The sequence below is a fragment of the Pagrus pagrus genome (assembly GCF_965226575.1).
Source record: "Pagrus pagrus genome assembly, chromosome: 7".
NCBI lineage: Eukaryota > Metazoa > Chordata > Actinopteri > Spariformes > Sparidae > Pagrus > Pagrus pagrus.
The window spans coordinates 34,829,678-34,901,766 of NC_140191.1; the positions used below are offsets into that span (position 1 = coordinate 34,829,678).

General features: G+C 41.5%; 1 protein-coding gene across 1 annotated transcript; it reads left to right on the forward strand.

The window, feature by feature from the left end:
• The first annotated feature begins 5,044 nt into the window (after positions 1 to 5,044).
• Positions 5,045 to 37,594, forward strand: LOC311260619 (phosphatidylinositol-3-phosphatase SAC1-B). The gene is made up of 21 exons (XM_084358683.1): positions 5,045 to 5,062; positions 7,047 to 7,213; positions 8,653 to 8,750; positions 10,371 to 10,445; positions 13,272 to 13,399; positions 18,145 to 18,294; positions 18,537 to 18,596; positions 19,890 to 19,923; positions 20,391 to 20,492; positions 20,862 to 20,947; positions 23,890 to 23,976; positions 24,070 to 24,138; positions 24,363 to 24,442; positions 24,532 to 24,630; positions 24,717 to 24,855; positions 25,234 to 25,303; positions 25,427 to 25,499; positions 33,113 to 33,206; positions 33,965 to 34,057; positions 35,143 to 35,200; positions 35,377 to 37,594. Exons 2-21 carry the CDS (start codon positions 7,185 to 7,187, stop codon positions 35,511 to 35,513), a joined length of 1,761 nt encoding a protein of 586 aa, XP_084214809.1. The 5' UTR covers positions 5,045 to 5,062; positions 7,047 to 7,184; the 3' UTR covers positions 35,514 to 37,594.
• The last annotated feature ends 34,495 nt before the right edge of the window (positions 37,595 to 72,089 follow it).

A 72,089-nucleotide genomic window follows, 5' to 3' on the forward strand; every position in this document is an offset into this window, starting at 1 on the left:
ACGACTTCACGCAGTTGAGTAGAAAAGTCAGCTCTCATTAAACGAATGGCAGCTAAAATGTTAGCGCCGTGGTCTAGGTGAGCCGCATTAGCATCTTCCAAATCCACCTCGTCGTCCACCGAGGCGCGGTCCATGCTAGCGTCGTCGTCTTCGTCGCCATCCGTTGCCGTTTTAGTCTGGTTAAGTTGTTTCTTTCTTGGCATTTTTGTTTAGAATATTAACACGAAGCTTTTGTAGAACTGACTGGGTTAGTTGAGGGTCGATTTGGCAAAATGGAAGTGCAAAAAGAGCACACGGGACCGGAGCTCAGAAACCCGCTGCTGCTCAGGTAGACGCCATAACCGGAAGTCGTAAATGAAAGGGTTACCTTTAAAGATAAAATAAAATTAAAGCATTTGGGCTAAATAAAAATTCGGTATGCACGTTGAGAAAGTGGCCACACACAGTAGCAGCAGAATACTGTATGTTCATATCACAGCCTGAGAGAATCAGCAGAACAACATTAAAGTCCTAATTAGCTTTTTAAAATCTGCATTTTCTTTACAATTTATTTCTTCTCATTTTTAAAATCATTTTAAGTCTAAATTGATTTATCAGACCCATTTCATGTATGACAAAAACTTTATTTTTTATGACTTTTCAATCATTTGTTCAGAGACTTTTCTTTTCATTTCTTTTGTGCAAAATCCAGACCTTAGCTTTGACTCGAATTTGTAATATTTATTTTGAAGATATTTCTCTTAAATGTGTGCATTCATTTCATTTCACAGTAGTTTATCAAGCCATTCTTATGTTAAATGATATATTATGCTTTAATATTATATTTATTATTAGCCTAGGTGAGATTATATTACCAATATTTCCACATAGCTAAGCTTTCTACATCGATGGGCCTGTTAATACCAGAGCCTGTAGGTTTAAAGGCTTCTGACAGTCATATCCACAGAAAACACAGCAGACTTTCAAGTGCTTAATCTCACATTTTACATGTTGGACATGGGTTGTGTGTCACTTCTGTCAGTCTTTGTGAGACTTTGTGAGTCGTAAGGATGTTAAAAATCCTCATTAGAAGAGTTAATTGAAGAGAAATCACCAATTTAAATTTTTTTGTGAACAAATATTTATTTATTTAATATATTTAAGCAAAATTCAAACATATAAAGAAGACTGTAGATCACCTATAAGTAGCTGCAATATCATACAAGTAATTACAGATTCCTAACAAACATAAAAAACATCAAAGACAACAGCAAAGAGAAAAAAAAATGACAAAAAAAATAAAGAACTGCTACGCCATTATATGCGGACAATAGACATATCCTGATCAGAGATATACAACTGGCTAATACACACAAATAAAATATAGATATTATAGACAGAATTCATGGCACTGGAGATACAATGATACAATGGTATAATACAGAAATAATGGTTGGTGCATAATAAAATTCCTCCTCACAGCCATCTTAAATAACAGTCCATAACAATCCAGTATATGCATAAAAAAAGAAAAACGTGAGTAAATAAATAAATGTGTTCTACTTTAAGAACTCCTGAATTACACCAATAGCTTTGGACCAGTTAAGTACAGTATCAGCTCTAGCGTTGTTGATTCTGGCTGTTGACCTTTCAAGAAGGGAGACGTCGAAAAAAAAAGTAAGCCAGGTTCTCCTCATATCCAATACAGATTCAAACCAATTTTTAATGATAGTTTTTTTCGCAGCAGTAGAAGCTGCCAGTATGATTCGCTTTTGCTGAAATGACAGTGATATGCTTGGATTGTATCCAATAAGATATAAAACAGGACAGGTTGGAAGAGCTTTATCAATAATGGTGCTAACAATGTTATTTATATAAACCCAAAGAGGTGTAACAGCAGAACAGAACCAAAACATTTGTAAAAAAAAAAACCCTATTGCTGAGTTAGTACATTTAGTACACAAGTTACTGTCAATCATTTGCATCTACGTTCTGGAGTAAAGTAAAACTTAAGTATAAACTTATAATGAATAATTTGATAACCCAGGTTTTTTGATGAAGAAAATACTGTGTTCCAAATGACTGACCAATTCCACTCTAACTTAGAAGCTTTGAAATCATTTTCCCAACTACTAGTTATTGGAAGCGTTTTGTAGTTATGTGATGAGAGTTTGCCATAAATTGAGGCCACCAATTTAGTACTGTTAGATAGAACTGCTACCAAGGGGTGATGAGGGAGAGGTGTACTCCAGGGAACACCATAATTCTAAGTGCTGTGCGAATAAAAAGAACCTAGAAGAGCCTGGAAAAGAATAAGAATCCTTTAGATCTTGAAAGGAACGAAGGCCTTGATGATTAAAAACATCACCCAACACATGAATACCTTGTCTGGACCACTGCGCAAAACTAAAGGGTAATGATCCAGATAGCAGGGCATTATTATGCCAAATAGGTGATAATTTATGATATTTACAATCTATAGAAAGATATTTTTCTATAGATCGCCAGACAGATAAAGTGTTGGAGATAATAAGGCCCATGTGTGACTCCACATACTTTTGTTTAATGACAGAAAAAGGCAAGTCTTGAATTCTGATTGGACAGGACAAAGCATTTTCTAGAATATGCCATGATGCATCTGAAGAAGTGTCTCACCAAGTATTGATTGCTCTTAATTGAAATGACCAGTAATAATGTTTGAACTGAGGAAGGGAAAGGCCACCTAAGGCTTTCGGGCGAGAGAGGGTAGAGAGACTAATCCTGGGAGGTTTGTTATTCCAAATAAATTTCCTGCACATAGAATCAAGGGGTAACGAAGCAAATAAAAAAATAATTTGTGGGAGTATATTCATCTTAATAGCTGAAACACGACCATGTAGGCCGGCCTTCAGTGCAGACCAGTTACCAAAAATCTTTCTTAACTTTGGTGAGAATTAAACTGAAATTATCCTTAGTTAACTGTGAAATAGTTGATCTGATATGAATACCCAAATACGTGAAACTCTGATATGAATACCCAAATACGTGAAACCCTGAGGTTGTAAAGAAACTGGTATATGAGATGAATCGTAAAATATGCTGGACTTGCATAAGGCATGAGTATCGATTTCGACGAGTTTATTCTATAACCCGAAAAAGAGCCGAACATGCAGAAAAGATTCAAGACATGAGAAACAGAGCTAACGACATCAGACAGGTACAATAAAATATCATCAGCATACAAAGAAATGTGATGTGATGTTCCTTTACAGTTTTTGCCTAATGCTTAAACACTAAAAGTGGTTGCTATGCCCAAAGCATCACAACCTCTAACATTGGTGACCATGCCCTAAACAAAAGCACCAACCCTGCAAACACAATATATGCTTTGGACTGTGTTTGAAATTCTCCAACACACTTCTTGCAAAACACTACACACGTAGTAGTATGTTTTTTACATAAGACACATTGTTCAAAAAGGAAATCTCATGCAATCACTGGGAAAACACATCTATTTAAAATACAACAACTACACAACTAAAATTGGAAAAGCACACAGACTCACACACATGAAAACATGTAAAATCTAATTGTAGACCAATCAGTCTAAGCCATAGCACTACAAATACACCTGATGTGAGCTCAGCTCATTTGTGCCAACTTTGGAAACATGGAGGCAGAAAGAGGAAGAGGGAGAGTAAGAGCAGTAGCAGGAAGAGGAAGAGGACGAAGAAGGGGAGCAGGCAACAGAAGGAGACAAATATGTGATGACATGAGGGCCACTTTGGTGGACCATGTAATAAATCATGGCCTTACAATAAGGGAGGCTGGGCAGAGAGTCCAGCCAAACCTAAGTCGCTACTCAGTTGCCTCAATTATTAGAACTTTCAGACTGGAAAACAGGTATGTTTTGAAGTTTCCACACTAAACTGTACCAAAGAAATTACAGTATTGCACATTGTTCAAACGCACAGTACAATACATTGCTGTATTACTGTAGGTCTATGGGTCTAAAGTACAAAATGTATGATGTTTCATTTTCTACAGAACTGCCAGACAACCTGCACAGGGTGGAAGGCAGATTATGTTCAGTGATGAACAGGAGGTGGCCATAGTTAACATTGTTTTGGCAAATAACGAAATCCGGCTTCGTGAATTGAGAGAGCAGACCATCGCAGATCAAATAACCTTCGTTGATATCAACAGCGCCTATTTGTTACTGTGTATTTGTGTGTTCTGAGTATAAAAACAATATTCTAAAATATTTTACAACACACTTATGTATGCACTGTCTGTAGTAAGTGTAACACTGAAAAAAAAAGGTGAATGATGAATGGAGTGTTTTCCATTCATCATAGTGTTTTACACTGAGCACATCAGAGTTCAACTGGTTCTTATAAATGTCTATTCATATGATGGTTTGTGTGTGTCATTTGAAAACAAAATATCATTTTGAGAAGAAATAACATTGTTTTGAATGTAAAGTTTCATTTTGCAGGAGAAGTGAGGGGTTTTGCCCATTGTGTGTGTGTTTTTTGATTTGTGTGTAGAGTTCTGAGAGTATGAGGCATGCTTTCAGAAAATGTGTGTAAACAATCGAGAAAAACTGTAATAGAGTAAAAAAAAAATCAGAATTCAAGACATCAGGGCCGTAAATTGATGCCCGGCATATCTTAGAATTATTAATAGTCACATGGCAAAATCTTCCTTCACCATCAGAACCAGATAATTTTAAGCAGATATTTAATTTTCTTCTAACTAATGTAACAGAGGTTATGCTGTATATAATATAATCACACAAAATTGTTGTTTCTATCTACCTGACTGTTGTTCCTTCTCGGGCGGAGCTTCCTGTGTGCCCCTGCATTTCTTCTGGGGCGACCCCATGTCTGTACAAATTGTTCATTTCCCAGAATGCTCTCTCTCTTGTCCTTGTGCTCTGTGGGAGAGGTGAGCGTTTTCTTCTGTTCCGGGTCCATTGAGGTTTTATTTGGCCTCCATTTTATGTTTTTAAAGTTTTATTATATTCACGCTGTTTCTCCTTGTAGGGGCTCGGGTGATGTCTGAGAGGATGTAATAATTGTTTTATTGTCATCTCTGTCAGGTATGTTCCGTGTTTTAAATTTAAGCTAGGTTAGCTAGCCTAAATGCTCTCTCTCTTGTCCTTGTGCTCTGTGGGAGAGGGGCTCGGGTGATGTCTAAGAGGATGTAATAATTGTTTTATTGTCATCTCTGTCAGGAATAGGGTTGTCACAAGAACCGATACTTCGGTACCAATTCGATGCCGACACGAAAAAAATAATACGATACTTGCTTTTTTCTGGTAACATCAGAACCGAATATACAACTTTTCACTCGGCGAGCCGTGTCGATTCTTGGCAGAACTGACGGGGCCAGTATACGCGTGTGAGCAGCACAGAGCAGTCAGCGGCGCTGAAGAAGGAAACCTGCCGTCTTAGAAAAAATGGCTTCAGCAAGTGAGAGTGAAAGCACAACACGTCGGCTCGTCGACAAGACAGGTACTAAGAGTCGCGTGTGGAAATATTTTGCATTCGAGGCGGATGAATACGGAGCAGTTCTAGACTCAAACAAGACGACATTCAAACAGTGCCTCAGAAGTTTTCAAACGAAAGGAGGAAGCACGTCAAACATGGCCAAACACCTCAAAGACAGGCACCCCGACTTGTTTAGAGAATTCAAGTGAGTTTCGAGTGAGTTTCCGTTTACTATCACTGTTGTGTCACGTCATACGTTAACCCGAATATGCCTACGTTCCGTCATTTGGGCATGAGAGTCAGCTGGGGCGCAGGCTTCTACTCTCTCGCTCAGTCACTCCCTCATGTAGATGTTTACGTAATGTAACGGTACGGTCTGCGTCATTATACGTAAGGTGACATGATGAGATACTGTCTGACAGTCTCTTACCTTATGTTATTTAAACTGAAAGTACCTTTTGGCAGTTGGCAGCTGGTACTGCAATTTAAATTCTGTGCAAAAAGATGTTGAAGCACAGTGGTGTTAAATACTTGACAGTTTGAAGCAGTTTTCAATAAGTTAGTGAATTTAAAAGTACATGGGTTCTGTTGTTTTTTTTAAATTGTGGTATCGAATTAGTATCGAGAATCGTGGAAATTCACAGGTATTGGTATCGACTACTGAAATTCTGGTATCGTGACAACCCTAGTCAGGAATAAAGCCGATTTCGAGAACAGGAGCATTGTGGTTCATTGAAAAAAAAATACTACACAACGCAGAGGTTACTCACCGGTTACACTAATATCAACACCCCCTTTGTCTTGTTTGGGGCAGAGGAAAAAGCTAACACTTTATACAATTTATTTTGAAATCTACTGGTATCAACAGACTTCAGATGCATTTCTTGCATGAGAGCGATATCTACATACTGGATACTTCTTCAAAAAGGCTGCGAACCACTCAGAGGTGGTTTGTTCTTTCTCTGCTCAGGTTGGTGTAATTTTTAATTGGCATGCCACAGCAAAACTGATAGGCCAGTTTCCTAACCTCCCTGGGAGACAAACCAAAGTAGATGTCTGCTGTCTTGGTTGGTCTTTCTTTAGCCCCAGAGTGCTATTGCTAGCTATACCACAAGCAAGCTTTAGCACAGGACTTTGGTTTAGGGTTATTGTTTCTCACCTCAGATTACAGTGGCACACACTGCATGTCAAGAGCAGAATGACTTCAGCACAGTAAGTTGCAAATGCAACTGTTAGGTTTTTATAGCACCCTCTGGTGTTGGAGATATAACCACACCCCTTTCTCCTGACTGGACCAGCCCCTTGCTCCATGTCTCTGTGTCCTGATGTTTCATCACTGAATCTTTTTGTTTATTGTATGTTTTATTACTGCATTGCCTTTGATATATTTCAGATATAAATTTAAGGACCTATATCAATGTGTACAACATTCTGAAGTGTTTCCTGTACAAAAGCTCATAAGGACCTTTAGAGCAGTAGGTCCTTTGAACTGGCCCTTGTTGTTACAGGTGGGAAAGTGTTGTTACAGGTTGGCCCTTGTTGTTACAGGTGGGACAGTGTTGACATTTCTAATTTCTTCACTCTGTACTGTAGAATATAGGACAAACACAAATCCTGGTCTGTAGGGGGCAGTATGACGCTTTACAGTGTTCAGCCTGCCGAAAACTATGAGAAGAAGAAGGAGTAGCCGGTGTGTCGGTGCCACGTCACTGAGGTCATACAGCAGGCAAGATGGCGAGCACCTACGAGAGTTTTAACTTGTAAGTGAAATGGCTTCACATCACAACACCACAAAGCTTAGTTTCATTTCAGTATTGACCGAAGAGGCGACGAAGCTCTGTGAGGTCTTCATACTGACATGGCGAACGATTATCAGCTTCACACGGACATTCTCTCCTGTCAGCGCAGTCATCGTCCCGCAGCCACCGTTACATCTGATCCCACACGAAGTTTCCTTAACTAACGATCCGTTTACATCAGCAGCTCGTTGATATCACTGATTTTAACAGGATTCCTGCCCTCCTGTGTGGAGCTAGAGCTAGATGAGACGATGAGGCCACGTTCAGGCAGCTTGTTGTAACCAGCTGCTACAAGTTAGTTCAGTTTCTGCTGCTGCTGCTGCTACACAGCAGACTGCATCTATTCACATAGCAGAGGTTTACTGTCGGGGCTCAAACATCACTGATGGTGTTGGTGAGGTGTTAATGTTAGTGACGGTGTTAGTGATAGTGACGTGACGGGGTTAGTGATAGTGACGTGTTAGTGACGGGGTTAGTGATAGTGACGTGTTAGTGACGGTGTTAGTGATAGTGACGTGTTAGTGACAGTGTTAGCGTTAGTGACGGTGTTAGTGTTAGTGATGGTGTTATTGAGGGTGTTAGTGACGGTGTTAGTGATAGTGTTTGTGACTGTGTTAATGATATTGTTAGTGACAGTGTTAATGTTAGTGATGGTGTTAGTGTTAACCATAAAGAACGCTGTCATCAATGGAGCTCTGATACTCACCATGGCAGATCCCCACTTTAATACAGTGGAGCTAGAAATATGAATGCTTAGCATGAATCTTAATAAACAGAAAGGAGAAAAAGGTGCAAGTGAGAGCATAAGTCTGATCATCGAGAAAGATGCAGAGTCAACTTTAAACAAAAGCTATCAAAAAAGTAAAAGAGCAATAGTTTTATAATTATGCAAATAATTTGTTTCCAAATTCAACGTTTTTCCTTAAGAGAATCCTTTTTTTGCTTCTGTCAAATATATTTTCTCTCAATTTCTTATTTTTATTTGTTATTGAATAAGTTATATTTGATTCTTATTGGCGATGGTGTTAGTGTTAGTGACAGTGTTAGTGATGGTGTTAGTGTTAGTGATGTGTCAATATTAGTGACGGTATTAGTGTTAGTGATGTGTTAATATTAGTGACGGTGTTAGTGACGGTGTTAATGTTTTTGATGTGTTAATGTTTGTGATGTGTTAATGTTTCTCACGGTGTTAGTGAGAGTGTTAATGTTAGTGATGGTGATAGTGACGGTGTTAATGGTAATGATGGTGTTAGCGATAGTGTTCGTGACGGTGTAAATGTTAGTGATGGTGTTAGTGATAGTGACGGTGTTAATGTTAGTGATGGTGTTAGTGATAGTGACGGTGTTAATGGTAGTGATGGTGTTAGTGATAGTGTCGTTTAATGTCTCTGCTCCACCAGGCGCACCACACCAGAGAGGTTCTACATCGAGGCCTGTGATGATGGCTGTGTGGACGTTCTGACCATCGACAGAGTGTCGACTGAGATGACTCTCACAGGTAAGCGCAGGTTAGATGATTTGTGCTCCAGTGCACATATAGTTGAAGAAGGACACACTGATCAGACAAGAGACTGCTCTGGGCTCACAGGTCTGACTCTAGCAGCAGTCAGCCCGTCAGCCTGTAAACAAGTCATGGAGGAGCTTCTGTTCCTCTTGGTGCCCGTTTCAGATGGCAGCTTTAACAAACTCTAACCCTGAACTCTGAGTTGACTGAGCCTGAGTTGGGAAACTCAGAACTCAGAAACTCATTCTGAACAGAACAGCTGATCAGAATGAGTGTTTGAGCCAAAAAGAAAGCTGTCATCAATGGAGCTCTGATACTCACCATGGCAGATCCCCACTTTAATACAGTGGAACTAGAAATATGAATGCATAACATGAATCTTAATAAACAGAAAGGAGAGAAAGGTGCAAGTGAGAGCATAAGTCTGATCATCGAGAAAGATGCAGAGTCAACTATAAACAAAAGGACATGCTATCAAAAAAGTAAAAGAGCTTTAGTAGCAATAGTTTTATAATTATGCAAATCATTTGTTTCCAAGTTCAACGTTTTTTCTCAAGAGATTACTTTTTTTTGCTTCTGTAAGATATATTTTCTCTCAAATTCTAATTTTTATTTGTTAGTGAATAAGTTGTATTTGATTCTTATTGGCATATATTGTCTTCCATAGTGTAACAGCTGACTAAACCTGCACTAACATGGAAGAGCACACGTTGTCGACACGACCACTGCTCACTCGTTTCATGTTATTTATGCCTATAATTAAAAAAGCAGATTAAGGGCATTAATTAGTTGTCAGATAACTTATGATCAGAGTTTGTCAGGAGAGTAAATTATTGTCCTCTATATTACTAATAAATCAATAGAATGATTCAGAGAATCATAAACAAGAATCATTAGTTGCAGCCTAATTCATGATTCTACTGCTGTTTGTCTTCTGAACACACGAGTTGCGATTCCATCCACCTTTTCTTATTCGCAATTTTTGAAAATGCGAATAAGATCCAATCCAATACTTGGATGGAAACGCCAGAAATTCGAAAAAAGGCAGTAAATTCGCAAAAAAGTTTTTACGCTTGGAGGGGGTGGATTTGTCAGCGTATCGATAAAAGGAAAATGCGACTTTTTGTTATGGAAACAGGTTTTGCGAATAAATCATGACTAACCCGGATGTGACGGCGTTCCCAAACAAATGGAGAACGACGCAGTCTCCCTCCAGCAAACTCCGACAGCACTCGTAACTTTAAAAATCTTCTTTTCCTTCTTCTCTTCAGGAGGGTTTTGTAGGCTGTGAACGCTGACAAAATTGTAGCTAATGTTCTCCCAAGAGCCGACAGGTTCACCTGTAAATTGTCCATGATGTTGAGTGTCAGCTGAGTGTCCACTGTCAGCTGAGTGTCAACTGTTGTCATGGATACATTCACGGTCTCTTATGACGTGATCTCACAGCGCACTCCTCCTCTCCCAATAATCGCAAAACAATAACGAATGGAAACGGGCATAAATTTGCATTTGCTTTTTGCACATTTTCACAAAATCCGCTCTTAAATTTGATACATTTGGATGGAAACCGAGTTAATGTCACTAATCAATGACGTGTTCTGCTGTGGTCTTCAGTGAGGAGGGACATCCCTGCATCTGCTGAGACCAGGCCAATATGTGGACTCATGGGGACCATACGTTTGGTGGCAGGTGAGTTCAGTACATAATGCAGGAAATTATGTTCTAGCCAGACCTGAAAATATGGCAACTGTCCGCTATTAAGCCTTATTCATACCAAGGAACTTTGGGTACTTGGGAGACAACAGGGGAGACTAGTCTCAACTCCAGAGAAGCTGCTCCATTTATTAACCAACACACTGTGACCTGTGATGAGCATTAGTGCCAGAAAGTTTTCAGCCTACTCTTAAACATAGAGTGGGTGTCTGAATCTTGGACCGAGACCGAAAGATGGTTCCACAGGAGAGGAGCTTGATAGCTGAAGGCTCTGTCTCCTATTCTACGTTTGGAGAAACGAGAAACCACAAGTAACCCTGCATGCTGGGAGCGCAGTGTTCTAGTGTAGGTAATAGGGTAAAAGGTAAATGGACTGTATTTATATAGTGCTTTTCTAGTCTTAGAAACCACTCAAAGCGCTTTACAACACAAGATGTTGATGAAGGTTCTCACTCATCCAGGTCATTGTAACTGTAGGTGCTGTATCGTAGGCAAATGGACTTAAGTTCCTTGAAGACGTTTCACCTCTCATCCAAGAGGCTTCTTCAGTTTAACTAACTGGAGGAGCTGCAGGCTTTTAAACTCTGTGTGGGAGTGTCCTTACAGAGTCTTTAAGGACACGTGTGAGCTCTGAGTTTCAGAGTCGTTAGGGCCACTTGTGGGTCGTTGACCCAACCAGCCAACCGTGGGTTGCTAAGGCTAGGTGAGCCGAGGTGTGAATGGCTGTTAAGCTGTCTGGGGAGAGAACTCAGTACAGCATTGTAGGTGGATGCTAAGTTATGTCTTAGGCCACCTCCTCTGTTCAAAGACGGTCGTTCCAGTTTGACATAGATGGATTCTTTTTCACCCCCTCTTCAAACCATCACCACCGCCATGTTTACATTGATGTCCTCATGACAGCAGAGTCTTGACCTGAGGAGTTGGCCCTCCTGTGTTGTGCCATTCGTTTATGGAGAGGCTGTTTTGTCTCCCCAATGTACAGATCTGTGCAGTCCTGGCTGCATTGAACAGCATAAACTACATCACTCTGTTTATGCCTGGGTGTTTTGTCCTTAGGATGGACAAGTTTCTGCCTCAGTGTGTTGGTAGGCTCTCTGTTTGCTCTGGATCTTTTAGAGGTTTTGAAAAAGGTCCAGTTTGGGTAGCCACAGGTTTGAAGTGCTCCCCTGATGTGCTTCTGTTCCTTTTCCTTCCCCTCTAAATTAGTGGGCACGGTCTCAGCCCGATGGTTTAGGGTTCTGATGACCCCCAGCTTGTGCTCCAGTGGGTGATGAGAGTCGAACAGCAAGTACTGATCTGTGTGTGTAGGTTTTCTGTACACCTCAATGTTGAGGCTGTCTTCTTCAATATGTACTGCACAGTCCAAGAAGGGCAGACTGTCTCCATCTTCCTGTGTGAACTTTTTTGAAGATCACTGGCCCCACCATTGTAACCACTGGCCCAGGAATCGATCCCCATAATAACGAAAAAGAACAATTTGATTTAATTAATTAACATTTATTTGAATACTGCAGTACTGAGGTCAAAAAGTGCAACATAAATCAAAAAAATAAGATAAGATTTACAGCCTCGCCCCACACCATGTTCTCTAATGCAGACATCAAGTTTAAATATTTGACCAACAGTGTTTTACAGGAGGATGATCTGAACAGCTGTCTACTTCTTCTTCTCATCAACATTATCATTAATTATTATCATTAATTAATATTGTTTAAAGTGAGCCTCTTATCGTTTAACAGAAAAATACATCATACAAACAGCAACTTTTGCAGCCTGTCAGTCTGATGGTGAGTTATCACTTTTCTGCCATCACTAACATACTGTTAATAATCAAAGAAGCTCTGAGATGCTGAATGAGGCCGTTTACACAGATACACTGGAGACAAAGTCCAGGCTATAGTTGTTATTTCACACATGTAGCACACAACAGGAGACTCTCCGTGTCAGACGAGTTCTCACGTGCTGACTAAACTCAGTTGATAACGTAGCAGCGCGACGAGTCCCTGCTAGCTAAGCAGCTAAACTTTAGCGCCGCTCCGTGTTGAGATCCCTCCCTGTGTGGATCACTACACTGTCATTGGTCAGGTGCGCACACGCTGTTAACGATACCATTGGCCACTTGTGAGCCCTAACGACTCACAAGTGGTATATTATGTGGGAGTTAAAGGACATATTCTGATCAAGGATAACAGCCAGAGTTTTTATGGTGGTCAGTGGTCTGCTGTCCTTAAAGAGTCGTTAGGGCCACCTGTGAGCACAAGTGGCCCTAATGACTCTGTAAGGACACTCCCACACAGAGTTTAAAAGCCTGCAACTCCTCTCCAGTTAGTTAGAACTGAAGAAGCCTCTTGGGTGAGAGGTGAAATGTCTTCAAGAAACTGAAACAAGTCCAGCTGCCTATGATACAGCACTTACAATTACCATGACCTGGATGACTAAGAACCCTCATCAACTTTTTGAGTCGGGGTTCCTCATACTTGCAATGTTAAGTAGATGAATGAAGGCAGTCCTTGAGATGTTTATTATGTAGGAGTTAAAGGACATATTCTAATCAGGGATAACAGCCAGAGTTTTTATGGTGGTCAGTGGTCTGCTGTGTTTTAACTTTGCCTTCAAGTATTGGACCAGTGTGCTAGGTACCTCAACAGAGGGTTAAACAAAACAGGATGGCATAAAGTGGTAGGAACAAAATGTGATAATGGAAATGCAAACATAACCGTAGTAATGTGTAACGAACTGAACTCGACTGCAGTGTGTTGTGTTCTGCTGTGTATTCTCATTTCAACCACCCATTGGTTTCAGGCATGTACCTGGTTGTAATTACAAAGAAGAAGAAGGTGGGAGATTTGCTGGGCCATGCTGTTTGGAAGGCTCTTGACTTTGATATCATCTCCTATAAGAAGACAATACTACACCTGACAGACAACCAGGTAGGATCTTATGTATTGAGGATTGAGATCACGATACACTCACACGACTCTTATTTTTATTTTATTCTTTTTCAACAAAAACATCTATCTCACTCTTACACCTGAGGTGGATCTTGACAGTCTGGGCATTTTTCCACCTGTATATACAATGCGTGAGGCAGCTTAACTAGATCTGTGCCTGTGACAACGAGCATTGTCTGCATCTGCTTTAGTGAAGTTTATCCAGACTTTTGAGCACACTGACATCAGAGCAGGGTTCAGTCTGTGCGTGTGTGCTAGGGATGCAACGATACAGTTCGCCCATGGTTCGCAACATACCTCGGATTTTGGATCATTGTTCAGTTTGGTTTGGTAAACATTTTCTGTGTGAGGAGGAAAAAAGCTACAGTATTACTATCTGAAATTCTCTCTTTATTTTGCTTATTAGCAACAATAAAACACTTTGAACATTTCTGGTGTATTGTATAATATCAAATAAATAAACTTATATAAAATTTAAAACCCTTTCAAAAGTGCCTCTTGACTTCTGGTACAATAAAAAGAAAAATAATTTCAAAAGTGAAAGTGCACTTTTGTCCTGACAGCTCACAGCTTGTAGCCCATATATAATCAGAGAGAAACAAAAATTCAAAAATAGCTAGTATTCAGTAGGGATCGACCGATATGGGTTTTGTAGGGACGATGCCGATACCGATTTTTTTCCATCACCCTTAGCCGATGACCGATTATGGATTGCCGATTTTCTTGGGCTGATTTTTGGGGCCGATACTGCTTTTGCTCCCACAATTTACATTAAAAAAATGACACAATGATAACAGGTCTCAAGTTTAAACAAACATTTATTGAACAGTAAAATTTAAGCTTAAGCTGTAGCATAAATAAAACAACAACTACTGTACACAGTAGGATTCAACAGCTTTGTTCAACTTTACACCACACATACTTTCAAATGAAAAAAAGTGCTTTGGTGGCTCACTAAAATGTTGCCACACCGGGTTCTTGCGTTGAGCCATCTGTATGAAGAATAAATAAAAACACAGATTAGTATCAATCAGTATCAATATTTTTGGCATCATCGTACATTCATATCACCCATATCATCACCCTTTCATCAATATCTACAACACAGCCTTGATGATGCATTGCTTGCTGATGAGACAGGTATAATTCATTTTTTCTGCACAAAATAAAGTGATCATGTCTTAGGCTACTATGCTGTCAGGTCTGGCAACACCAGAACATAAATCGGCAGGAAAATAAGTGTGACGTCAGAAGCACATTAAGCAACAAATTGTTCAAGTTTAAGTTTTAAACGGCATTATCAACTTTAAAAGGAATAAATATTCAACCATGTACAAAACATTTCTCTCATAGTTTCAGTTAAATCTCTCATCGATGTGATGGCTGCTCCTCCCCAGTGAGACGCGCACCCCCCCCCACACACACACAAACACAAATTAGTAGTACATATAAAACATTTCTCTCATCATTAAAGTTTTTCTAGTACACGCTAAAGACCTCTGATAGCCCCGCAATGGCTGCTCCACTCTGCTCTGCTGAGGGAGAGAGCGCACGCACGCGCACACACACACACACACGCGACACGCATCTCAACCCTTCGCTGATTTAAACTCCTACAAACAACATGGAACTGAATCGACAACTTTGACATTACTACTAATATTACTTCATTACTAATATTTCAACTAAGTTTAACAGTTAGAGGCTAATTGAAAGTTTAAAACTTACTGTTGTTCTGAAGCAGCCTCCTGGGCAATGCCGCTTTCACCACTCTTCCAGTGGGGGAGGGGCACTGTTGCCAACTCCTCAATAAGGAAAGTCACTATTGGCTGTCCTAAAAGTCGCTAGAAGTCGCTAAATGACGTCATCACCTAATTTGCATAACTGGCCATATGCATTATTTGTAATGGACGCTGTAGGAGAGAGGAATAACGTCATGGGAGAGATAAAAAACACCCTTAATATGTTTAGAACTACAAATGAACTTATTTTAGTGCAGTGGTTTATTTTGGACAAAGAAAATTTTACACTTACATCCAGCCCTGACTGTAACCCAGGGTGGGATCAGCCAGCGGCAGCTTCGCGCATGCGCGACTCGCAGTCTGGACACGAGGGGTGAACTTCTCCTGCTCTGACTGCAGCTGGGAGGGACTGTTGCGTGAGGACTGGGCCACCTGTGAGTGCTTTGGGACGGTCCCACGGCAGCACTCGCTGCTCGTTGAACGATACATGCTTTCATGTCAGAGTCTCCACAAGTCTCCAAATACACCAGAAAAAGTCGCTAGATTTGTCGCTAGTCGCTTTTTTGAAAAAGAGTCGCTAGAGGGGTCTGAAAACTCGCTAAATATATATATAATATATAAATATAAGTTGGCAACACTGGGGAGGGGTAACGCGTCTGCATGTGCTGCAGGGTCTTCTGGCCGATATATCGTATTGGTCGATCCTTAGTATTCAGCCTATTTTAAATAAACACAATTCACTATATTCAAGATGTGAAGTTAGGATCTAGTTATTTAGCTATTCCTGTATCTTCATTTTAATTTCCTTTCATACAGCACAAGGCTCTGTGTTTTAGCCAGTTTATCTTCTATGGCTCTGCGTGTCTTTTCATAGAGGTCAGGAAAAACTTGGCTGCTGGAAAACGTAAGAAGGGGCACAATTTATCATGGATCATTAGGTGATGAAAACCCACATCTATCATCACTGAGAAGGGCTGCAAGTCTTTAGCAGTGAACTGCACTGGTGATTGTTTTGTGTTTTTCTGAACTGGTAGGATTGGTTTGTTTGAAGGCATCAGAGAGAGAGACTTCTGTTTCACTGACGGTGTTACCTGCTCAGCCATCCTGCTTCCACACAGCGATATTGCTCGGTGGTGGTGGCAGAGGTGCGTGCTCATGTTTGAAGTGTTTCCACTCGTGTAGGCGACACGAGTCGAGCAGTGCTTACATACAGTAACTTTGAAAGAAGACTGCGCTTCCTCAAACTGTTGCCTCTTGGCTCCGTTCACCATGCTGTCTGCCATGTTCAGTGTGACTCCTATCCTACTCCATTGCCATCCCCAGTGTCATTACGCTATATGCATACTAACAGTGATTGGCCATTTACTCGTTGGGAGGGATATTCTCTGTTCACACAACAACCCGCTCTAACTGCAGGACACAGACACACACAAAGCCAATTTGGAGACAGGGTTCCCGTGGGTCCTTAAAAAGTCTTAAAATGTCTTAAATTAAAATCCGGGTAATTAAGATCTTAAATTGTATTTAATTTACGGTAAAATTGCTGTAGGTATTACATTTCCAGACGGTGCATTTAATGCCGATGGGAAAGCACAGTAGCCCACCGTAAAATATCTAACCATGTAGTAAATGAGACTCCGCGATTAACTCCGCTGTTTTACGGTACGTCAGCGACAGATGCCGACGTCGGGCTGCGTGTTGCCATTACGCGGTTGTTGAGGTGAGCGGTTAAACATGCAAAGATGGGGAAGTGCAAATTTAACGACAAATGGATGGAAGAGGATGTATTTAGAAGGTGGTTGGCGCTTGCTGAAAACAACAATGAGTCAATGTGCAAATTCGCATACTATTATTCTACTCAGTTCACAGTCTATGTTCACTTTGACAGTCAATCAGGTAACAACACATTAGCTCAGAGTTTAATGGGTGTAACTGTTGGTAGTTGTAGTTGATTTTGTCTAAATATGCCGATTTGTGATTATATGGGTTGCTGTTGTTCGGACGGTTGGGCAAATCTAGCTAACAGTTGTTAACGTCGGCTGTCACTTGTTGCCATAGCAACAGTAAACATTCACGTAAGGGCTAATGAGCTGTAAATAGAGATGCATAATCAAGCTATGTTGTAAATACAGATTAGATATGTTGTATTTTAGCACAGAATACATGATTTTACCAGTTAGTAAACCTATAGAAAATAATTAGTCTAATTTGCAAAATTTACCATTAAATTTATAGGCCACACACACACACAGAATGATTTTGTATCTGTATGTATGTATGTATGTATGTATAAGCAAGAAATCATTAAAATAACAAATAATAACAAAAGAATAATTGCGATTATCACAATTAAGTTGTTAAAAAAAATCGGGAAAAAAAAGAAAATGCCAACTGTGAGCTTTGATTGTGTATACAATAAAATAAATTGAGTATTTTCTACCAAAGAAATTGTTATGACATATTTGGGTCTTAAATTATATTTGTTGAGGTCTTAAAAAGCATTAACTGAAAATCCGGGAACCTTAAGTGCGTATGAGCCCTGGATGGTGAATGGTACAGTTCAGTATTATGTTGAGATGCAGGCTGAGGGAACTGCCTCACCCTTTGCACAGCGCACTGATGGCAGCCTCATGAGGAGCAGAGATCTCTCCTCTGGAGTGAAAGTAGCACAAATACTGCAGCCTCCAATAAAATTGTTGAATAGATGTTTTGAAATCAAATCAATTTTATCTATCTAGCCCAAAATCACAATCACATTGCCTCAGTGGGTTTTTCAATCTGTACAGTGAACGACATCCTCTGTCCTCAGACCCTCAGAAAAAAACCCCTTTTAACAAGGAGAAAAAAAAAGATGGAAGAAACCTCAGGAAGAGCCACAGAGGATGATCCCTCTCCTTGGCTGACTAGATTCTACATTACCAACCTTCTGCCGTCAGTGTTTTTATCTCCCACCTCTGGTGCTGGATCTGTCTCTTGTTTCAGATGCAGGACAACAAGACTTTCCTGTCCATGATCAACAATGTGCTTCATACAGACGGCTTCTACTTTGCAACAGACTATGACCTGACACACACACTGCAGCGCCTGGCCAACACCAGCCCTGAGTTTCAGGAGATGAGCCTTCTGGAGAGGGTAAGATTACCTTATATAACACATACAGTCCAGTCTCTCTCTATAGATCGGTCGGCTCGCAGTGACCACAACGAAATACCCAAACAATTATCCATTCCAAATGCACAATTGTATCATGTATTTCAGAATCTTTTCTTTTTTTGTGGGCATGGTCCTTAGAGTGTGCTTCATCTCCAGGCCACACCCATGACTACCTATGTGTGTGACGTTCTACTAACATGTGTTAACCGTCCTTGTTCCAGGCAGATCAGCGATTTGTCTGGAATGGCCACCTGTTGAGAGAATTTATTGCACAGCCAGAGGTGGGACAGAATTACTCTTCACTTTCCTAGCTTTTGTTTTGACTTCTCACTACAGGATATATTCCCTTGAGTATTCTCTGTTACACTTTTGATGATTATGAGATTAGGGTCTGGACCTACAGTACCTTCACATTCAGCTACCTTTGCCATAAAAATGATGTGGTTGTATGTTGTGTTCAAACAGCCAACTGCAGAAAAAGCAGTAGCAGTTTTGCTTCAAATGTGTTTGGCTTCACCAGTGGGCTAGGTTGAACACACTGAGATGTATTGCTATTGTAACATGAGCAGGGTTTGTCCAACAGTCAAATGGCTACTGAAGGTTCATCATCACCAGCCACTCAACAGTTTTTTGTTTTTTTTTGGCTGGCAAGTCAAGCAGATCTACCAGCTGCCTGCATATACCTGCATTTGGCAGCTGGTGCTGATTCTGAGCCCTAAACATTAGTTGAACACTGCACTGTCCCTCTCTGCTGTGAGTGCTGTTCATAATGACAACAGCAGACGAGATACATTAAAAAAGTATAATAAGTAACTATTCTCATGTTATGATAGCAAAACTATTCAATGTGTGCTGTCATTATTGTAGACTCTTTTCAGCAGAAGCCTCAGGAAACTGCCGGCACAGTTGCAACCTTGAAGTCATGTGATTTCTGGCAAACAGCTCTGGTGTGAAACAGACAGTCTGAAAAAAATGTCAAAGCTTGGATCCTGAAGGCAGGGGCAGTTCTCTGTGCTGAAGTACAGTCCAATGAGATTTTCATTTCATGTCATTTTTATTGGGTTAAGTGGGATTAAAAGAGTGTTTTACCAATTACTGATGTGAACAGGAAGAAATAAATTGTTGCCTTATTGGACTACTGGCAAGACTAGCCTCATAAATACATACATTTAAGTGGGGAGCTGCAGTTTTTCTGTATCAAAATCTCTGATTCAACAGATTTCAATGAGTCTGTTCAAGGGTTCATGATCTAAGTGGAATGTAGTCTCTAGGCCTCTTAGGCTATAATCCCTGCTAAACGTTCAGTAGAGGAGTGCGTTACAACGTTAGGCTTACATTAACTGAATTACTTATGTGGTGGGAAAAAATGTGGTCTTTGAATTGTAAAAACTCTGTGATGGAGAATGTGCTTTTGAGAAAACAGGGTGGGGATCATGTGATTGTGAGATCTCCTTCTGTTCCATTCAGAGAACGAAGGTTTCAAAGCTAAACTTTCAGAATAAGTATACACAGAATGATAATCACCAGCATGAAAGTAAAGCATTTCATTGCCTAACACTTCTCTTATCTTACAGTTACACAAGTTTGTGTATCCTGTTGTCCACGGCTGTATCCTTTCCTGTTGATGTCTGACTGCAGACACAGTTTATTCCTGCCCTCATGAAATGTACTGCTATTGTTGTGAATGAGTGAGAGACGTATCATGTTGGACCCATCTAACCTGAGTGAAGCTTTGAATGAGATGTATTGGTGGAGCCTATGTGGATTTTAGATGTATGACTCCTGAAACTATTGCATGTGCTTTATGCTGGTAGATATGTTGGTAGAAGAGTGTTGTCTTGTCCCTGACTAGCAAGACTTATTAACTGCCCATCAGATCGAGAAAAACAACAACAATCAACAATCCAGTGCTTAAAAAGGGGCTATCACATCCAAGATATGATTTCCTACTGTAAATCAGTCAGCATCAGGGGCGCCACTTTATATCTGTTTATGTCATTTCTTAGTGTGTAGAGCACTGACTCTTCACGGTTCCATGTCAGTACTGTTGGTTTCTTACTACATACATTCACTAGTTATCACCATGAAGTCGAGCTGCATCAATGGAAAGGTGTTTGACTGGAGTATTATCTCCAGGAGGAGCTGTTTCAGAGCCGGTGTCCGCTACTATGTCCGAGGTACTGTCCACACCACTGACCCCTCATATCCACTGGATGTGGCTGCATCGCATTTCGGTTGCTATACATCTCGTCCATGTTTTTGTGTTTTAAAAAGATATTGAAAACACTTTAGCGGCGCATTTGTGACATGAAAAACTGTACTGTAAGTATGGACAGAACCAGTAACAAAGTAAATGTACCATTAAATATTAGTTTCATCTCAACTGTCAGTAAATACAGTACGTATAGGCATTTATATACATTCAAGTGAAATTAATTTTACCTGCTCCAGCATCCAGTCAGGCACATGCAGTGGACATTAAGTCAATGAGAAGCTAATTGTCTCTGCATTACTGGGATTAACTTGTTTCGTGTTTTTGTTCGTAGGCATTGATTCAGAGGGTCATCCTGCTAACTATGTGGAGACGGAGCAGATTGTGCAGCACAGCAGCTCCAAGGCTTCGTTTGTTCAGGTGAGCCAAAATAATTATGCTGCAGGAGAGGTTACAGGAGCTCTGTGTGGTTCTGGAAAAGAAATTCAAAGTCAGAATTTTAATATTTACAATATTAATGAGGTAATGATACAAACTTTTTCCATTAGTGAATAAACACGCTGTTCTCAGAGTAAAATAAGGTCCCAGAACACTTTGAAGCTAGAAAGGTGGCAGGGTCCGCCACATATAAACCAAGTAAAACAGTATAAACTGCGTTGTCCTTTAAGATCAGTTTGTTTATTCAGTTTATTCAGTCATGAAAACAAAGAGAGTTTGATTATTTAGTTTGTTTAGGCAGAAAAAAATCAGCCAATGAACATCTTTCTCTGTTCATAAACATTTCTAAGACAGAACTACAGACTACTCCTTTAGGGCCTTGTCCAAACATAGGCAGGGTTTTTGATCCCTGTCCAGATGAATGTTTTAGCACCGTTTCAGAAATGATCTCTGTTCATACTCACACACCTGAAAACACATCACATTGACCATTCAGGTACACTTGAGCATGCGGCTTCCAGTTTAAACAGGAAGCAGATTGTCTACTGTGTGGTCGGTGGCTTCGTTACAGTAAATACTTTAAAAGATTTGTACTTATACTGACTCGTTAAGGTTGTCAGTAGTTAACCTTTTACTTTTAGTCTCTATTACATATGTCATAAGTACCAGGATGGTACCAAGGCACATTTTCAAGAAAACTGGACAAAATGATGAGGCAGGGTAATGTGACAGTCATTCAAAAATGGATTATACTTTTTTAGTTAGAACATTGTCAACAGCTGTTTTCATCTCTTTTTTCCATCACTGTATTTTGATGGCTGCGTTTACATGCACACAATGTTCTGGTTCTTCAGAAAAAGACAGTATTCTGACTAAGCTGTTAACATGGTAAATGAAAATAACAGGGATGTCCCGATCAGGTTTTTTTTACCCCGATCCCGATCCGAGTCATTTAATATTTAGTATCTCCCGATCCGATACTTAGCCCTAACTAATATTTTCTTAGATAATACAGCTGCATTAAGAAAAAATCACCTGCATCCAAGCTGTTCTTAATATCTTTTTTTATTTTGTTGAAACAAAGTAAATACTTTTATATGGCTCTTTCTTAGTCTGCATATCCTATTGCAACATTGGTTTTCATTAGGTTTTTTTTTCGTTTTTTTTTTTAACAAAAACACCAAGTAAATAAATCAGTAACTAAACCCTGATCCTCTACCACGGAGATGGGCTGGTTATCCAGAGCGATGAATTCAATGACCTTCTCTGTAATATTTTTGGCCATGACGCTGACTCAAGGATATTTCTCTTTCCTTTTGAAAGTATCCACGAGTGTTTGTTGCTTCGGTGCCTTTGCCCGTATTGCTTGAGTGAACTCATGTTTTTGTTTATGTGCCGTATCAAATGTGTAGTATTAAATGCAGCTCTTTTGTTACCAGCTCGCGAAATGGTCGTATTGCAGATGTTACGTGTCGCTGTTGGACTGCTTTCGCTTTCGCTTTCTAATTTGAAATATTTCAACACTGCATACATTTTATCCACAGGTTCTCCAGACTAACGTTACACGCGCGTCTGCATTCTGCCACACATTGTGCTCTGTTGACGACAGCTGATGTATTAATAATTGGGCTTGGGTCCACGTTCAAAATTACTGACCCCGATCAGTGAAAAAATGCCCATATCGGCCCCGATCCCGCGATTGGGATCGGGACATCCCTAGAAAATAAATAATCCACTAATATTCCCCTTTTCATGCAGCTGTGCACACTCTGATAAATGTAATGACTTCTTGAATAGGTCAGCATTGCAGTAATTACACATACGCAAAAGCCTGTTGATAACCAAGTGTACCTCAGCTTTACAAACTGTTGCCTAGTTAGTTTACAACACACACAGCTGACCGTGAGCTGCAAACAGGAAGAGGCTGCATGTCACAAACTGCCGTACAAACACAGATTGAGGCACATATCCTGAGTCGTATACATGTACCAGTATTTTCCCACATCTTAATTGGGAAATGTTTGTTTGCTGTTTACATGACCTGTATCAGACTACTGAATATTGTCATATTCAGAATAATAGTTGGAATTAGTGTGCATGTAAACACAGCCAATGTCCATTTGTGTCTCTAATATAGACAGTATAACATCCATTCCATCAATGTACACACTCAAATACTCACAGTATCATTACACACACAGTTCACATTTGTAAATAATGCTGTACAGTAACACTGATGAAGTGAACATGTACGAAGGGCCAAAACACAAACATTATTTATTTGTTTAAATTCTAATTATATCGTTCTTATTTTTGTCATTTCATTAGAAAGCATTGGAAGCATGTCACTGAAAGCCAAACACCAGATCTGATTTATCTGGACAGCTGGAATATCATTTGTTTCACAGGGAGAAAAAAAGCGAATATAGATTATTATAATGAGAATATAAATTATATTTATGAGTGTTAACCACATGTAATGGTTAGAAATCTGACATTCAAACTTTAATGTGCTCTCACAAACAGCAGCCAAGAAGTGCTCAACAAGAAGCATTATTATGAACTGTCCCAACATGTTTCTGGATGCTAGACGCTAAGTTGCTTTTACAGGAAGTCTGACACGGAATACTCCACTTGTTAATGTGTAACCACAGCAATAACACAGCATTCGCAGTTTATATCCAGGAAAAATTCATTAAAAAATTCAAGAGTGAGAAACGTATTATAAAAACAGTACCAGAGAAAAACTGACACGGTAAAGTTCATGTTGGTGAAATTTAATAGATGATACTGTGACGTCCCGTCAATAGTAAGGACGTAGCACCCCCGACGTGTTAGGGTCGTTAAGGAACACTGTAATAGAGGGATGAATTAATGAGAGCAGGATGATGACATTTGATCATTATGCCTTTTTTCTTTCACAGACGAGAGGCTCCATCCCCTTCTACTGGTCCCAAAGGCCCAATCTCAAGTATAAGCCAAAACCACAGATCAGCAAAACAATGAATCATGTAAGCTGTTGTTACACTTCCTTCAGATACAGCGAGTTATTCTGTGTGTTTGTTATCATATTAATCTTTAATTCTCACTGGTTTTCTGCTTAGTTGGATGGATTCCAGAGACACTTCGACTCACAGATTATTCTCTATGGAAGACAAGTCATTTTGAACCTGGTAAGATAAAAAGATGTATAATTATCTGCTGATTCTATCATTAGTATTAATTTAATTTTATGATCTCAATGTGCAAGCTAGCTGTTGTTTCCTCTCCCTAACCTATGATATGACCCAGCCTTGAAAGAATCAGTGATCCCATGACAGTGATAAATACATGACTTGTGGTTGTTTGCATTGATTTTCAATAAGAACTCTCAGTTGATGTCTTCCTATTTTCACAGATCAACCAGAAGGGTTCAGAAAAGCCACTGGAGCTGGCATTTGACAAGATGGTGACCAGCTTGGGTAATGGCATGATCAAGTAAGTTCTGGTGGCAGGATTTTTAGTGCCTCATATTTACTCAAATTCAACTGTGAGTAACACTTTTGGTAAATGCTCACTTTAACCAGGTACATCGCCTTCGACTTCCATAAGGAGTGCAGTCGGATGAGGTGGCATCGCCTGCAGATCTTATTGGACATGGTTGCTGAAATGCAGGATGAATTTGGGTCAGTGTGCTTTTCATATTGTGTGTAGACCACGTAGATATCTATGGACTGCACCATCAGAACTAATGATGTGTCTGTGGATTCAGATACTTCCTGGTGGATGCAGATGGGAAGGTGCTGATGAACCAGGAGGGGACGTTTCGAAGCAACTGCATGGACTGTCTGGACCGCACCAATGTCATCCAGAGCCTGCTGGCCCGACGGTCGCTGCAGTCCCAGCTACGGGTAAGACCCCAATCACTACTGTAAATAAAACTGCACACTTCCTGCAGATGTTTCATATTAAAAGTCCACCAGTTATGGAAGGAATTGTGCCCTTTTTGGAATGCTCTTCATGTTTTTGAAGTGGAAATTTGACATAGACAGTCAGAGTACCAGAGAGGTGAGTGTGACATTACGTGGTTGTTGCACTGATGGAGTTAGTGGATGGCAATGAACATTAGACTGAATCTATCAAGACAGAAGGTTTGCATAAACAGCAGATTACAACAGGAACAAAACTTATTAAAGTATCATGAAATATACTTTTAGTTGTACAGCCTTTTCGCAAATTAATCAAGGAAGGGCTCACACCTCTCAACTCAAATGTGTGTGTGCCTGCAGAGAATGGGAGTCCTTCATGCGGGCCAGCAGATTGAAGATCAGTCAGACTTTGAGAAGATGTTCAAGAACGGTGGGCTCTCTCTGACACAACACTGCCTGTAGTAGTTTCCTTTGAACTGATCACTTGGCACGCCTACATTTAAGGTCATGTTTCCTCAATGTCTCTTTCTGTTTTGTGCTCCGTCGCATGCAGCCTGGGCAGACAACGCTGATGCCTGTGCCAAGCAGTATGCTGGGACGGGTGCCTTGAAGACCGATTTCACCAGGTTAGTTTTCAGCCAGCAAATAGCTACTATCCAGCTAAACACCTGAAAATAACAAAGGAACAGTCTAGGGATGAAGATATTGGCTCGCCTGCTTATATCTCTATTTGTTCCTCCTCCTTTCGTACAAAGCGATATATTTTAATAATTATTTCCAATGTGTGGAGGACATCCATGGTCACTAGAGGATGAATCCTGATATTTTGAGGTTTTCTTGACCTGTCCTCTAGTTTCACCATCAGGAAAAACAAAAGAAATACCAAAATGGACCACTGGGGCTTTGTTCGGTCCCTGTGTCACTCGGTCACTTTCACTGCCAAGAGACGCTTCCTTTCATTTCAAGTTAGAATACAACTTCAACACGTTTCCAGAGAGCAGAAGTCAATATTTAGAGTACATATCATTGCTATGAAACCTGTGTAAGATATTGGTTCTAAACCTGTGGTTCTGACCCCCATTGGGAGTCACCAAAGCAATAGAGAGGGGTCAATAGAGATGCCTTCTTGATTTAAGAGAGAAAGCTATTAAGAAGTACACAGTTGGGAAGTAAACTAAGTGAATTATTATTTAATATTATTATTATTATTATTATTAATTACGATACAAACGTAAAAACTAACGTCAGAGGATCAGGACTTGATGAAGACCAAAAAATAAACTGTATTCACTAGGGGTGTCACGACCTCGATTGTAAGTCAGATTTCGATCAGAAGTAATTCTTGTCTAAATCCATGAGATCTATGAGTCCTGCAAATTTCATGAAGATCGGAGAAAGTGGTTGTTCACATGACCCGGCGTTAGGGGGCGCTATAGATATGACACAGTATTGATGCATAGACGTTTTCAGGGCAAAATTTGGTGTAGATGGGAATTTGTATGTTGAAGTTATAAGGACTTCCTGCTTATGGCGAAGCATCAAAATGGAGCACGCCGCCACGCCCACCAGCCATAACTGAGGCGAAAGTTTGTGATAAGTTTTCATCTTCAAGGTCTGAGGATGAGACTGAGTGAATGTGAAGTCTTTGGTGTAAAATCTGTAAGAGGAGTTCGTTAAAGTACGAGGCAGGAAAAGTGTGAAAACGGCAGCGAAATCTGAACTTAGAATCAAAATGGCCAACTTCCGGTTGGTCTGAAGGTTTGGGTGTTGATTCTTGTTTTGTGCGTCTGGTGATGATACATATCCATACTGAATTTCGTTCATGTATGTGCATGTAGAAGGCGGGGTTTTAAATATTCCAGGGGGCGCTATGGAGCCATCTTTTCAGTTAAAAGGGCCAGACCCATATCAAATATCAATGTTCGTGACTGTGATGCATGTGCAAAATTTGGAAATTTTCCGGCGTTAGGTGGCGCTATGGAGTCCCCTGGCCACACCCACCCCCAATCATGTCGAATTATCAAATTTTTCACCAGATGTGACGTATGTTCCGATAATATTTTGCGTCCCTGGTGAGTTATGTCTACAATTTTCACATTGTCGACAAGACAACACAGTTTGTAAGCTATGCCATGCGCGTGGATCATATGCGTCCACAGTCAACACGACAAATATGGCCGGACATCTCCGCAGGCATCATAAAGAAGTAGACTTAACTGAGAAAACAACACCGTTATCACAGCCAACTCTTCTGTCCTCACTCTGTCCTCACTTAGAGCTAAACTTCCACAAAATTCAACTCACGCTAAAGCAATAACCGGCACTATAGGGGTGTTTGTAGCATCAGACATGCGACCTTATTCGGTGGTGGAAAACCCTGGATGTAAGCATTTAATTAGCGTACTGGAACTACACTACGAAATGCCAAGCAGGTCCATCTTACCACAAAGGTGTTGTCCTCCATGTGTGATAATGTGAAGGAAAAAGTTATTGGAGGTCTGAGCAGTGCAGATTTAGTGGCTTTAACGACCGATTGCTGGACCTCCAGAGCAACACACAGCTACACGACCTTCACAGCACACCACATTAATGACGCTTGGGAAATTGAAAATCCAGTCCTTCAAACTCGCTCCATCTATGAGTGTCAGAGAGAAGGAAACCCTGAATTTGGCAAAAGAGAAGGTAATTAGGTATGTCTGATTGTTAAAAAAGTATTAACCATTTAAATCTACAGAGGGAGCCTGACATGGTGCACAACATGACTCTATAGCAGCTCAGAACAGACAAACCGACTACAGTGGAAACCGCTTATAGTGATCACGGATATAGTAATCAACCGCTTATATAGATCAAAAGGCTTGGGACAGAATCATTTCTGTACAAATGCTGTTTAAATAATTTGTTTATAGTGATCAAGAAATCCGCTTATAGTGGTCATTTTTGGTCATTTTATGGATGAAAACATGCGCAAAAACAATTTAAAAACTATGTGTTGCCTACTTATTTTATTTTCGGCAGTGTCCATTTGACGTGCACTGCTGCAGCAGCCTGCACATGTTGCTGCGCTGTGTCTTGTTGTGCTGTGTGCGTCACCTGGCTGGCTGAGCCACATGGCTGTCGGTGCGGCGCAACTCATTATCACTGGCTGTTTGTGTTGTCTGTCAAAACATGGATGAATGAAACCTATCGACTTTATATTGACCGCGGACGTCAGGAATAGATTTTCAGCTTTTGGCTCGTTCCGTTCATCTCCGCATAGCGCTCTTTTTTCGGTTATTGGCGTAGAGAGAGAGAGAAAGAGAGAGAGAGAGAGGCGCGCACTGACAGCAGCGAGCGGTAGAAGTGAAACTCATACAACCCGACCCCCCCTCCTGTCAAACGATCCGGTCTGACAGTGACATATTGCCTGTTCATTCATGAAAACCATCTCGAAACACTCTCAGTCAAACAAGGTGGGGAATGAGAAATCTGCGGCGCTACTAGCCTAGTTCGCTCATTTTAAAAACACACCGGCAGCAGCGCCTACTTAGCACAACTTTCCATCATCAAGGTTTGAGGATGCTACTGAGCGAATGTGAAGTCTGTGGTGTCAAATCTGTAGGACGAGTTAGTTAATGTTCGACCCCTGGAAATGGGTTTCCTACAGAATGGGAAAAGCCATAAGAGGGGGTCATTGAAATAAACCACATCACCACGCCCACTAGAAATAACGTAGGTGAAAGCTTTTTACAACTTTTCATTATCAAGGTCTGAAGATGATATATAGTGAGTGTGAAGTCTGTGGCGTTAAATCTGTAGGATGAGTTAATTAAAGTACGAGGCATAGAAATGGGTACCTACAAAATGGAAAAAGCCATAAGGGGGTCATCGCAATTGAACGCACTGCCACGCCCACTAGGAATAATGTAGGTGAAAGCTTTTTACAACTTTTCATTATCAAGGTCTGAAGATGATATATAGTGACTGGGAAGTCTGTGGTGTTAAATCTGTAGGCCAAGTTAAACGATGTACGAGGCATAGCAATGGCTGACAATGGCAACAAAATCTCAACTTTGAACCAATATGGCAGACTTCCCGTTGGACTGAGGTTATGGGTCCAAGAGGGTTTTTTGTGCGTCTGGTCATGATACATAAGCGTGCCAAATTCTGTTCATGTACGTGCATGTAGGAGGCGGGGCTTACAGTTTGAAATATTCCAGGGGGCGTTGTGGAGCCATTTAGCGCCCCCTGCTGGTCATTTTTGGTGTGTGAGTTAAAGGGGCCAGTCTATGCCATCTCTATCAATGTCATATCCATAAGTGTTATGGTGTGGGCACAGTACCAAATATAAAATTAAACTGCCACCAGAGCGCCACCTAGTGGCAGATCGGCAACCCCTTTTTCAGCTATCGTCACGTGGGCAGTGGCAATGAGTGTACCAAGTTTTATGATAATCTGACGAACGGATGTTGAGATATAAATTACTTTAATTTAAAGAGCGCCACCTAGTGGTCATCCGCCAAAATTTTGTACAGAGACTTAGGGGCTCATGTGGAAGTAATATCTTGAGTTTCATGTCATTCGGACAGACCAATGTGGAAATGTGCAACATTTCCTGTTTGGTACGATATCTGCAGGAAGTTGTTATTTAATAACTTGAGTAATCTTTGGAATATCGACATGCTTAGCACAACTCTGGGTCAGGACGGTCCACAGACGCTGTGTGCAAAGTTTGATGCAAATCGGTGAAATTGTCTGGGAGGAGTTAGCAAAAGTAGGTTTGCGACATTTTGCGAATTTGCGAAAAAACTAGGTAACCGGAAATGGGCGTGGCCTATATCAGGAGATTCAGCACAATTCACTGAACGTGTGGATATAAGGTTTTTGAATGTGCGACAAAGTATGTGGGAGTTATGAGTCAAAACGCACTTTGCTTGATTATAGCGCCACCTAGTGGTGAAAATTCACAACGACAACAGATTAAAAAAAATTTCGCCAGGTGTGATCTATCTTCCAAGTTTGGTGAGTTTTGGGGTATGTTCAGGCCGCCAAATATGCGATCTCGGGGAAGGACAAAGAATAATAATAAATTAAAACTGCAAGCAGTGATGAACGGGCCCTCGCCCCCCCACGTACGTTGGGCTGTGGCGCTGTCGGAGGCCTGTGCGCCCGGATGTGTGCTTGCCCGTTGCCTGTGGAAATGTCCTACCTAAATGGGATTCGTGTCACACAAAACACAACAGTGACATCTTCAGTGACTTCCTGTGTCCAGTGGGTGGCGCTATGGATATGATACAGTATTGATTCTTAGACGTATTCAGGGCCAGCCCCTCTACATGTGTGACGAATTTGGTGAAGATGGGAAATTGTATGTTGAAGTTATGAGGACTTCCTGCGTGATGGAGAAGGATTGAAATTGACCGCACTGCCATGCCCACCAAGCACAACACAGGCTGTTGAAGGTATGAGGATGCTACTGAGTGAATGTGAAGTCTGTGGTGTTAAATCTGTAGGATGAGTTAGTTAAAATACAAGGCATAGACATATTGGGTCAGTACAGAATGGGAAGAGCCATAAGGGGGTCATTGAAATTGACCACACTGCCACACCCACCAGGAATAACATAGGCAAAAGCTTTTCACAACTCTTCATCATCAAGGCATGAGGATGATACTTGGTGACTGGGAAGTCTGTGGTGTTAAATCTGTAGGCCAAGTTAAACAATGTACGAGGCTTAGAAATGGGTTCCTACAGAATGGGAACAGCCATAAGGGGGGTCGCGAAGTTGAACACACTGCCACGCCCACTAGAAATAACGTAGGTGAAAGCTTTTTACAACTTTTCATTATCAAGGTCTGAAGATGATATATAGTGACTGGGAAGTCTGTGGTGTTAAATCTGTAGGCCAAGTTAAACCATGTACGAGGCTTAGAAATGGGTTCCTACAGAATGGGAACAGCCATAAGGGGGGTCGCGACGTTGAACACACTGCCACGTCCACTAGAAATAACGTAGGTGAAAGCTTTTTACAACTTTTCATTATCAAGGTCTGAAGATGATATATAGTGACTGGGAAGTCTGTGGTGTTAAATCTGTAGGACGAGTTAATTAAAGTACGAGGCATAGCAATGGTTACCTACAAAATGGAAACAGCCATAAGGGGGGTCGCGAAGTTGAACGCACTGCCACGCCCACTAGGAATAACGTAGGTGAAAGCTTTTTACAACTTTTCATTACCAAGGTCTGAAGATGATATATAGTGACTGGGAAGTCTGTGGCGTTAAATCTGTAGGACGAGTTAATTAAAGTACGAGGCATAGAAATGGGTACCTACAAAATGGAAAAAGCCATAAGGGGGTCATCGCAATTGAACGCACTGCCACGCCCACTAGGAATAACGTAGGTGAAAGCTTTTAACAACTTTTCATTATCAAGGTCTGAAGATGATATATAGTGAATGTGAAGCCTGTGGCGTTAAATCTGTAGGCGAAGTTAAACAATGTACGAGGCATAGAAATGGGTGACAATGGCGGCGAAATCTCAACTTTGAACCAATATGGCAGACTTCCCATTGGACTGAGGTTATAGGTCCAAGAGGGTTTTTTGTGCATCTGGTCATGATACATAAGTGTACCGAATTTTGTTCATGTTTGTGAATGTAGGAGGCGGGGCTTAAAGTTTGAAATATTCCAGGGGGCGCTATGGAGCCATTTAGCGCCCCCTGCTGGTCATGTTTGGTGTGTGAGTTACAGGGGTCAATCTGTACCACCCCTATCAATCTCATATCCATAAGTGTTATGGTGTGGGCACAGTACCAAATATAAAATTAAACTGCCACCAGAGCGCCACCTAGTGGCAGATCGGTAACCCCTTTTTCAGCTATCGTCAGGAGGGCAGTGGCAATGAGTGTACCACATTTTATGATAATCCGACCAACGGATGTTGAGATATAAATTACTTTAATTTAAAGAGCGCCACCTAGTGGTCATCAGCCAAAATTTTGCATAGAGCCTCAGGGGCTCATGTGGAAGTAGTATCCTGAGTTTCATGTCATTCAGACAGACCAATGTGGAGATATGCCACACTTCCTGTTTGGTACGAATTGTGCAGGAAGTTGTGATTTAATAACTTGAGTATTCTTTGGAATATCAAAATTCTTTTAATTGGTTTTTGTCAGGAGGGTCCACAGATGGCGTGTGCAAAGTTTGGTGCAAATCGGAGAAATTGGCGGTGAGGAGTTAGCAAAAGTAGGTTTGCGACATTTTGCGAATTAGCGAAAAAATTAGGTAACCGGAAATGGGCGTGGCCTATATCACGAGATTCAGCACAATTCACTGAACGCGTGGATATAAGGTTTTTGAATGTGCGACAAAGTATGTGGGAGTTATGAGCCAAAACGCACTTTGCTTGATTATAGCGCCACCTAGTGGTCCAAATTTAGAACGACAACAGATTAAAAAAAATTTCGCCAGGTCTGATCTATATTCCAAGTTTGGTGAGTTTTGGGGTATGTTCAGGCCGCCAAATATGCGATCTCGGGGACGGAAAAAAAAAATAAAATAATAATCCTTACAGATACAATAGGTCCTCGCACGAGATTCGTGCTCGGGCCCTAATAGATAATCCTAGCAGATACAATAGGTCCTCGCACGAGATTCGTGCTCGGGCCCTAATAATCCTTACAGATACAATAGGTCCTCGCACGAGATTCGTGCTCGGGCCCTAATAATCCTAGCAAATACAATAGGTCCTCGCACGAGATTCGTGCTCGGGCCCTAATAAATAATCCTTACAGATACAATAGGTCCTCGCACGAGATTCGTGCTCGGGCCCTAATAATAATAATAAATAATCCTTACAGATACAATAGGTCCTCGCACGAGATTCGTGCTCGGGCCCTAATAATCCTTACAGATACAATAGGTCCTCGCACGAGATTCGTGCTCGGGCCCTAATAATAACAATTCGGTTTTAGTAATCAACCGCTTATAGTGATCAAATGTACTCTGGACCAACGTGATCACTATAAGCGGTTTCCACTGTACTGGTCTGGGGTCATGAGCAGAACTGCAAACAGAACAAGAGGGTTTATTCTGTGGGCAGCAGTGATGTCCTCAGTACATATAGTCAGTGAAATGCAGGTACTTTTGTCTGTTCAGGTGTAAGAGTGTAAATGTGGATGCTGAAGTAAAGCAGGTGCCATGGTTCAGATTGATTATCTGCTTTAATGAAACGTGTGAACTACATGCTGATCTTTCAGGACAGGGAAGAGGACTCAGTGGGGACTGCTGATGGATGGCTGGAACTCCATGATCCGATACTACAAGAACAATTTCTCTGATGGTTTTAGACAGGTGGGTCTGAACTTTTCTGGATTTGAGTGCAACAGTATGTGTTTTACAGTTACACAAAATATAGTTTGTATATAAAATTGGCATATAAAGTATTACATAACAAAATAACGCCACCGTTTTAACTAAACAACAATGTACTGTAAGTAAATATCAACATTTTTAGAGGGGCTAAAAACAGTGTCAGTATTCAGTCTGTTGTAATAATCTGCAGAGTTACTTCCTTTTCCAACTTTGACCCACCATATTTATTGTAGTTGTACTCAATGATACAATTATTGTATGTTTAGCAGTTTTGCTGTGTCCTCCATGTACAGAGGCTGTGTCCTTCATGTACAGAGGCTGCGTCCTCCATGTACAGAGGCTGCGTCCTCCATGTACAGAGGCTGCATCCTCCATGTACAGGGGCTGTATCCTCCCAAGTGGGTGGGCCTCTAAAATACATTAACATGGATTAATTTTTGGGTGCTGTGATGCACTTTGTTGAAATGTAAATCTGTGAGTTATATTCAGTTACAGTATACTATAAAGATCATTGAGGTAGAATTGTCCATGAGCTACCACGTGTTGACACAATATAGAGATACAAAACAAAAATGAAATGTAAAAGATATGAATGACCCCTGCTGACAGTTTTGTTTGTTTGTAGCAGAACTTGATTATAGGAACTATCTATAGTCAGCGAAGGGGCAGTGGAATAGTTAATACCGGGGATATGGACTGTTGAGACAGTAGGAAACAGTTGGTCTATTTTATTGCAGGACTCCATTGATCTGTTCCTTGGGAACTACGCTGTAGAGGAAGCTGATTGGACCAACCCATTACGTGACCCCAAAGACTGGAAGTTCCTGACGGTAAGAAGGGCTCACAAAGATAGACCAATAAGTTGTTTTTCTTTCAAAGTCTTTTTTTTGAAAAAATAACAACTGAACATAAACATGTGAGATACAATTCTCATTTTGAATGTATGCAAAAGGAAAAACAAGACAAAACAAGTACAATACTGTGGAAGAGAGATCAAAGAAAACTAGAGATACATAAAATAAACGTACACCTATGTACATATACTCACACACCCGCCCCGGCTCAATACGAACAACACACAGTTAAATTGTTACATATAAACTGTGGCGAACAATTGCAGAGAAGTATTCAATCGGGCAACACCTGAAGTTCTGTAAAATAAGTGATAAAAGGCTGCCACTTATGAAAGAACTTCTAAGTAGATCCTGTCAAAGTGTATTTGATTTTCTCCAGTTTTTTGAAGAACATGGTTTCCTTGAGCCATTGAGAAATAGAGGGGTACCCAACAGATTTCCAGTGTTGTAAAATGGTACGTCCGGCTATTAAAGATGCAAAGGCTATAATGTCTTTTTGTACAGAGCTTAATGCAACTGAGCTATCAGGGATCCCAAATATAGACTTCAGCAGGCAAGGATGTAAAGCTACTCCAAGAATATTAGACATAATGTTAAGAAACTAAACCAAGAATCATGTAGGTTTGGGCAAAGAAAATACATATGACTTAGATGGCAAGGAGAGCCATGACATCTATCACATTTGTCTTCCACTTCGGGATATATTTTTTTAGAGAAATGAACCCTATGCAAGACTTCAAATCGAGTCCAAGACGTGGACAAGAAGTGGTAGACCTTCTGCCATCTATAGCTTTGTCCCACAGCTCATCATTTAATTGCATATCCAATTCCTTTTGCCATGCTGAGTGTTTAATGATTAAATCAAATCATAAGACTTCAATCAGTTCTCTCTCAAGAGAGAGCAAACCTTCCCAAGAGTGTTTTGGGTGTATTGAAGGGAAATTCGGGAAGGTCTTGGAAACAATGCTACAAATTTGAAAATAATGAAACAAATGTGTTGCAGGACACCATCTTCTTTCAAAGTCTATAATGTGACTGTGGTTTCTCTTTTCCTTCTCCAGTTGCCTATCATCATGGTGGTAGCATTCTCCATGTGCATCATCTGCCTGCTAATGGCCGGTAAGACAATCGGCAACAAACACACAAACATAACAACACAACAGTTAAAAGTTTCATCAGGCTGAAGAAATGTAAGCATGAATTACTTTATTAATTAAGTTCCCAGTGTATTTTGGCAGAGGATGCAGTTTTTGTTTTCCATTTCCTGGCTGACTCCATACCTGCTGTTCCCTCAGGTGACACGTGGACTGAAACCCTCGCCTATGTTCTGTTCTGGGGAACAGCCAGTGTGGTGACGGGCGGCCTCATCCTCTTTAATGGACTGGACTTTGTAGATGCTCCCAAGCTGGTGCAGAAGGAGAAGCTGGACTGAATGTGTGTGTGTGGAAAGCAGCTTGGCCCTGGCGACCTCACTGCCTCATCCTCCAGCTCTTCATCACTTTACCCCCAGCATCAGCATCAGCAGGCCTGGAATCTTTACTAATACAGGGTGGAGTGGAAGAGGGTGGAGTGGAGGAGGGTGGTGGGCACTGGTGCCGGCCTCGTGCACTACAGCAGTGGAAAGACAGAGACTTGGAGTGCACGGGTCTGCTGCTGTCCACACTGCAGCGACTGTTACGTGGACAGAAGTGTCTGTTTACAGGTTTTACTGGAACAGTGAACCTCTGGAGTTTCTTCATACTGGATGTCATTGTTCCTGATTTCAGAGGAATGCTGTGGGACGGACTATACATTAAAATGCCTGATGTCCCGCTGCATACCCTCAATAGATGCATAGGGATCAGATTCAGAACAGCTGTAAATTAATTATTAGCGTTTAAGCCGCAGTGGGCCAGAACCTTTCTGTGTTTGTGCTGACTTCAACCAAAAACCATTGCAAGGGGCGGCTTAGCAGGAAAATTACTATAACCCGTGAACCATTTGTCCAGTCATCATAAAAAGTGTTTGGGAACAGGCCTACTGCAGCATTGTCTAGCCTGACCCATAGGGGGCTCCATAAATACTGAAAATACGTAACTCAACAGATCAGAATTTCACCAGTTTTGGTGTGCATGCTCTGGAGCAGAGTATTCACCAGAATCCACAGTGCCTGATGTCTCTGATCAGACCAGATGAAACAATCCGGTGAAGGGTGGGCAGCTGTGAGTGGGCAGTTACTGCACACTTTGAGATGATGAAACGTGAATGAAAAGTGTATGGTTGGTCTCACTTCTTCCAACTGAATTAAAGTAGCTGAAAAGATGCCTCCCATCTTTGTGAAGCCTGAAACCTGTTTAAGCTGTTTAATTTTGGCCCACTGAGCTACAAAAGGGCTTGTACCTGGAGTCAGCACATTTATCCATACTGTACACCTATGTACTGTTGATTTGCCTGTTGCCTTGATCTTTTTGCCATTCCAATATTTGTTGACCTATGTACAGATGCTCTGTCCCAGGTTAAAAGCTGCCTGTTTCAAGGTCTTCATTTCAAAACCAGTAACGGGTCCAAAAGGCAGCAAGAAATCCACCGATATTTAAATTACACAGCCAGTGTATCACCAGAAGTCCTCGCTATTCTCAGCGTCTACTGGCAACGTGGTAAATGGTGCATTTGTGTAGTCTTTATCACTTCATACAGTCGGGAAATCTATCAGTTATCTGCTGAATTTAACATGTTCGTGATGAGGTGGTCACCAGTCACTATTAAAATCATGACATGAAGCTGATGTATGGAAAAGCCTCCGCAGAATGTAAGTAATACTTCTGTCATGAACTTGTTCCACACCACAGAAGAGCCTGAATGATTTGGATATATTGATCTATAACTAAGTAGCATTTCTCAGTCATCGTGTGTTGAAGTATGTCATCACAGCTGTCTGTAAGTGTTGGTGTCGTGGAACACCTGCAGTATTTATTTAAGACAACAAGTCGTTTGTGTGCACAAATGAGTATTTAATGCTCTCTATTTGCTTAACTATTGCTTTCAAATGAGTAAAGTTGTGAAGAGGAATAAACACAACAGTATTGTTTAGTATTAACAATATTATGGGATGTTGAAGACACTGTTTTAACACACTGCGGCTGCAGCAGTAGTGACTGAAGTTCCAGGTTGTTGTTGTGTGATCATCCTCAGTCCTTATTATACAACATTCATTTTCCTTTTTATTGGCAATCAGAGGCGTTACAAAAGATTTTTATATATCAAATAATTATAATAAAATCATTTTTATATATAAATTATATATCTCAACAACAAAAAAACAGATTTATTAGTTTCCCTCCCTGTTCTGCAGGCGTCACTTTCTGGTACCAAACGTAGTTATGAACAGCACAACACAAAACTGTATTCACGGTGTGCACGTCTCACGTGAAGTCTTGTCTGGGGCCTGATGAAGTCCACTCACCTTGACCTTATACTGCTAAATGTACCCTGAGGGAATATATTCATTGATTAAACACAACCACTCAAAATTGATTTCACTTGTTTCAAATCATGTAACACAACCAATATAAGCCAGTTCAGAGAGCAAACAGGTTGTTGAAGTTTGGACGGAGAAAATCTAAGAATGGATGGAAGAAACAATGTGAGAGGACGAGGAACAGTGCGTATGCGAGGTGGGCGACGAAGAGGAGGAGGGCAAGAAAGAAAAAGAGGAGGACAAAGAAGAAGAGGAAGACAAAGAGTGGAAATATCGGGAGTCACGTGATCGGCTGGACAAGATGGCGGCTTAGGTCAGATCCGCTCAAACCCAGCATTGTTATTTTTATTGATCTTCACCATTATGACAACTATTACTTTTCTCATTTGATTGCACCGCTGACTCTAAATACGCCATGACCGATTCGAGCAAGAAATTTGAGCCAGGCCTTGCTGTAAAGATGAGAGGGATGTCCGACATGGAGGCAGTGGCGGATTTAGCAATTTGGGGGACCAAGGCAAACTTAGCTAGGGGCCATCCACATCCGTTCTTTTAACACAAAAGAAGTAGGAAGGGCCACCCCAAAGGCACCTGTCAGTACTTGCTCTAAATAAAGAGTGAATGGAATGCGAGAATTAAGTTTCAGATATAACACCAGTGTATGTCAAAATGCCAAATATTCATTTTTTCTAAAAATCTCACCAGACGCGCGTGTGTGAGTGAGTGAATGAGTGAGTGAGACTGTGCCTGAAGTGTAAGTGAGATTGCAATTACAAAATTAACAATTACAATATAACAATAGCAATTGCAAAACAATGTATGTGTAATGGTATGGGCAGTCATATTTCTGCCTCCAAATTAAATCTGCGTGGGTTGGCCTATGAGGTAGGGGGTTGAGGCTATATAGGGAGGCTCTAGCCCTCCCTCTCTTCCTCTTGCTCCCTGGCACTGAGCCCCACCCACTTCCTGGTTGCAGTTCTCCGCTTTCCACACAGGTGAGGTGCATGGCTGCAGTGCTGCTGCTTGTGTTCTGGCTCTCGTTCGATAGCGTTAATTTTTTTTATTTCTGTTGTTAGCGGGTAGTTGTGGCCACGGTCATTGTCCCCGTTCCAGTACGCACAAGTGACTGGAGGAGTAAGGTGCGTACTCGCAACATCTCTTGTGTTTTGAGTTTTTAGTGTCATCAGCTGATAGGCAACCTGTTGATTTTCCTTGTAGTTCCCGGACTCTCCATCGGCGGACCCGAGACGCTCCATCTCCCACGGAGTAATACCTTCTCCCTCCTCGGTTGGTCACAAGGACGCCTGTGAAATCGGGACGTACTACTGCTTGGACACAGTAAAGATAAGTAGCTTGTGGGATCACTGCTGCTTCGCCGGGCCCTGAGTCGAGCCGCGACTCAGTAAATTTTACGTAAATTTTATTGTTCATGGCGATTCGCTTATTAATTGTCCCTTTCTTTGTTTCCTGTTTCTAGTAGCTGAGAGCCAGCGGTGGAGGTGGTGCCCTGGGTGATGGTTTCCCTCTGCGTGCTGTGACACTTTTTGGTTTGTTTTCTCTACACATTATAATTTGAGTTGTTTCACGTGTGAGTGGGGTGCTCTTTAATTTGAAGGATTTCCTTCCCCTCCTACCCCTCCCTGCTGTGTCTTCTCCTCTGTACAGGAACCATTTATTCCCCTATTCCCTTCTTAGATTTTTAAATTTGCAATATCTGTTATAAAAATAAAATTGGTTGTCATAATTTACTGAACCACGTCTCCTGCCATTTTGAGTTACGTACCTGTGTCCTTTTTGTTTTGCTGATTATTGCTACCCTCACTTAAATTTACTTTAAAGGTCCTGGGGTGAAACCCCCCAGGTTTATGTTACAGAAATCATAGATTTAAGTACATATGCAAACAGTCATACAACAGTAGTATACAAAGGATTGGGGGAAAGGGATTGAGATGGGGATAAAGTGAGGGTTTGCAATGATTGTGTGTGTGTGTGTGTGTGTGTGTGTGTGTGTGTGTGTGTGTGTATATATATATATATATATAAGAGAGAGAGTGAATGAGATCGCAATTATGAAAGATGCAACTTAAGCTAGCTGACATGGAGAATCGGAGCAGGCGCTGCAACGTCCGAGTCAACGGCCTACCAGAAGGGACCGAAGGGTCCAACGCGGTCCAGTTCCTCACAAAATCACTGCCGAAGTGGTTCCCCACCCTGAGCAATCTAGAGGGCGAAATCATGCGTGCTCACCGTGTGTACAGTGACAACAACAGAAAGAAATCCGGCCCCCGCACCCTAATCTTCAATATGCTCCGGTACACAACACGCCAACTTATCCTTCGCGCCGCAAAGAAATCCCCGCTCATAATGAATGGACGGCCGGTTCGCTTTTCACTAGACTACAGCAGCTACACTGTCAAGCGGCGACAAGCTTTCACCCAAGCCATGAATACGGCCCAAGTTAAAGGAGTGGAGTTCTTCTTGCTCTACCCCGCCATACTGAAAGTCAAAGCTGCTGGCAAAATGGAGGCTTTCCTGTCCGCGGCATGGATCTATTATTAGTGGATACAGGACCGGAAAATGGCCGCCGTTGATTTCAACGGAGTTGCTCGCCTGGCGCATACGCCATGGATGTATTATTAGTGGATACAGGACCGGAAAATGGCCGCCGTTGATTTCAACGGAGTTGCTCGCCTGGCGCATACGCCGAAAAAGTTTCTGACTTCCGGGTTTACTTCCGCGTTATGGGGCCCATAGAGCATGCGCAGTTGAGTCACCCCCCATGATGCTCTGGGGCCTCCCATCATGCCCTGGGGCAATGAGAACGAGCAAATTGCGTTCTGGACAAGCGCTGCGCGCTCATGAGTGCTTGTGGATGAGTTTGACTGGTAACGACAAATCTACACAATCAAATGATGGATTTATAGCGCACATCAACCGATGATGTTCTCAAAGTCATGGTTATAGACTATACATGGTAAATTTGTGTTGTTTCATTTTTTTTAAGTAAGGATAAAACGTTGTTCTCCGCTGTTTTCCTAACCCTCCTCCCGGTCGTATGCATTTGTTTTCAGCGAAGTCAATCGGTGGATCGATGGATTATCATATACATGTTATGTTGTGTGTATTTGTGTAGTCCGATCTGTCATAAACAACAGATTACATGTTACGGGGCGCGTAACGTGTCGTGGACTCACGGTGCCACAGAGATGGGAGCTTTTTTTTTTTCACCGAGACGAGAGAGCTGAGCCTGTGGCCAGAGCGACTGTCTGTTTAGTGTTTCATACTGAACACAGTGACTCAACTCAATGCACACACCTATGGCACTATATTCTACACATGTGAGACACAGTAATGATGGCACATGTTCCACCAAATACTAACAAAGTGATACAGCATGTCCAGTCTCCCTCTATTCAGGATCCTGACTCTCCCTTTCAGGTGGAGCTGCTGTGATGTGTAAACAATGTTGTGTGCGAATCCAATAAAGTGCAAATATCTACCGAAGTGCAAGTGCCATTATTCATGTGCATTAAGTTGATTGTTCATATATGTATAAAAAAAATAATTGTAAAATATTTCCAAGGCTCAAACAAATCTGTCCCAAGTAAAAATTGTTTAATTTGTGATTGCAGTCTGCAAACCTGAGAAAAATAGTTTGTAAGAGCCAAGTGAGAGTATAACATGTGACTGCATGTTGACTGTTGTTTTTTACTTTCTTTAAATAGAGAATGCTTTGACATTACGTAACTAAAATGTGCATTTCTTAATTCATTTTATCTTTTTTTTCTATTTTATTCAGCTTTATTATTTATTGCGTTGTCGTTTATACTTGCATCATCATCAGTATGCTCTGCTGCAGACTGCATGACTCCAGGCCATCAGACTGAGACGGTTCAAACCGTAATAAAAGGTCGTTATGACAGGATGAAAAGGATATTAAACAGTCATCATCACCGACACTATCACATGCATGGTAAATAACTTTTTGACTTTTCCACAGCAGTGGACGGCAGTAAGTGAAAATGTGGTCATTAAGCGGGTGATTTAACGCCAAAATACCTTTAAAATTGCATTTAAAAATACATGGCATTAAAATATGAAACTTGTATCACAACTCTGTCTCGAAAAAGACTCACCCTGGAGTCGTTTAATTCACTTTTCCCACCACGTTTAGCCCCGTTCAGAGCTGTCATTAAGCCAACAGGCATCCTCGCTCCCGAGACACAGCACGACCGCGCTTGGGAGTTCACGCACACAGCTGTGACGTCACCATTGAAAATGAGACTTTGGGGGGGCTTTTCTGGCCTTTAGAAAACTTTTTGACGGTTTAAAAGTCCATTAGATTAGCAATTAACAGTGGTGACAGCTGGAGGTGTCCTGAGAACAGTTTTACAGGCTTCTCTTTTACTATTACGGCTTATGGGAAAAATGCTTTCTGGGCCCCATGGGATTTTTTGTTGCAATACCGCGAGTGGCCACTGGAAAAAATCGGCGTGCCTGCTGAGAGGCGTCGTCATATCCAGGTTATATTATAGATCCATGAGATCCATGGCATACGCATGGATGTATTATTAGTGGATACAGGACCGGAAAATGGCCGCCGTTGATTTCAACGGAGTTGCTCGCCTGGCGCATACGCCGAAAAAGTTTCTGACTTCCGGGTTTACTTCCGCGTTATGGGGCCCATAGAGCATGCGCAGTTGAGTCACCCCCCATGATGCTCTGGGGCCTCCCATCATGCCCTGGGGCAATGAGAACGAGCAAATTGCGTTCTGGATAAGCGCTGCGCGCTCATGAGTGCTTGTGGATGAGTTTGAGCGGTAACGACAGATCTACACAATCAAATGATGGATTTATAGCGCACATCAACCGATGATGTTCTCAAAGTCATGGTTATAGACTACACGTGGTTAATTTGTGTTGTGTTATTATTTCTAAGTAAGGATAAAACGTTGTTCTCCGCTGTTTTCCTAACCCTCCTCCCGGTCGTATGCTTTTGTTTTCAGCGAAGTCAATCGATGGATTATCATATACATGTTATGTTGTGTGTATTTGTGTAGTCTGATCTGTCATAAACAACAGATTACATGTTACGGGGCGCGTTGTCGCGGACTCACGGTGCCACAGAGATGGGAGCTTTTTTTTTTTTTTTCACCGAGACGAGAGAGCTGAGCCTGTGGCCAGAGCGACTGTCTGTTTAGTGTTTCATACTGTACACAGTGACTCAACTAAATGCACACACTTATGGTACTATAGTCTACACATGTGAGCCACAGTAATGATGGCACATGTCCCACCAAATACTAACAAAGTGATACAGCATGTCCAGTCTCCTCTATTCAGGGTCCTGACTCTCCCTTTCAGGTGGAGCTGGTGTGATGTGTAAACAATGTTGTGTGAATCCAATAAAGTGCAGATATCTCTACCGAAGTGCAAGTGCCATTATTCATATTAAGTTGATTGTGCATATATGTATAAACAATAATTGTAAAATATTTTCAAGGCTCAAACAAATCTGTCCCAAGTAAACATTGTTTAATTTGTGATTGCAGTCTGCAAACCTGAGAAAAATAGTTTGTAAGAGCCAAGTGAGAGTATAACATGTGACTGCATGTTGACTGTTGTTTCTACTTTCTTTAAATAGAGAATGCTTTGACATTACGTAAGTAAAAAGTGAGTTTCTTAATTAATTTTATCTTACATTTTTCTATTTTATTCAGCTTTATTATTAATTGCGTTGTAGTTTATACTTGCATCATCATCAGTATGCTCTGCTGCAGACTGCATGACTCAAGGCCATCAGACTGAGACGGTTCAAACCGTAATAAAAGGTCGTTATGACAGGATGAAAAGGATATTGAACATCAGTCATCAGACCCTGGTGACACACATCACCGACACTATCACTATCACGCCGATTTTTTCCAGTGGCCACTCGCGGTATTGCAACAAAAAATCCCATGGGGCCCAGAAAGCATTTTTCCCATAAGCCGTAATAGTAAAAGAGAAGCCTGTAAAACTGTTCTCAGGACACCTCCAGCTGTAACCACTGTTAATTGCTAATCTTTGTATTCCATATTTTTAAGTCATGGACTTTTAAACCGTCAAAAAGTTTTCAAAAGGCCAGAAAAACCCCCCCAAAGTCTCATTTTTCATGGTGACGTCACAGCTGTGTGCGTGCACTCCCAAGCGCGGTCGTGCTGTGTCTCGGGAGCGAGGATGCCTGTTGGCTGAATGACAGCTCTGAACGGGGCTAAACGTGGTGGGGAAAGTGAATTAAATGACTCCAGGGTGAGTCTTTTTCAAGACAGAGTTGTTATACAAGTTTGATATTTTAATGCCATGTATTTTAAATGCAGTTCTAAAGGTATTTTGGCGTTAAATTACCCGCTTAATGACCGCATTTTCACTTACTGCCAGTGCCACTGCTGTGGAAAAGTCTAAAAGTTATTTACCATGCATGTGATAGTGTCGGTGATGTGTGTCACCAGGGTCTGATGACTGTTTAATATCCTTTTCATCCTGTCATAACGACCTTTTATTACGGTTTGAACCGTCTCAGTCTGACGGCCTGGAGTCATGCAGTCTGCAGCAGAGCTGATGATGATGATGCAAGTATAAACTACAACGCAATAAATAATAAAGATGAATAAAATAGAAAAATATAAGATACAATTAATTAAGAAATGCACATTTTACTTAAGTAATGTCAAAGCGTTCTCTATTTAAAGAAAGTAAGAAACAACAGTCAACATGCAGTCACATGTTATTCTCTCACTTGGCTCTTACAAACTATTTTTCTCAGGTTTGCAGACTGTAATCACAAATTAAACAATTTTTACTTGGGACAGATTTGTTTGAGCATTGGAAATATTTTTTTATTTTTTTATTTTTTATACATATACACAATCAACTTAATGCACATGAATAATGGCACTTGCACTTCGGTAGAGATATTTGTACTTTATTAGATTCGCACACAACATTGTTTACACATCACAGCAGCTCCGCCTGAAAGGGAGAGTCAGGATCCTGAATAGAGGAGACTGGACATGCTGTATCACTTTGTTAGTATTTGGTGGAACATGTGCCATAATTACTGTCTCACATGTGTAGACTATAGTGCCATAAGTGTGTGATTTAGTTGAGTCACTGTGTACAGTATGAAACACTAAGCGTATGCGCCATATATAACCGATTTTTTCCAGTGGCCACTCGCGGTATTGCAACAAAAAATCCCATGGGGCCCAGAAAGCATTTTTCCCATAAGCCGTAATAGTAAAAGAGAAGCCTGTAAAACTGTTCTCAGGACACCTCCAGCTGTCACCACTGTTAATTGCTAATCTTTGTATTCCATATTTTTAAGTCATGGACTTTTAAACCGTCACAAAGTTTTCTAAAGGCCAGAAAAGCCCCCCCAAAGTCTCATTTTCCATGGTGACGTCACAGCTGTGTGCGTGCACTCCCAAGCGCGGTCGCGCTGTGTCTCGGGAGCGAGGATGCCTGTTGGCTGAATGACAGCTCTGAACGGGGCTAAACGTGGTGGGAAAAGTGAATTAAATGACTCCAGGGTGAGTCTTTTTCAAGACAGCGTTGTGATACAAGTTTCATATTTTAATGGCATGTATTTATACGAAATAACCATTTCACTTTAAAGGTATTGTTCAATGTTTCGAAACTCAGCACCTCCGTTCCTCCTCTACTCTTGGGGTTGCACATAATTCCTCTCTTTAAATAGTGACACTTATTTTTCCAAATAAAGTTAAACAAGATTTTATCAAGGTTTTTACAGACTGCAGGAGGCATTGCTAAAGCTAAAGATACATAGACCGACCTTGATATACCTTCAGCCTTAGAGAGAAGAACTCTCCCATTAAGTGTGAGGTCCCTCATCAGCCACATATTGAACCTTTTGCTTATTTGTTGCGTTATTGCACCATAGTTAAGATTACATTGATTATTTACATTTTTATCAATCACAACTCCTAGATAAGTAATGTTGTCAAGTTCTAACAAATCACAGTTTTTGATTGGAAATAGCACAGATTTATTTAAGTTCATCTTCAGGCCCGATACAGCTGAGAATTCTTCGATACATCTAATAGATTTACCTATCTCTTGTCTGTTTTTTATAAATATTGCTGTATCATCGGCCAGTTGAGATAACTTAAATTCTCTGTCTGCAACTCGAACACCTCGAAATGGACATTTTTTTATATGCACTGCCATAACCTGAGCAATTAACAAAAACAAAAGAGGACTCAGCGGACAGCCTTGTCTAATACCCCGCCTAATATCAAATCGAGGGGTTGTTCCATTTGGTAATTTCACTGAGCTGTTACATCCTTTGTATAAAGTTCGGACCACTTTCAGGAACCTTTTACCAAATCCAAAGAAATGAGTAACCTTGATCATAAATAGGTGATTTATAGTATCAAATGCTTTGTAAAAGTCGATAAACAGAATGAGGCTATCATCCAGTACATAATCATTATAGTCAATCATATCCAGTATTAAACGTATGTTATTGGTTATGTTTCTTCCAGGCATAAAACCAGATTGTTCTTCATCGATAATATCATTTAGTCCTAACTTTAGTCTTTTGGCGAAGATCGAAGCAAAAATTTTAGCATCATTGTTTAATAAACTGATTGGTCTCCAATTTTCAATGTTAAGTTTATCTTTCTGTGGTTTTGGAATTAATTTTATAAGACCTTGTTTCAGGGTTGGAGGTAGCTCCTCTTTGTCAAGAGCTTCCTCAAATACTGCTACTAAAAAAGGAGCTAATGTTTTGTTGAAATCTTTATAGAATTCGCCTATCTAATAATACATCCATGGTCCCACCTGCAGCTGGGAATGACGACTCGGAGCCCGGACAATCGGACGAAGCTGCTGGCTAACCATGTCTAGTTGGAACTGAATCATTCTGCACGGTGCCTGGACAGGGGCGGAGCTACGGGGTGGCCAGGGCCACTCTCTGGCCACCCCATGGCTGGGGCATAATTTGACAAAAAACGGCTCTGCGCGCAGAACTTTAGTTCCGTCCGACCGCCGTTTCCGCACAGACGCATTTTACTGCAGCACACAACAAACTCTCCGCGGGAGCCACAGAAAGCGGGAGCAGAGCAGAGCACAGCAGAACAGGAGCAGCCAGTCTGTTATGATACGCTGTCGCCAAGCAAGGACACCTTTGGAGGTAGGTTTTCTATGATCACTTTGGTCGGTTCTGGTCGAGTTTTCTTACTTGTTGACTGTGACTTTTGTTCAGTTCTGAAGCATTTCAGACACATACATCTGACTGGTAAAAGTTAGTCTCCTTGTGGTACGTTAGCGAATGGAGAGTCTGCTCTGACTGCCCTCATTTACGTTACATTATATCGTGTGTATTTCGTGATTTTTAAGACAAGTCTTTTGCACTTAAAAAAATTAGACATCATTATACCATTGATTAACCACCAGCTGCAATGTTTTTCCCCACACATTCAGCACACTACAATATCTTTTAATAGTGACTTGCAATGCATGCTGCTACTCTCTGCAGCAGCATGCATGAGCATACACACTCGGATAACGATAGTCGTGTGGTAACTTAATGTATTTTGCTGCTCTCCTTACCTGTCAGGCAAAATGAAAAGAAAGATTACCTGCTAAATCAGTAGAAAGACAGGGAAAGTTGCAAGGAGGGACAGTGGTGAGGACAGACAGGAACAGGATGAAAATGAAGTCAGCAGGGAAGAACACAGATCCACAGGTAGCTAACGTTACAGCACACTGTGACTGCCTGCCGTTTCTGCCTTTTGTATCATCTATAATGTTATATGTAATGATGCTTCATGAAATCATTAAGACTTACTGACAGTTTCAACATTTGTGTTTCAGACACTCTCACCACAGAACCCATGCAGGGCTCATCACAAGGTAGGTATGCCCACAGCTACTGTTTACTTTGTGTATTGCAATTAATCATCACATTCTAAGTAACAATGCTTGGTAATAGTATAGTATAATTTAAACCCGACATGAACAAATCCTCCTATTAATATTTTATTGTGTATTGTTCAACTGACAGGTGTCAACAGACCAGACCCACAGCAGGAGACGGTGAACAACCCTGGGGTGACAGGGCCTCCTACAGGTATATAAATTAGAACTCCAACTAATGATTATTCTAATAATCTATTAATCTGTGGATTTTTTATGCTTTCACGTTCTTATGTGTTGTAAATTGTTTTCTGTCTGTGTACAACATCCATTGCATGTCTGCCTGTCCTGGGTGAGGGATCCCTCCTCTGTTGCTCACCCTGAGGTTTCTCCAATGTTTCCCTGTTAAAAGGGTTTTCGGAGTTTTTCCTCAGTAACATAACAACATCCTCTACCCTTAGACCCTCATATTGACTATGTAAAGCCCTTTGTGACAAACTGTTTGTAAAAATGGGCTATACAAATAAAATCGCCTTGCCTTGCCATAAATATATTAATTGATGAATCAGCATTTTTAATTTCCATCTCTGCAGAAAAGTGCACAAATAAAAGTTTGCTGCGTTGAACATTCCTGAGCTGTTAAAGTAATAAATTATTATTATTTTTAGCTGTATTGTATTACATTAGTAATAGTTTTAACAACGGCCCATGGAGTAACATAAAACTAACTGTGAAAAGGATTAGTTTCAATATTAAAATTTGTTCTTAACATGTTTTCTACAAACTAAGTAAAAGTGATCTTAAATGGCACTATCACACAGACCCTTACATTCACAGATCCACACTCACAACTCTTGCTCAGACTCAAACAACAGACACACATGCTAAGACTTTTCTCTTGCTCTGTTGGCACTCTGTTTTTCTTCTCGTGTTTTTTTTTTGGCAGTTTGCATCATCATCATACATATTAGACATTGATCTATAAAAATGTTTGAGCACATGGTTATGATGGCTTATAGTGTTTTTTCTTGTTTTAGACATCTCAAGATCAAGGGCCGATGCACCTGTCCAGCCATTCCTAAAAGTTTTCCCAAGGACAGTCTCTGGGGACAGACAAAGAAGTTTCAATGCCTCATGGTATACCCAACACACATGGATCGAATACTCCCAGTCTAAAGACGCTGTTTATTGTTATGCTTGTAGACATTTTATTTTAATTTAAAGGGGACATATTATGCAAAACTGACTTTTTCCTTGCTTTAGTATGTATATTTGCGTATCCGGAGTGCCTCCCCACCCCTTAAGCATGAGTTTTGACAACTAAGTCAATATTTTGTACCTGGCAGAGTCAGGAATTGAGTCTCTAAACAAGCCGTTTGGATTTCACCCGGATTGTGACATCACAATCCGGTCTTTTGCATACTCTTTGCGTATCTCCTCCCACATTACGCCAGCTACCTGAACAGGATCCGCCATTTTTTTCCCTCGCTAACTTGTACGCGACAGCTTGACCGCTACCATGTACAACCCGAAAGCCAAGCACTGCTGCTCTGTCGTCGGATGCACGGATCCTCATGTTTCGCTACATCGCCTCCCTACCAAAGAGGATATCAGAGCGAAGAGGCTACTTTTTATTTATCAGGGTCCCAGCTTCAGTGAGCAGAAGCGTTATGGTCTGTGCCAGTCACTTCACACCGGACTGTTTCAGCAACCAGGGTCAGTACAATGCTGGACTGGCAACGAGATTGTCCCTTAAAAGATGGATCCATACCCACTGTCAATGATGGAACTGTAAGTATTTAAAAAACAGTATAGTTTGTGTTACTTTGGCCGTTTAGCACATGAGCTAACGCTAACCGTGGATGTAAATATGAGGCTGAACTAACATTACATGTGAAGTTATCAACGTTGGGCTTACTGGCCGTAGGATTCACGATAATGTTAATGATACGAAACGTTAATGTGTCATATCGGCACTCTTTTAAAACATGACAGTGAATTGAGAAAATGAATTAGGATATTGAGATTTTATCGCTTCTAACCGGCCGGTGAACCACTGCTCGGCCGTGAACATGGGGAGGAGACGGGGTGAAATGTCTCAGTTGTTCGCGGACAGTGAGCTGCTGCTCTGCGGTGAACAATAAGAGGAGACGGGGTGACATCGTCTCAGTTGTGTGTGTCAGTTGTTCGCGGACGTTTCGCTGCTGTTCCGCGGTGAACACGCAGAGGAAACGGTATGAACTGGTCTGTTATTCACAGCCAGTGAGCTACGTTAATTCATTAGCATGTTGTGCTAAAGGACAGTCTGTAAGCAAACTTCTAGAAGCGTGTCTTGTCTGAATGCACTGCTGACTGTGTGACAGCCCGAGGAGCTGCGGTAGTTTGGCAGATGTCATGGCTCTGGGAGACTGTCCTCTGACCGTTTTTCTGTGTGTTGGTATACATGTAATACGTGTGTAGCGTTAGCCGTAGCGTTAGCTGTAGGCTACAGCTAACGGTACAGCTAATGCTACAGCCTGTAGCGTTAGCTGCTGGCATGAGAGACCAGACCTGAGAGTATCAAAACGTTATCTGTAGTAAAGCAATCACTACTTTGTTTTAGAGCCGGAGACAGGGGCTACCTGCTACATGTGTGCTGTGCTACTATCAGTTATATGCAGGCACGGACACAGAAAAGGTGCGCCGCGCTGTGTATTGCTCGTTGTTGTTGTTGTTGTTTTTTTCTTCTTTTTTTCCCCTCAACTTTATTGAAAGTTGCTGTGTGACGCTCGTTGCCATGGTCCCGCGATGCGGTCCTCAGGTCTTCCAGTCGGCAGGAAGAAGTGGGCGGCGCACGCAGTAGCTCATTAACATAATGAAAAAAAGTCACTGAATCCGGCCGCTTAGAGCAGGGCTGTGAAACTGGTGTGTAAACAACCCTGCTGTGCTCAATCCTTCGGTTTTTTTGACCAAAGCATGTTACTATCATTCCATTTAGACATCAAGGACCCATGTCAACAAGCAGAAATGAGCATAATATGTCCCCTTTAACATTAAATAATTTAACATTTTAATCTACATCATCTTTAATATATAAATAAAAGTACATTTATTTCTGACTTCTTGACTTGCACAGATTTTGTTCTTGGGGAAACAAGACACTAAAAGAAGAAATTGAATGTATTAATCTAGGACAGTGGGAACAAGCTGATTAATGAAGTTTATTAGCCTAATATTTACATTTGTGGAGATTTCCTGTTAACAATCTAATTGATCTGGGGGCGGCGAGTGGCGCAGTGCAGAGCAGCCGCCCCATGTAGAGGCTATAGTCCTCACTGCAGGCGGCTCCGGTTCAAATCCCGCATCGGGCAGCTCTTTCCTGCATGTCATTCCCTCTCTCTCTCTGCCTCCCCCTTTCCTGTCTCTCTCTACCTTGTGCTATCAATAAAGGCATAAAAAGCCAAAAAATATATTTAAAAAAAACAATCTGAATGGTGGCAGGCCCACTGTTTCCCAAATTCACATTGAAAAAAATTAATAAGTAAAAATATAATATTGAAACAGCCATCTAGATGCTTCTGGTATCTACATATTGCCACCCCTATTTAAGTAATGGTCTCACCCTGGCCACCCCAATGAAAAATTTCTGACTCCGCCACTGTGCCTGGATTAAAGTGCTGGTCACCACTCAGAGCTTCTGCCACAGTAGAGGTTTGTTAATTCAGAGTGTGCGAAGTTTTCCTTTTTCTTTTCCCTTTATGATTAGCGAGATACAACTTCTCTAGCCTGGCCTGCATTAGCAGTGAAATTACAGTCCTTTTGGTCCGTAATTACTTTTATTTGTTGATGCTTAAGCAACCAGGCTCTCATTTTCCTTCTCTAAGAACAGTACTGAGCACACCATCACTTTATTTTTGTGTTTTGTCTCCAGTTAGCCAGTTAATTACTGCCAGCAGGAATGATGAGGACAATCTTATTAGACTGACCATCGCACTTGGTCATTTCTAACTTTATGTTTACTATGGACACAAAGACTTGGTTACCTTTGCTGGAGGCAGCTCACTCTGGCCTTATTTTAACGGTTCTGTTTAACTGTTGGGTTTGAGGTTGAAGTTTGCAGCCCCATGTTCATACTAGATCGTAGATCAACATACAAGGATTTTATTATTTTTATTTATTTATTTTATTATTATTATTTGTATTTATTTTTTTATTTTTTGTTTAGTTATTTTGAGCTTTACTGTTCTTGGGGTTTTATGTATTATGTTGTTGTTTATCGGGCACCATCAAGGGGTATTGGGGGGTAAGTTGATGTTTTTGCTATTATCACACTTTGGGAAACAGGAGTTGAACTTGAAACTGCTGATTAAGGGAGAGGTACACACATTTTGTATTCATATCTGTCACACCAGTTGGTCAGTTGGCCACAACTGCTGGCACCATATTTTATCATCAGGTATATGACTTTAAAATCTATCAATTCCTTGTCTATAGTACATATTGTTATATCGTATTTATATAGTAGGCTAAACTTTTTTGTTTGTCGTTTTTGTTCTGTTTTCCTGTACTGTTGCGCATGAGCCTAAACGTGGGCATTTTGATTTATTCTGTCCAAATCTAGGACAAAAAGCCAGACTAATATACACTGTACTGCGTAATTTTACAACTTAGTCATTACGAAAAACAAACGGTGGGTGATATGATTCGGGGCTCAATAGTCTATTTGTTTCTTACTACAAAGCTGAGGATCTTGAAAAGAGAAGGTCAAATAGTTGATAAATGAAAACAATGGAGGGCAGGAATAACATTGCTCAGTGCACAAATTGTCTAAAAGTGCGTGTAAAGCAGCAAAAAAATTGTGTTATGAGTTTGTCACACCACAGTAACATGTATCATTGACCACTGAGCCAAATTTGAAAGATTAAAAAAATTGCTAAGTATATAAAATTAGGTCTCAAAATCATGGAAAAACAAGCACTTCTCTCTGCTGTGAAACGCTGGGGGCGTGTCAGTTAGAGGTGCTGGAACCACGCCCACGCGCGGGAGGGGAGCCCTCTGTGTACTGCACAAGGACGTAGCCTAGCAACAATGGAAGCTAGTGCTAGCAGCATCATCTGAAGGACCCAGCACTACCTGTTTGAGCCATCAGAGCCAGAAACTGACTCTGACTCCGACACTGATAGTGCTCAGCCTCGTTCCTCACAGTCTCCATCAGAATGGTAATTTATTTCCCAGTAATTTAAACCCCAGTCTACATATAATTCCTTGTCATAGCTATATTGGTGCACATAAAATATTACCTGTGGATTATCATTGTGCTGTCAGATGGACTCCGCTCAGGGAATCAGGCCAAATCATGTCATGATTAAATGCAATAACATTTGCTAACATTACATGGGCATGACAGGATGCACAATGTAAAATCACTTTCAGGATTTGCACCTTCAGCAAAATGCATTTAATTAAACGAATACAATATTTATAACATAAGCACACACTTACACAGGCGGGCACGTAATGCCGTTGGCGGAGATGAGAGCACCTGCTGTCAGCGGGACAGAGAGGATCGGTGGCGGGCACATCCCCTCCGTCCGCCGACAGCGGCTGCTACCATCACGGCCACCGGCATTACGTGCCCGCCACCGACAGCAGGTGCTCTCTCTCCGGTGGCCGTGATGGTAGCAGCCGCTGTCGGCGGACGGAGAGGCTTGGTGGCGGCACGTAATGCCGGTGGCCGTGCTGTAACTATCGGGGGTAATGTGGACACTGCAGAGACTGGTGTTGGTGGTGATTTTGAACTCTCCACAGTAGCTCCTCTTGACAACATCGATCCACCATTTCCTTACGTTGTCTCGGTAGGAGACTTAAATAGGCTAACTGAGCCGTTACCCTGGCCTGCACACTGTGGCATCCAGGAAAGATGCATGAGCTACGTGGAGGAGACATGGCTGGTTAGCTAGCTGCAAACTATCATAAGCGATGCTATCCGAGACTCGAGAGCTAGCGGAAAACCACCGAAGCTAATGCGCTGAACGTATTTATACTGCTTCCGCAGCAGGACGGGGTTTATGCTAATCATAGCCGCGTTACGTAACGCGGCTATGATTTCTGACCCGCCCATTAAATCCTGAACACAGAAATGTTGAAATACAGTTTGGCAGCCTAGCTCCATAACTAAATTATAAATGGCTGAATGACTTTTTACATGTTTTAAGGAAATACATTTATAACCTATTTAATGTGTTTAGAAGAAAATGGCTGAATTTGCTTTACACGGACTTTAAATAGGCTAACTGAGCCGTTACCCTGGCCTGCACACTGTGGCATCCAGGAAAGATGCATGAGCTACGTGGAGGAGACATGACTGGTTAGCTAGCTGCAAACTATCATAAGCGATGCTATCCGAGACTCGAGAGCTAGCGGAAAACCACCGAAGCTAATGCACTGAACGTATTTATACTGCTTCCGCAGCAGGGCGGGGTTTATGCTAATCATAGCCGCGTTACGTAACGCGGCTATGATTTCTGACCCGCCCATTAAATCCTGAACACAGAAATGTTGAAATACAGTTTGGCAGCCTAGCTCCATAACTAAATTATAAATGGCTGAATGGCTTTTTACATGTTTTAAGGAAATACATTTATAACCTATTTAATGTGTTTAGAAGAAAATGGCTGAATTTGCTTTACACGGACTTTAAGTTATTATTCATATTCAAAAGCCAACATCTCATAAGATGTCATTGGCCTATACATTTTATTGTGTACTATACAGTATATACAGTACGTCACTGCCTTTTCATTATCATTTATCTTTTCTATATATTTTTTCAATTTGTTTTTCTGTTGTATTATTCTGTATTTTTATTCTTAACCACCATAAATTTCATGTTTGGTTCTATGTCTATGCTAATTATGTTCTTGTGCTGCTGGAACACCCAAGTACCACTAAATACTATCCTTACTCTTGATGTCTACACTATAATCCAAGTGAATTATTAAGTGATCAATGAGAAAAACATAAAAAAACACACCAAGTCACAACATGATTAAATGTTCTGTAGCCCTTTATTCTCAAACACAAACTCACTCATCTGTGTGACATTCACAATAGGCCAAATCATTTCTTCTGTCCATTATTTCTTCGCAGAATTTCCACGTCCTCAGTATTGTAAAATGTGGACTTGAAGGGCTCCTGGATTGCTTCCTTTTCATGCTTATCCACACCCTCCCATATTGCAGAGCTGCCTCAGCCTGTTTCTCCTCCCCCATGCACAGAACATCAGGCAGGTCCACTTTGGCAGAGAATGGCTGTCTGTTGGCCTCAACCCACTCTGCTGCATGTCTGCAATTGTGCAGAATGCGATCTTCAACCGAGTCCTATGGAAAAGACAGAAAGAAAGATGTCTGTACCATAGTTGCTGCACCAACAGTATCTGACCAATAGATACTGTGAAAAAGCTTACCCCTTCCACTGGTCCGTCCACATCGGCAGGTCTGACTGAGACCTCAGCCTGCTGCTCTTCTTCCTGAAAATATATAGATAAGCAAAATGATCAGTTGTAATATTCAAAACACAAGCCCAGCCACCTCCTAGCCTCCAAAATAAGGACCAACGAGTACTTTGCTGACATTCCTTCTATCAGGTCTACAACAGGCCAAATTCTGACTGATCCTAAGCAGGTGAATGAGACCTTTCGTACATATTACTCTAATTTATACCAATCAGAGATACAGTTGAATAGAGATAAGTGTCAGAACTTTCTTGGCCAATTAGATCTACCACAATTGGCAGTGGCTGACTCTATGCGACTTGACGCACCCTTATCGCTGGAAGAACTTAAGGCAGCAGCTCTCGACATGCAAAGAAACAAATCTCCAGGGTTTGATGGAATACCTCCAGAGGTATATGTGGAATTCTGGGACATGCTAGGCCCGCTACTCCTAGACATGATAATGACATCTATAAACAAAGGCAGTTTTTCAAGAGACATCAATATAGCTCTAATATCCTTACTCATAAAGGAAAACAAGGACCCTGTAGACTGCAGTAGTTATAGACCTCTCAGTTTATTAAATGCAGATCTTAAAATATATGCAAAGGTGCTGGCCAGACGCATTCAGAGTCACATGTCGACATTAGTCAGTTGTGATCACACTGGATTTATAAAGTCTAGGCTAGCTGCAGACAATGTCAGACGACTTCTCCATATAGTCGATGCAGCAGTAGACAAAACAGTGCTGGCTGCAGTGTTATCTCTTGACGCTATGAAAGCCTTCGATAGGCTGGAGTGGTCCTTTTTGTGGGCGGTTTTAGAAAAAATGGGTTTCGGAAAAAACTTTATTCATATGATAAAGGTCCTGTATTCAAATCCCTCAGCTCTGGTACTCACTGGCCAACTCTCCTCTGCGCTACTTCCTGTTACCAGATCATCCCGACAGGGCTGTCCCCTGTCCCCGGCACTCTTTGCACTTTCTCTTGAGCCACTTGCTCAGATGATTCGTCAGTCCCCCACTGTGCATCCTATTTCAGTTCGTGATACTCATCATCACCTGTCATTATATGCTGATGATGTGTTGGTCTTTATGGAGAAGCCACTACAATCTATACCTAATTTACTGTCCATTTGTGAAGAATTTAGTAGTCTCTCAGGTTTAAGATCAACTGGACCAAATCCGCATTACTCCCCCTTAATGATTTGGCTAAAGGGTTGCAATTTCCAGCTGGCATCCCAGTCGTCCAGGATTTTAAGTACCTCGGAATACAAATTTTCCCGTCCTTGAACCGCATTGTAAGGCACAACTACTTAAAAACACTAGATAAAGTTAAAGCAGACTTGGATAGGTGGATTAGTCTCCCCAACTGTCTCAGAGCCCGTGTCTCTATAGTCAAAATGAACATTTTGCCCAGGATAAATTTTATTAGTTCAATGATTTCCCTCTCTCCTCCTGTCAATTATTGGAACAAAATACATTCAGTGTGTCTCGATTTATTTGGAACAGAAACCGCCCGAGCCTCAAACTGTCCACCACACAAAGAGGAGTGGCTAATGGTGGCTTATCTGTACCAAACTTTAAGTTTTACTTCTGGTCATTTGTACTTAGGCCATTACTTGTGTGGCGTGACTCTGATGCCTCAGTTTCCTGGCACAAGCTAGAAGAAAACTGTGTGAGACCCTGGAACTTGCAGGAGGTTCTCTTTGCTAACATATCCAATAAACAATGCTGGATACCTTTTGGCCCAATAGTTTCACAACTCATCCAGACATGGCGTGCGGCTGAGCTTCAGTGCAAAATCTCCTGCAAGAGGCATACACTTACACCGATCTTTAACAACCATGGCCTTTTAATCGGAGGGAGACCTATCTCGTGTTCTACCTGGAGTAACAGTAATATTCACACTTTTGAAGAGGTATAAAGTGACACTGGGCTGCGCACTTTTCAAGATATTAGAGACAGGTATAATTTGCCTGCAAACTCATTCTTTTTCTATCTGCAACTTAGATCATCTTTACAGGCGCATGGTGCTCTGGGACACCAACCATTACCTATTCACCCACTGTACAAACTACTTGCTACTCGAATTAAAAAGAGAGGTACAGTATCCGCACTTTATCATTTCTTCCTGGAGGCCTCCTATAATGAACTACCACTTGACAGAATATGGAGGTATGATTGCCCCACTTTGGACTCTGATTTTGATTGGTCACAGGTTTGGGCAAATATTAGAGAGGCTTCCCGTAAACCTGACCACCAGCAGATCCACTTTAACTATGTACACAGAACATATTTGACCCCTCGCAAACACCATTGTATGAAGTTGATAACTGATCCCCTGTGTAGCCTATGTTCTATGAAGGCCTCTGGCACTTTTATGCCTATGATGTGGAACTGTCCTCAAGTCTCACAGTTCTGGTCCAGTGTGGCAGCCAAGCTTTCTGATTTAGTATCAGTGACCATACCAGTGACTATACCTGTCCTTTTGCTAATTGATCTGTCAATGGTTAATATTACTAAACTTAAAAAGCGCACTGTACTAGCTGGCCTGACAGCTGCCAAGAAGTTGATAGCCTTACGATTCTCATTCTCTCACCATCAGACACTGGGCACTTACCGTCCTAGATGTAATTTATCTAGAACTGTCTACTGCTAGAATTAATGGCGCTAGTGAGGCTTCCATAAACAACTGGCGTGCAGCAGCTGATTCACTGAAAGAATTTATGAGATTAAGCTCTTCCCTTACTTAATGCCTTTTTGTGAGACTCTTAACCTCCTTGTTTCCCGTGTGTGTGTGTGTGTGTGTGTGTGTGTGTGCGGGCGCGCGCGCGCGCGCGTGTGCGTGCGTGCGTGTGTGTGTGTACGCGTCAAATATATACCCCATAGGATGATAGTAGACCTGACAGAGCGTATGAGTGTGGTGGTGGGGTGCCCCTTTTCTGTCTGATGAAATTTGAGCAACAGTCATTGACCATGTTCTTGTCCATGGACTGACAATGAGGGAAGCAGGACTTAGAGTGCAACCCAATTTGAGCCGATTTTCTGTGTCCACCATAGTAAGGACATTCAGAGAAGAGAACAGGTACAGTATACTACTGCATTTTTGTAATTGCAAATTTACTGTACTACACTATATGCAGCTGTTTCAATAGACATTTGTAAAGTTCATCACTGTATGTATTGTACTGCATGAATCTTTTTTGTAACTGCACATCTACTTTTTGTAGAATTGCAAGGCTGCCACACGCAGGTGGAAGGACAGCTATATTCACTCGGGAGCAAGAGGCCATTATAGTTGGCATGGTCCTTCAAAATAATCTAATATGACTCAGGAACGAGTGATACAAAACACACACTTCCAGGGAATCGACAGTGTGAGCATTTCCACAATTGACCATGTCCTCCAGCGTAACAGGATGCGAATGAAACAAGTATACAACATATAGTACCTACTATAGTACCTTTTGAGCGCAACTCACCAAGTGTGAAAGAACTGCGAGCTCAGTATGTGCAAGTAAGTGTACATTCAGACACATTTACTGTAATCCAGATTGTCTACAGTACTGCCACATACTATGTGAATGACATTACTCTTCAGTACATACAATGTGTGTGAATCAGAAGTGCATACAGTAGGCCTAATTGTACTCTACAGTATAGCACTGTCTCTGTACGACTTACAAAATTCTACATACAGTATATTGTATTTCTACACAGACAATATTTGACTTGGAATCCTTGGACAGACCCCATGAGTTCATCTTTGTCGATGAAGCAGGCTTCAATCTGACAAAGAGGAGAAGGAGAGGCTGAAACATGATTGGACAGCGGGCGATTGTTGATGTCCCTGGTCAACGAAGTGGCAATGTCACAATCTGTGCTGCTATCAGCAACCATGGTCTACGATGTCTTGCCAATCTAAGAGATATTTTATTTGAGCAGCAGGTTCAAGAGCAGCAGGGTCAAGAGCTAAATGAGAATCCCATTCCCACCTATGTGATAGTGTGGGACAATGTCAGTTTCCACCGAGCTGCTCAGGTAAGGGAATGGTTTAACATCAATGGGCAGTTAATGAACTTGTACCTCCCTCACACTCGCTTTTCCTGAATCCGATTAAAGAGTTTTTCTCCTCTTGGAGATGGAAAGTATATGATAGACAACCCTTCACCAGAGTAAATCTGCTGCAAGCCATGGATTTAGCCTGTGGTAATATAGGTGAGGAACCATGTCAGGGCTGGATACGGCACACAAGCATCTTCCCCCGTCGCCTCAGGAGGGAAAATATTGCTTGTGATGTCGATGAAGTGCTCTGGCCTGACCCAGCCCAAAGACAAGAAGAAGCACATTGATCACATGTTTACTCCTTTGATTTTTGTATTGTATACTTTTTGACTGGTTGCAGGTTAATATCAACAAAGAACACGAATTACAGTATCACAGAAACAAAGGACAAGTTTGTGAGGGTACAGTACTGTAAAAATAGGGGTACAAGGAGGAGGAAGAACAAAAAAAATTGCAAAGAGCAAAGCAGAGTATAATTTCTGATCAATGTTGAGCTACTATGATAGAACATATTTTCATTCATCAAAAAATGACGGAAAAGGGGGGCGCTAGTAAGCTGGCGATGGAGTAAGACCTGTAGCGTGGAGCTCCTGCCTAACTTTTCGAAAAATATTATTTTAAAGCGCACTTTCTGCAGATTTGTTGTATATTTCATTTACTTCTGTAACCGGAACACCCTGGAGCAAGTTTGAACTGTGCACGTAACTTCAATGGCGACCAAGCTCCGTAAATATAAATATGGGCCCGAAACCACCGCGGCTCGGGGTGACAAGGACAGCGGTGAGGAGACAATCGCGTCACAGCCAGAGTCAGAAATGGATCCCGAGGGCCTGAAAGCGGACATCATCTCCTCACTGAAGGCAGACATCTCCGTCATTATTAGGGCCGAGCTAAAGAATGCACTCACTGATGACTTTAATTTCCTTAAAAACGAGCTGAAAGAAGTCAAGTCTGAAATCGCTAACAGCACCGCGGCCATCCGCTCCGACATGGACAACATGAAGGCCGCCATCAGCGACATGGAGGGAGGTTTGTCAACTTGGTCGGGTGAGGTTACCGCGCTACAGGCGACGGTTGCTTAACTCAAAACGGAGCTGGCTAATCTGAGGGAGAAGACGGAGGACATGGAGGGACGAATGAGACGGTGTAATGTTCGTATCGTGGGAGTGGCGGAGGAGCCTGGCTCCTGCTCCACTGCTTCAGTCTCTAAGCTACTGAAGGAAGTTCTGCGTTTGGATAAGGATATTCTGGTTGATCGTTCTCACAGAGGACTTGCACTGAGAAAGCCTAATGGAAAACCCCGGGTCATTGTCGCCAAGCTGCATTATTATCAGGACTGCATTGATGTACTGCGCCGAGCCAGAGAGGGAGGCCCACTCCGGTACAAGGGAGACCCAGTGGCTATATTTCCAGACTACACCGCGAGTGTCGCTAAGGCCCGGGCTGCGTTCAACAACGTCAGGAACCTACTCCGAGGTCGACAGGAGATCCGCTATGGGATTATGTTCCCAGCTCGACTCCGCATCTCCTACAACGGAGATAACAAAGACTTCCTGGACCCGGAGAAGGCGATGGTCTACGCTAAGACTATTATCCCGGCAGCGGAAGTTGCAAAGTGAAAGCAGTGAGGTTTTGTTCTCACCTCCTTTCTTTTGGATGGATACTGGAGTGTGGACGGTTTGATAATCCCACTTTAAAGACCATTTACTTACTTACTTCTTTACTTGTATATTCTTAAATGACACAATGCACCATCGTTCTCTTATACTACGGGGTGAGTACACATTTTTGTCAATAATGTTAATTTTCATTTACATATGTGCTTATACATGTAATCCCACACCGATTGCTTAAAAATGAATGAGTTGGCAAGATCATTTGCCAGTGTATTACATGTCATGGCTCTCACACCCAAACTTGGTTTGTTATTTGGTTATTTTCTTTGACTTAAAGATCAATATACAGATGATCCCCAGTTAAGTGGCACCTGTGGATATTTTTGTTCAGATATATGTATATTGGTACATGCCTAGAGATGTTTATTTATTTATCATTTACATTTTTTAGGGGAGGGAAAATATATATATGTATATATGTGTGTATTTTTTTTTTCTCTTTCTTTTTCTTAATTACTTACTCTTATCTATTTAATTTTTATTTTTTTATTTTATTACTAAAGATATTGCTCCATGGGCACTAATAGTCGTTTAAAGACTTGCTGCGCTTTTACTCCAATGAGTACAAGGTTGGGCAGGGGCCAGCCTACTTGACACTAAGTTGTTCCCCATTACCATCACTTAATGTGTGGTTGTGTTTACGAAGGGTATTGCAGCCGCCGTGTTCAGTCAGGTGGCAGGGGTTTGGAACCTACCAGACCTATTTTATTTGGTTGTATTTTTGACAATCTTCCATGTTTTAAACTCTGTCTTGTTGAGGTTTTGGGATGTACTTGCAGAATATTGACCATCATGACTCCTAATGGCTAATTCAAGTAATTTAGGAATGATTTCAGGGTGCATAGTTAACTTTGTAAGTTGGAATGTGAAGTCTCTGAACCATCCTGTTAAACGTAGTAGGGTATCAACACATCTTAGTCATCTTAAAGCTGATATTGCATTCCTCCAGGAGACTCATCTCCGCACTGTTGACCAACACAGATTGAGAGGTGGATGGATAGGACAAGCATATCACTCCAACTTTGGTTCTAAAGCAAGGGGAGCAGCAATCCTAATTAGTAAGAATATTCCTTTTGTAATGTCTGGCACTGTATCAGACCCTTTGGGGCGATATATTGTAGTGGGTCGACTGTATGGACTCCCAGTTATTTTAGCTAACATTTATGCCCCTAATTGGGATGATCATACCTTTTTCACGAACACCTTCTCTCGAATCCCTAACATGGATTCACATCAACTTATTCTAGGTGGGGATACAAATTGTGTACTTTCCCCAAATTTAGACCGTAGCTCCTCTAAAACTTCATCCGAATCAAAGTCAGCACAAACGATTCAGCTTTTTCTTCAGGCTTATGGTGTAGCTGATGTCTGGCGTTTCCTCAACCCTACATCTAGGGGCTATTCCTTTTTTTCCCCAGTCCACAAAACGTTTTCACGGATAGATTATTTCTTTATTGACAAGAAACTCCTTCCAATGGTAACTGCCTGTGAATATCAGTCTATAGTTATTTCTGACCATGCTCCCTTGAATATGAAGTTACGCATTCCCAGTGCAGATTCCAGCTATCGTCTATGGAGACTTGACCCGCTACTTCTCTCAGAAGATACTTTTGTAAATGTTATTAACGCAGAAATTAAATTATTTCTTGCCCACAATCAGACACCGGGAATGACATTCTCCACAGTGTGGGAATCGCTGAAGGCATACTTAAGGGGACAGGTTATCTCTTACTGTACAATGCGGAAGAAAGCCAACACCAAGCGCCTTAAGCAGCTGACAGATGATATTCTTAAACTGGATATGAGGTATAGCCACTCGCCCTCGGACGATATACTCAAACAACGCCTATTGCTTAAAACAGAGTTTGACCTCCTCTCAACGCACCAAGCAGAGAACCTCATTTTAAAGTCCAGACATAGTTCATACGAGCATGGAGAAAAGGCAGGGAAAATTTTAGCACATCAGTTGCGTCAGAAGACTGCCAATCAGTATATAACTGAGATAAGTGATGAAAAAGATCTAAAACATACAGAACATCTCGAAATAAATTCTTGTTTTTTTCGATATTATTCCTGCCTCTACACCTCTGAATCACCAGAGAATGTGTCCGCATTAGATGAGTTCTTTTGCAATTTTGATGCTCCCAGAATAGATCCTGAGCTAGCCAAGGTGCTAGAGGATGATTTCTCCGTCAAAGAGGTCGCAGAGGTGATTGGGAAGATGCAAAATGGCAAATCTCCGGGGCCTGATGGCTATCCATCAGAGTTTTTTAAGACATTTTCAGCAACGCTTGCCCCTCTCCTTTTATCAGTCTTCAAGGAATCACTGTCTTCAAATTCACTCCCTCCAACAATGCGAGAGGCAACCATTTCCCTTATTTTAAAGAAAGATAAAAATCCCCTACAGTGTAGTTCATATCGTCCGATTTCCCTTTTAAATACAGATGTAAAGCTTCTTGCAAAGCTCTTGGCCCAACGTCTTGAGGTAGCTCTTCCTACAATTATTTCAGCTGATCAGACAGGCTTCATGAAAGACCGATATTCATTTTTTAATATTAGATGCCTTCTTAATATCCTTTATAGTCCCTCTCCATCTGACACTCCAGAGATTTTACTATCTCTCGATGCTGAAAAAGCTTTTGACAGAGTGGAGTGGGACTACCTTTTTTACACTCTTGAAAAATTTGGCTTCGGTCCAAAATTTGTGTCCTGGATTAAAGCTCTTTACTCCTCTCCGATGGCAGCAGTACGTACCAACAATAACCTCTCTCCCTACTTTAAACTGCAAAGAGGCACCAGACAAGGCTGCCCAATGTCTCCGCTCTTATTCGCAATTGCCATAGAGCCGCTTGCATTAGCTATTCGACAGGATATTGATATAAAGGGAATCAATAGAGGGGGATTACAGTGTAAAGTATCGCTTTATGCAGATGATTTGCTGCTGTATATTTCGGATCCTTTGTTAAGTCTCCCTAAACTGCTGGGCACATTAGGAAAATTTGGCAAAATATCAGGTTATAAAATAAATCTTCAAAAAAGTGAATTAATGCCAATCAACGTATCTGCAGAAAATATCTCTCTCAATTCCACCCCTTTTAAAATAAACACAAAAAAGTTTAAATATCTGGGAATTTGGGTTACACATAATTACAAAGACCTATATAAGGCTAATTTTCTGCCCCTGTTAGATGGTCTGAAACAGGACATTAAACGTTGGGATCTGTTGCTCCTTTCCCTGAGTGGAAGGATCAATACCATCAAAATGAATGTATTACCTAAGTTCCTTTATCTGCTTCAGAATCTTCCCATATTTCTGACCAAATTCTTTTTCAGCTCCATAGACAAACTCATATCAACCTTTATTTGGAACAAAAAAAACCCACGTATACGGAAATGCATATTGCACAGACCACGTCTTCATGGTGGCATGGCACTTCCCAATTTTTTGTTTTATTATTGGGCTGCCAATATTAGAGCACTGATGTTTTGGATGTCAGATATAGACAACTCAAACACCCCTAAATGGTTAACCTTAGAAAGTACTTCCTGTGGACCCTCCTCCTTACCAGCTTTATTGTGCACTGAACTCCCACTAGTAAAGCCCATCTCTTATTATACCCTTAACCCTGTTGTGGCACATTCGGTAAAAATCTGGAATCAGTTCAGGAGATCATTTACTCTCAATAGCCTCTCCCTTTTTGGTCCGATAACAAAAAATCACATGTTTCCTCCCTCGGTGTCGGATGGAGCCTTCGGTGTGTGGTCCAGGAGTGGGATACATTCATTACAGGATCTATATGCTGACAATAACTTTGCATCTTTTGAACAATTAGTAGATACATTTAATATTCCTAGATCCCACTTCTTTAGATATCTACAATTGCGAAACTTTATAGCCTCACATTCCAGCTGCTTCCCCTTATATCCCTGTGTAACTTTGTTAGACTCCATCTTCAAGCTGGGGAAAAACTTAAAGCAGATTATGAGTAAGATATATGGCCTTCTCAATCTATTTAACTTGTCAATTTTAGATTATCTCAAACACAAATGGGAAGAGGATTTAAATGAACAGATCCCAGATGCAGTATGGCAGAAAGTTATTAGGAGGATTCACACATCATCTATTTGTCAAAGGCATATAGTTGTACAATTTAAGATAGTGCACCGACTCCACTGGTCAAAGGTTAGGCTGTCCAAAATTAGACCAGAGTTAAACCCTACCTGCGATAGATGCAAGCAAGCTCATGCAACTCTATTACACACATTTTGGACATGTCCAAAACTACACCACTTCTGGCAGTCAATTTTTAATACTTTCTCTAAAATATTAATGGAGCCGATAGTTCCATCCCCTCTTACTGCTCTATTTGGTGTCACTCCGCAGGCTAGGAATTTAAGTAATTCTAAGTCCAATGTGGTGGCCTTTTGTACACTAATGGCCAGACGTCTGATTCTGTTCAGATGGAAAGACCCTCTTCCTCCTTCATATTCCCACTGGATTAGAGAGACTATGCAACATCTGAAGCTAGAAAAGATAAGATACTCTCTCCAAGGGTCTGTTTTGAAATTTTATGCAACCTGGCAGCCTTTCTTGGCTTTTGTGGATCAAATGGAAGCGGAGAATGTAACCTTGTAATGCATGTGAACCCCTTACTGGTATTGTCACATATGTTCTTTCTGTCTCTGCTATATGTGTCTATGTGATTTACCTTATCAACAAGTACATAATATGATTGTCTTTGATGTAGCGGTATAGGTCTGGTAGGTGGGTGGGTGGGTGGCGGGTGGTGACTAGGGATTAGTTACTGTTTGTATTATGTTTGTATTTTATATTTGATGAAAATCTCAAATAAAAAGACCTTGTTCAAGAAAAAATAAAAAAAATGACGGAAAAATATGAAATTTGTTTTGAGATTAAAAGTTTACTTCTCCCTGAGAACTATATGTTTTGAACATTGTGTTTTCTATTTTCTGGTGTATTGTTTACTGACTGCTTGATAGTGTACAGTATATCATTTTGATCGCTTTGTTTATGATTTGAGAGCAGTGTTTGGTTTTGAGCACAGGTAAATCTGTTTTGAGGAGAAAGTTTCATTTTGCACGAGAAGTCAGAGGTTTTGTAAATAGTGCTTGAAGCTGAGGTTTTGTGTTTAATGTTTTCAGAAAATGGAGCAAGGTTTCAGAAATTGTGTTTTAGCAATTGAGAAAAACTGTAACACAACAGAGGCCAAGCAAGGCCATTGGTCAAACAAATTTCCCAGCATGCCTTCCTTCATAACTTTTGGGAAGAAAACAAATTGAATTATATATAAACAAATTGAGTTACAAGTTGTAACTCAAAACCAACCGTGATAGTGAAGTGCAACCAGGGAAAGTGGTATGTATAGCTTCTAGCTGAACATTGCTTATCATGGTTGACACACTAGGAACTTTAAGCCCGGTTGGTTAACAAAAGGCCGGACAGGTTCAAATGAAAGTGTCTGACCGGCCCAACACTACAGTGGCCCAACAGGATTTGTCCCAGTGTGCCAGATGGCCAGCCCACCCCTGGTCAATAATATTATCTCCTGCGTGACTCTTTATTTCTTATTTGTCCTAGTTTCTCTGGTTCTTGGTCATGATGAGTTGAGTTTATCATTCAGTTTGATATTAAAATCACCACCACATATTCCTTCGGCCTCTTAGGCCAAAATGTTGAATATTTCCCTTTATAAGTTCCTTTATCAAATCATACCTCCCTCCTCCGTCTCTCCTGTCCACTCTGAGCTCATGTGTCAGAGCTTACTGCCGCCCATGCCATGATGAGTAGACATGTTTAAACCCTTATATATGTTCCGTTTCATTCAAATGGGTTTCCTGTAGGAATCTTGCCCCTTTTTTATTCGATTATGCTCCATTTACATTTGAGGAAGTGTTTTTTGTCCCTTGTATATTCTGCATTTTCCCCTTTCAGTCCTGTGTTTTTAGTTTTATGCCTTTGAGCTTTCCACCACTTTAACAAAGAACCCTGATGTACAAAGAAAGGAACAATAAACAAAGAACATTTTAATGTTAATGTTTTATGCTTACGTTCACCGGGTCTGAACCGTGACCTTAACAGAGCCAGTTGAGTCCAGCTCTGAGGGAGAACCTCGCCCATGTAGTTGTCAGTTCTGGAGTTCAGCCGTCTGCATTTTTCGCTCCTCCACAATCTTTAAACTACTCTCTTCTAAGTATGAGTGGGCAACAATATACATATCTCTTCCAAAAGTAACCAACTAATCAGATCAAGTCACCACAGATGACTTAGTTTAGTGTCACTCACCGATGTGTCCTTCTGACTATCTGCCAGTCTATTTGATTTAGCTCTTTGTCCAGTCGTTCTTCCCTCAGAGATGGAGGTTTTGCTTCTCAGGGTCAGTGGGCCCTCTGCTGCTTCCCATGCAGAGTTGAAAGTCTTTATACCTTCTCTCTGGTGGACCTTTAGTTTGGCTGCATACAGAGTATGAATCAGATATTTTCTCTCCCTCAGTTAATTCTTTTTCTTGGCATACTCACATCTTTTCTTTTGTAGACCTGACAAGAAGTCGTGGTCCATGTAGATCCTTTTCCCCTTTCTCTGCAGATTTTTTTAGTCAAAACCTGTTTCTTATGTTGGTGGTTGACAAATCTCAAGACAAGAGCCCTCAAGGGAGCGTTCTCATTGGATGGTCTTTGCTGGAGGGTACTGTGGGCTGAAGATCCACCTGTACAGTATGTGTAAGAGCAGACTTATATTAATTGTTGTGTGCCATGGTCTGACCGTGATTGGCGGGTCAGCCCATATAGTGTAGGAACCTTTGGGGGCTCGTCAGGTGTTTCCAACCGGAACAGGAAAAACAGTTTTTGACCACTGCGCTGCGAAGTATCACGTTATGCTTTAGATCATACAAACACATCTGCACGGAGCATGAGATGTAAAATAAATGGACTTGTTTGCATCTTAACTGAAAAGCAGGACTCTCATTTATCCGTCATGGTAAAGTAAAAGCGCGTCAATTAGGTTTCCTATTGAAATGCCTCAGTGGCTTCAAGCTTAGCTTCTACAATCAAAGTCAAAAACTGTCTGAATGGTCGACAACAACTGCTGGAGTTTCAAGTTGGACTTTTGTCGCGTATTAGTGTTAAACGCAAAGAAAAGGTTTGAAGTTGGACTTTTGTTGCGTTTGGTGGTGGACGCGAGGAAAAGAGAGCCACGGAGGCTTTGTGTGATGATCGGCGCATCAGCTGAGCGTCAGCTGCTCACCTGCCGACTGGAGACGCTGGTGAGGAGAGGACCACGAGGAGGAGCGGGCGAGGGGACGCCGGTGAGGAGAGAGGATCGCGAGGAGGAGCGAGTGAGGAGAGGCCGGTGAGGAGGCGTCGGGAGGAGAGAGCCACGAGGAGGACGCCGGGAGGAGAGACACCGGTGAGAACGCCGAAGAACTTCACATGGCCACAGCCCAGCCAAGTCTTCAGAAATAGGTAAGGTAGTGCTACCACTAGTAAAAGATGGCCATCTAAATCTTAAAGTGTGCACACATAAGGGCGTAATTCCAATGCATTGGTTGCTGAAGCGGAAAAACATTTGACTGGGTTGATTGTGACTGTCGGACTTTAAATGGAGGACTTGGTGACTAACGTGGACTCATCGTCGGGTGTCTGCGCCAGTTGCTGCCGGCAAACCGGACCCTAAGGCAGGCAGTAGCGACACATGGACAAGCCAACAAGTGGTCAAACTTTCTGCTAAAGGACTCGCAGACAAGCTCGACCGACTACAAAATGCTATAAAGGTTAAACTAAACAAAGCAAGTGCTTTAAGGAAATCAATACAAGAGTCTATGCAAAGCATTAAAATGTCTGAGGTAAAAAATTCTCTACATGTGTTTATTGAACTGTGTGATGAAATAAGATGTTTGCATGATTCTTTAATGATTTTGTTGCCACAGGAGGAAAAAGAAAGGCATGAAACATGGTTCAAGGCTAAAATGATGTTCAATGATGAATTTACTGATGAAGTCTAAATGTGGGTGAAATCTAATGAAAATCAGGTCACAGCCACAGGTCAAGCACTGCTTCCTCTGTAAAAATAAAGGCAACAGCAGCAAAAGCTGCAGTCATGGCTGGAATGGCAGCCTTAAAGGAACGACATGCACTGGAGGAACAAGAGCAAAAAATAAAAAGGAAAAAGGAACAGCTCGAATTGGAGACAGAACTTGCTGCATCTGATGCTATGTTGGCAGTTTTGCAAGCTATGGATGGACAAAGGCTCTCTCAAGCACCAACAGATGGGATGAACTCTTATATTGAAAAGGGAAAAAGGAAACTGGCACAACAAACACTCAACCCATTGGCCAAGGAGTATGAGCCTGAAGCCTGTAAAACACAAAGGCAAGTGGACTGGTCAATGCATCAAAATCAAAAACCCTCCATGGATATGCCAACAAAACAATAAAATTGTCATCTGTGAAAACATCACAAGGTCTGCTGCATGATCAAACAACTGCTTGGGTGACACAAAACATGAGACAAAATGATCAGACTCCACTTGGTGATATTGTGAGTATTATGTGCAAACAAAATGAAATCACAGCCTCTTTGGTGAACCAACAACGCCTGCTTTCTCTGCCACCACGTGACATACCTGTCTTTGAGGGAGATCCATTTCAATACAAAGCCTTCATAAAATCATTTGAACAAGGTGTGGAGGACAAAGCAAGTAAGGCTGACTGCTTGCACTACTTGGAACAGTTCACCAGAGGGCAACCAAAGGAACTAGTACAAAGTTGTCAACACATGGATCCTGAACGTGGCTTCATTGTGGCTAAAGCTCTGCTTCAGGAACATTTTGGTAATGAATACAAGATTGCTAATGCATATATTGAAAAGGCTTTAACCTGGCCAGCAATAAAGTCAGAGAATGTTAAATCTTTGCAAGCCTATGGTTTGTTTCTACGTGGGTGCTGTAATGTGATGGAGGAGCTTCCTCATATACAGGAAATGGACATGCCAAGCAATATGAAAACTGGTTTATAAATTGCCATATACATATCGTGAAAGGTGGATATAATGATATAATGGAAAAATACAATGAAAGGGCGCATTTTGTTGTTGCATTTTTTCTTGCATGTTGCAAGTGAGGATCCTTTCTGATCCAATTTTTGGAAACATTGAACCACCTGGACCACAGAATGTAACGGCTTCAAAACCCTGTAACAAATTCAAAATGCAAACAAAGTCATTCAGAGGGAAAGGAAGTAGTTTTGCCACTACAGTAATGCCTGTTTACTCATCTGAAGATAATGCTCACACAAGCAATGCAAAGAGACAGGACATGTTGTATTGTTCTTGCTGTTCACATGCTCACCTCTTGGAGAAATGCCAACAGTTCCAACGTAAAAAGCACAGAGAAAAGATCTGGTTCCTAAAGGAAAAAGGAATATGCTTTGGTTGTCTAAAGGTCGGACACATAAGCCGTGACTGTAAGAAACGCTTGGTCAGTGAGGTTTGTGATCAACAACATCCCACTGCACTTCATATCCCAAAGACCAATGCTTATTTGCAACGCACATGGGAGCCACCTGAAGAAAATCCACCAACTTCTTCCCAGGTATGTGGACGCACAGGGGCCGGTAATGACCGTTGCATTCTCTCCATTGTCCCAGTGCAGGTCAAATCTACAAAAGGAAATGAAATCATTCAGACATATGCATTCTTGGATCCTGGGATCCCAGCCACATTTTGCTCTGAACATCACAGGAAAAAGAACACATTTTCTTTTGAAAACGATGGGACAGGAAAAGGTTGTTCCCACTTTTGCTGTGTCTGGAATGGAGGTTGCAGATCTTGCAGGAAAAAAGTTTTTACCCTTTGCCTGAAGTTCTCACACAGAGGGGGATGCCAGTCACTCCAGACAACATTGTCACTACTGCTGATTCGGAAAGGTGGCCTTATTTGTCCAAGGTTCACATCTCTTCCAAAAAGGCCAATGTGGACCTACTGATAGGAACCAATGCTCCCAGGTTACTGGAACCATGGGAAGTGGTGAACAGTTGTGGATACAGTCCATACGCTATAAGAACAGTGTTGGGCTGGGTTATCAATGGGCCTTTAAATGGAAACTGCAGTAATGATGAAATGAAGCTTTCCTCTGTTGTGGTGAATCGAATTTCAGTGTCTAATTTGGAAATCATGCTGAACAATCAGTATATGCATGATTTTAATGAACGGCCTTCAGAGGACAAAGAGATGTCTAGAGAAGACATAAAGTTTATGGAGATTATGGAATCCTCTGCAACTCTACAGGAAGAGAGATACTGCCTTAAGTTGCCCTTCAAGAGACCAGATGCTCACCTACCAAAGCAAAGGATACTTGGACTCAGGAAAAGGTTTGTGAGTAACCCGGAAAATCACAGGGAATATTCAAGTTGTCTAAATGATGTCATTGAAAAGGGCTATGCAGAAAAGGTGCCTCTGGAACAGTCACAAGGCAGACCAGGAAAAGTGTGGTACATACCCCACCACGGTGTCTATTATCCCAAAAAAGGTTCTCTTTGAGTGGTGTTTGATGGTGGAGCCACATATCAAGGCAGTGAACAGTGAACTATTGCAAGGGCCAAATCTTACCAGTTCACTGCTTGGAGTCCTCACTTGTTTCAGGCAGGAACCTGTGGCATGTATGGGTGACATCCAGGCAATGTTTTATCAGGTGAAGGTGGCAGAAGAAGACAGAGACTTCCTGCGCTTTCTCTGGTGGCCTGATGGAGACCTCAGCAAAGAACTAGCAGACTACAGGATGACAGTGCACATGTTTGGGGCTGTGTCTTCACCCAGTTGCGCTAGCTATGCTCTAAGGAAAACTGCTGATGATAATAGCTCTGATTTTTCTGCAGAAACTGTTCAAGCTGTTAAACAAAACTTTTATGTGGATGACTGTTTGCTGAGTTTGAGCTCTGAGGAGGCAGCAAAGCAACGAGTCAAAGAGCTCAGTTCTCTCTGTAAGAGAGGTGGATTTGTCTTGGAGAAGTGGGTGAGTAACAGTCGTTTAGTGCTGCAGAGCATTGCTGAAGATCAGAGGGCAAAGGATCTAAAAGAGCTTGATTTGGACAGAGACAAACTTCCCATTGAGAGAGCTTTGGGTCTGCTCTGGTGTGTTGAGTCAGACTCATTTAAGTTCAAGATGGAAGTCAAACAGCAGTCTCTAACCCGACGGGGGATGTTGTCTACAACCAGCTCTGTATATGATCCTCTGGGATTTCTGTCGCCAGTAACTCTGTCTGCTAAGATGCTACAACAGGAGCTCTGCAGAAGAAATTGTGGATGGGATGATGCAATACCACCAGACATCTTGCAGCAATGGGAAGTGTGGTTACAGGAGGTCAAGCTATTGTCATCATTCAAAGCTGAACGCTGTTTAAAGC

Excerpts from the sequence above, each read along its gene's own strand:
- LOC311260619 (XM_084358683.1), top strand. The coding sequence starts at position 7,185 with ATGGCGAGCACCTACGAGAGTTTTAACTT. Across the intron at positions 18,295-18,536 it reads AGATGAGCCTTCTGGAGAGG|GCAGATCAGCGATTTGTCTG; the intron begins GTAAGATTACCT and ends TCCTTGTTCCAG. Across the intron at positions 24,443-24,531 it reads TTGGGTAATGGCATGATCAA|GTACATCGCCTTCGACTTCC; the intron begins GTAAGTTCTGGT and ends CACTTTAACCAG.